Source organism: Pagrus pagrus, assembly GCF_965226575.1.
Source record: "Pagrus pagrus genome assembly, chromosome: 11".
Taxonomy (NCBI): Eukaryota; Metazoa; Chordata; class Actinopteri; order Spariformes; family Sparidae; genus Pagrus; species Pagrus pagrus.
Window position 1 is genome coordinate 31,047,616 of NC_140195.1, and position 72,089 is coordinate 31,119,704.

The 72,089-nt window shown below is 41.0% G+C and overlaps 4 protein-coding genes across 4 annotated transcripts in view; 1 reads left to right on the forward strand and 3 right to left on the reverse strand.

The window, feature by feature from the left end:
• Positions 1–23,024: 23,024 nt before the first annotated feature.
• On the reverse strand, positions 23,025–31,852 carry ccnq (cyclin Q). Its single transcript, XM_084367098.1, has 5 exons — positions 30,997–31,852; positions 29,454–29,637; positions 27,826–27,958; positions 25,787–26,005; positions 23,025–23,244 (listed from the first exon to the last, which is right to left on the reverse strand). Exons 1-5 carry the CDS (start codon positions 31,142–31,144, stop codon positions 23,155–23,157), a joined length of 774 nt encoding a protein of 257 aa, XP_084223224.1. The 5' UTR covers positions 31,145–31,852; the 3' UTR covers positions 23,025–23,154.
• A 226-nt stretch (positions 31,853–32,078) lies between these two features.
• cfap126 (cilia and flagella associated protein 126) lies at positions 32,079–34,266 on the forward strand. The gene is made up of 5 exons (XM_084367099.1): positions 32,079–32,142; positions 32,256–32,318; positions 32,495–32,569; positions 32,680–32,880; positions 33,850–34,266. The coding sequence occupies exons 1-5, from the start codon at positions 32,116–32,118 to the stop codon at positions 34,198–34,200; spliced, it is 717 nt and encodes a 238-aa protein (XP_084223225.1). The 5' UTR covers positions 32,079–32,115; the 3' UTR covers positions 34,201–34,266.
• A 1,575-nt stretch (positions 34,267–35,841) lies between these two features.
• On the reverse strand, positions 35,842–45,243 carry LOC311265436 (alpha-1,3-mannosyl-glycoprotein 4-beta-N-acetylglucosaminyltransferase C-like). Its single transcript, XM_084367097.1, has 5 exons — positions 44,963–45,243; positions 42,838–42,939; positions 42,532–42,682; positions 37,147–37,401; positions 35,842–37,044 (listed from the first exon to the last, which is right to left on the reverse strand). The coding sequence occupies exons 2-5, from the start codon at positions 42,934–42,936 to the stop codon at positions 36,155–36,157; spliced, it is 1,395 nt and encodes a 464-aa protein (XP_084223223.1). The 5' UTR covers positions 42,937–42,939; positions 44,963–45,243; the 3' UTR covers positions 35,842–36,154.
• Positions 45,244–51,080: 5,837 nt separating this feature from the next.
• ap4b1 (adaptor related protein complex 4 subunit beta 1) overlaps positions 51,081–72,089 on the reverse strand; it is a 37,999-nt gene continuing 16,990 nt past the window's right edge. Inside the window, exons 8-14 of the mRNA XM_084367591.1 lie at positions 71,498–71,609; positions 70,683–70,766; positions 70,415–70,518; positions 65,558–65,765; positions 65,141–65,455; positions 61,552–61,704; positions 51,081–56,993 (exon numbers count right to left, since the gene is read on the reverse strand). Coding sequence (XP_084223717.1) covers positions 56,563–56,993; positions 61,552–61,704; positions 65,141–65,455; positions 65,558–65,765; positions 70,415–70,518; positions 70,683–70,766; positions 71,498–71,609 — 1,407 coding nt within the window. The 3' untranslated portion in view covers positions 51,081–56,562. The remainder of the gene's footprint in view (positions 56,994–61,551; positions 61,705–65,140; positions 65,456–65,557; positions 65,766–70,414; positions 70,519–70,682; positions 70,767–71,497; positions 71,610–72,089) is intronic.

Consider the following 72,089-nt stretch of genomic DNA (forward strand, 5'->3'; position numbering starts at 1 on the left):
GTCAGCCAATATGCCATGTAGGAAAAAATGTAGCTGTAGCTACACTTTGCTGGTCGCTTGCTGTCGCTTGGCCATTTGGGAATCAGCAAAAAGTATGAGTCATGGAGGAGGATTTGGAGCATTTCCTGCGTTCGAGAGTGTTGTGATAGACTTCTCACAATGTGTTTATAATCTACCTTGTGCGACAAACCGGATACCTTCACTGCAACTCTGTAGCTGTCTGTAGCTCTGATACTTTTTATTTCCATTCCTTAGGCAACAGTAACCATATGTGGCGTGAGCGGGGGTGTGAGTGCGTGTTTGTGTGAGCTGGTGTATGTGTAGTGTGTGTCGTCAACAACGCCACCTGGGATTTTAACCCAGGAAATAGACCAACACAGGTTCGTACAGTCACAAGGGGCCAGAGAATGTGGTTTCCAAGAAATATACTTTATTAACCGAAGAGTTAAAATGACTTTAAAATAGAGAGCCACCACACTGGCAAAAGAAACGAACAAAAAAGAACCAAATCAGGGCTGGGGCTTACCACGGCGGCAGGGAACTCAAAAAGGGGACAAAATCCAAGCTATAAACCACCAGTGCACTGGAACCAAAACTGTGTCAAACAGCACCACCAGGGGAGGACTGCCGCTCGCTTGGGCCTCAGCACCTGTTGTAAAAAAAGAAACACAAAATTAACACAAGGCACAGTGTCGGGACATCTTGGGGGAATCTATGGTTTTAAAAGCAAGAAAAAGAAACCAAATATACAATCAATTAATACCAAAGAAAATATCAAAACAAAATAGAAATAATTTATGTATCGCAAAAAAGGAAATAACAAATGAAGTTTACAACTAAGGAGTTAAAGAGGATTAACAACAATATAAATCAACTTAGATTGGGATCAAATATTAAGCAAAGAAAGAAAATAATATTTGAACCCAAAATCGACTTAATACAATGAACAAAAACAATCCAAACTATTAGCAAACAAATAAACTAAGCACGACCTAAATTAAATGCACAAAGAAATCTTTGGTATTTAAAGCAACACTAGGTAGTTTGGACTCATTACTACCCCCGGCTGGTTGAGAAGCGCAATTATCTGTTACTAGAGTCATACATACTGTTGCTGTACGAGCATCCCTGGGGAAAATGAATACACGTGAATTTGTTGACAGAGCCGGCGAATCACAAAATCGTCTGAAAAAACCTCAACCGAGTGCCAACAACAAGCTAGATTGCTAGAGATAGCAGTTGGTAGTTTGTTAGCATATAGGCTGCACAGCACATTAGCATGCTAGAATTATTCTCATACTGAGTTGGTTGTAGTGATTGCACCGACTAAGTTACTTCCAAAACACGACGCTTGGGCATGAATGTGTTTAGTAACGTCTGAAAATATAACTACGTTTTCGGGAGTTGCTAAGTACAATCGCAAGTTGACGTTGTGTTCGGCGTAATAACTACAACCAACTCGGTATGACAACAGTAAGTAGCATGCTAACGTTACCTCCCGATCCCGATCACACTGTTCAACAATTACGTTGATTATCTGCATGAACTAAGGAATCTGCAACTTTTCAAGACAATACGTTCATAGTGTTTTAGTAAGTTAGTCATTGTCCACAGTCACTACATGAAAACTTGCAAGCTGACGTTGTGTTCGGCGTAATAACTACAACCAACTCGGTACAACAGTAGCTAAGTAGCATGCTAACATTACCTCCCGATCACACTGTTCAACTATTACGTTGATTATCTGCATGAACTAAGGAATCTGCAACTTTTCAAGACAAGACGTTCATAGTGTTTTAGTAAGTTAGTCATCGTCCACAGTCACTACATGAAAACGTGCAAGCTGATGTTGTGTTTGGTGCAATAACTACAACCAACTCGGGACGGCAACAGTAGCTAAGTAGCATGCTAACGTTACCGATAACAACAATAGCCTGACGTTACCTCCCGACCACACTGTTCAACAATTATGTTGATCATCAGCATGAACTAAGAAATCTGCAACTTTACAAGACAAGACATTCATAGTGTTTTAGTAAGTTAGTCATCGTTTACAGTCACTACATGAAAACAAGCAAGCTATCGAAACGGACAGCATTAGCTTATCTCCCGGCTTTATTATGGTTATAAACTGTGGACAAATAGTGCCCCAATGAACACCACATAACAACAAATCAACTCAAAGTAAAAGTCGGTAAGATAATAAATATGTATAAATGTAATATATGACTTACAAATCCAGTAGCATCTAGGCTAGGTCGCCATCAGTTCTTTCAGCTCGCACCACAAAGCGTAAGCTGGTCCAATATTTATCCATGTCCGGCTCATGTTATATCACTTTCTCTTTTTCTTTTCTTTGCCTCCTCAGACAATACCTTCTTGGGTTTTTTAGCTTGCAAAAAATCCAAGTAGTTGCTGGCTAAATCCACAAATGAATAAACGTGCCGTAAAGCAGGTCGCACTAGACTTCTTTACGTCAGGTATGTCCCTACCCGCTCTGGGAAGTTACACAGTGCGGTTTCTACCTGCGCGACCCCCCTCAGGCTGCAGGGGCGTCACCGTTCATCCTATTAACCGTCTTTCTACCACTTAACTGAGTTTAGAAATATTATTATAAGGTCGAAAAGCTACCTAGTGTTGCTTTAAATCAATGAAGGAAATAATGTGTTAAATCAAAAAGGAGACAACAGGTGAACCAACTGTGCCGGATTCAGACTGGATTTTCGTGGTGTGGGCACGATAGTGGCGTGACGCCTTCACACTGGGCCTGAGGTTGTTATCACATACAGTGACCCGAGACAGTATCGTGCATCTCAGTCCAACCAGAGCCGAGCCAGGACAGCAGCAACCCTTTCGTGGTGGCCGATGACCGGAAACACACCAGGACGCCAAATGATTGATGCAGAACTAGGAGAACGGGGGGACCGCTGGTTACAGCAGGTAGACAGTAATTAAACGTGGGATTCATGATATTATGTATCATGTTCACTATACATTTATTATGTATCATGTTCACTATACATTTATTATGTATCATGTTCACTGTACATTGAGATATGTTTTAACTATAGTTGGTTGGCTCAAAGTTTCTGCTATCGATTAGTCAGACTGGCTACAGTGGCTGGGCTAACAGTAGCCATGTTAGCTAAGGCTATCGCTTTCATTAACTTTAAGTAGTTTATAGGCTCACATTTAGACATATTACTTTGCTATCATATCGCAAGAATCCCACGTGTAATTACTGTCTATATGCCTACATCCCACCAACATAATATCCAAAAGAAACACATAGCCTACGTTCCTTTATTTGCGGCAATGTGTTAAGTTAGCATTGTCAAAAAAGACTACAACAATGTATACATTTACGGCAGGACTTGTCGTAAAACCAGCCCAGTGGCATTATATGTGCATATCCATCAGGGGGCGGTACCCATCCAACAGTCTCTCAGAATCATAACAGTCTGTAGCAACACACACCATCATGTGTCGGTGGAATATCAGCGGCATAACAGCGGCACACCACTCCGAGGAACGGTATAAGAGTCTGGGGATCGGTATAAGCAACTGAGCAGCAATCGACATATTTTTGGCCACCTCTCCGAGGAACGGCATAACGCTAGGCATCGGTATAAGCCGCTGAGCAGCAATAGACATAACTTTGGCCACCTCTCCGAGGAACGGCATAAGGCTCTAGGCATCGGTATAAGCCGCTGAGCAGCAATCGACATAACTTTGGCCACCTCTCCGAGGAACGGCATAAGGCTCTAGGCATCAGTATAAGCCGCTGAGCAGCAATCGACATAACTTTGGCCACCTCTCAGAGGAACGGCATAAGGCTCTAGGCATCGGCATAAGCCGCTGAGCAGCAATCACCATACCTTTGGCCACTTTTCGATCTCGGCGTCACTCCCCCGCTGCACAGCAAAAGAGAACGTGTCACAACTAGTGCAATAGGTGAAAAACTGCAGCAGCAGACAAATACGAGTAGGATACTTCTGAGCTCTACTGCACCCGACCTGCGCCCACCCGAACCGCTCGCTCCCTCCGGCTCACCGTCGCTCTCAGCACTGCAACGGAGCGGGAGGATGAAGCCCCAGAGTCGAATAAGTTGGCGATGTAACAGCAAATAATACAGGGTGCCTACCTTAATAACACGACGGGGAGACACGGACATGCACGCCGACCAACACGCCAGACGCACAGCTGAAGCAGAGAGGGAGAGCGGCGACCAACACACCTGGTTTTAATCACCTGCAGCGCCGCCCAACAATTAACCTGCACAGGCTGGCACAGCGCCATGCAGTGACCAGGGGAGAGATGGCTCACCCGGCCACACATAGATATATATTTGTTACATTCTAGTCCGGTACTGGAGTTTCAGAATAAAAGCATACATGGAACGTCATGGAATATTACAAAGAGAGGTCCCAAAAGAGGACATTATGCGTACGCAAAGAGACAAGGTGGGCATAAAATTCATTCAATAAATTGACGTAACAACACAGAGCCTGGCATAGTGACTAATACAAGGTCAGAGTACGCTTTGCGATTAGTCCCCTTGCATTAAGTAGTTCTTCAGATGTCTCTCACTTATGAGAAAACCGTGTCTACTGCCAAGCACTGATTTAATGTCTTTATATTTGAGGCCAATCTCAAAATAAAACTCTATAAACCTCTTGCATGGGTGTGCGCACTTCGTTTCTGTATGTTTGGTTTGTTTTCGGTTTCCCTGAACCAGAAATACATTGACCTAAATTAAAACATTTTTGCGAGATACCGCAAAGGTTTTGCGAGATCTCGCTAAAGTACTTTTTTTTTTTTTTCCCACCCATCAATTTGATGTGCCATGCTCCCTCTGTAGTTAAATACATCATCACTATTGCCAAAATGTCAGATTCATTTTCATCATCATGAGGAGATGTCATGTTCTAGATAGTAGATATGTTTTTAAATGAAACACCATCCCATGATTAACTTTGTTCATATATTTGTTATTATCATATTACATATTATTATATTGTATAATACATACAGTATGTAGCCTATCTAGTATTAATCAACATACTAACTGCCCTGAGACCTTTTACCCTCTTAAGTCCAGGGGTTGTTTTTCAGGTCATTGCATGTGCGACATACAGGATATAATGTAAACAAATTCATTTGGACATCAGTACAACTTGTTACAGCTATTGTATATATTATGTGACAGATTTCAAGGGAAGGACCCAATTGCAAATGTCAAAGGCAAAGCTTGAGGCAGTTCAATGATTTAGTTACACCATAATGGAAGCACAAAGGTTTACTGAAAAGTAAGGCAGGCAGGGGTCAATACCGGGAAGGCAAGCAACACTTAAATCAGATAAAACAGATTAACAGCAGTCACAAGTGAACCAAGTCATGAAGCACATTGCAACATAACAGAACGTTCTGGCAACTGGGGGGGACAAGACTATAAATACACTCAGGACTAAGGTGACAAAGAAAACTGGCGGGAAAAACACAAAGACAGAAAGTAGAACAATATGACACATGAGAAAAGAATCATACAAATAAAAACAGGCAATAACAACACTGAAACCCCAAACACTGTCAGTACCTCCCCTGCCCCTCTTTAAGGAACAGCTCCCAGATGTACCCACAAAAACAAGCATCTGGGCAGCCTGGGGGCAGGACTGAAGATCGTAGCAGATCTGGGGGGAGTAGGCCTTGATACTGAAGGCACCGATGGAGCCGGTCTGGAGGCCAGCCATGGGCTGGCAAGACTAGTGGAGCCACTCTGGAGGATGACTTGGAGGCCGATGGTGTAGGCAGAGCAGCTCCGTAGTACAGGCAAGAGGACAACCAGACTTGTGAAGCCACTTTAGGGGACAAACAGGAAGCTGAGCAGCTGATGAGCGAGATCATTGGTAAAGGCAGGACCCCTCTGGAGGTTTGAAGCAGGATTGGAGGCTGGTGACAGGGCAGCAGGACTAGAGGTCAGCAGCTGGGAGGCTAGCAGGGGAGCCAGTGGAGGCAGGGTAACTGGAGGCTATTCACACACAACAAGAAATGCAGCAGTACAGGAACCACTGAGTTTTGCAGGTCAGGCTCATTGGGTTGCTGCAGCACATTAACTAGAGATAGCTGCAACTCAGGAACTGGTGAATGCTGCAGCTCAGACACAGGGGACTGCTTCAGTACAGAGCAGGAGCTGGAGCAGGAGTCGGCAGAGATGACAGACTGAGGGAGTTCGGGCTGTACAGTGGCAGGGTCAAACAATAGGGGGTCTGTAGCAGGTGTTGAGCTAGCTGCCGACTGGGAACTATGAACCGAGTGTCATAGGCAGACTCTGGAACAGAAGTGGTGTCGTCTGACCCAGGGGCTGAATAGATGTTGGCTGACTCAAGAGCAGTCTTAGTATCAGCCAATTCAAACTCAGTAATTGGGAAGACGTCATACTCAGGAACTGAGACATCTGCTGACTCAGGCTCAGGAACAGAAGAAGTCAGACTGGGACACAGGCACAGTCCCAGGAACAGACAAGGTGTCAGCCCACTCAGGAACAGGAGAGGCACTGGCCAACTCAGGAACTGGGGAGATGTAACAAATGAGATGTCAGCATGGACTCCTGACACAGGAACTGTAAGGACCTCGATTGATGTACTGGGCAGCTGAGGCTCAGGGTCATTGGGCGGCAGAACCTCCATGTTGCTGGACAGCTGTGAGGCTAAGGAGTTTGGAAGTGGTTAGGATGAGGAGCTAGGCAGTGGTGTGGGACAAAGATGCGGGCAGCCATGGGGACGAGGAGCCGGGCAGCAGAGAGAAACAACAGCAGTAGGGAAATAATCAATATCAGGGACAAAATCCTCCATATTTCCAATTCTAGCGTTTAAATCTCCACAAATATAAATTGCATCCACTTCAGAAAGTTGAAAAAATCTGACTTAACAGTTGGCAAAAGAAAACTGATGCATCTCTTTCCCAGGGCAAATTCTCAGGTGGAAGGTAACTTGAAAATATAACAAAACAGTATCTAGAAATCTTGTGTTGAAATTAAAGTTCTATTATACCATCAGCTTTTTCAATAATTTCAATCTTATAGTCTTGAAATAAACTAGACCTTACAAACAACCCTACACCCCCTGATGCTCTAAATGCTATGTGTTTTCCTATTTAAGCCATACCATATATACCCCTCCAGCTCAATTTCATTTCATTTCATTTTCCCCTTGAAGATGAGTCTCATTCATGGAGATAATGGCCCTCATTTATCAAATGAACGTACGGCAGAAAACCGTGCGTACGACCATTTCCACGCAAGCTTCGGCATTTATCAATTTGGACGTGAGCGGAAGCTACGATCAGATCTCACGTCAGGTCTGAGCTCGTGTACGCAAATCTGAGTCTGTGGATTTGCGGTGCAGCACAGCAAAATCTGTCTGAAAATAATTATTAAACAAACCTCAGCTGTCATTAAGCAGAAGCAGTCACATATTTAGAACAGATCAAAATGGATTCTTAAAACGAATAAAACAAAATAAATAAAGAATAAATAAAAAAAAGCCCACGTTTTTACTGATACCACTTTTTTGTAAAATAAAACAATATGATAGGCTAAATAGCCTAACATGACAACTAATTATTGCACATTAAAATTTGAAATAATAATAGAAAAAGGCAATTTTATGAGATTGCTCGGTTTCCGAATGTGGTTGGAGCAATTGATTGCACTCAGGTGCGTCTGAAGGCACCATCCATGAATGATTACGCATCATCAATCGCAAAAACTACCACTCGATAAATGTACAGGTGATTTGTGATGCCAAGCTATCACTTTTAAACGTGGTGGCCAGGTGGCCGGGGGGGACACACGATTCTTTTATATTTCAAAACAGCTGTGTTGGCACGCGGCTGCAGGAGGGCGCATTGCAGAGCCAAAGTCATCTCCTCGGTAAGTAGCTACCCTAGATAAATTGCATTAAACTAAACAAGGTATAAGATGATAAACATTTTGGTATGGTTCTTCTAGGTGACAAGGGTTATCCTCTAACGGAATACCTAATAACCCTGCTGGCAAACCTTGCTACAGAGCAGGAACGCAGATACAATAGTGCGCACACACGCACACGGGTCACAGTGGAGCGCTGCCCCAGGTTGCTGAAGGGCAGGTGGCTCTGTCTCGGACCAGCAGGGGGAACGCTGCTGTATACCCCAGAGAAAGTGTGCGATATTATTATGGCCTGTTCAGTTTTGCACAACATTGCATTAGTGAATGGAGTGCCTTCTGATGTGCCGGCGCAGCCAGATGAGCCAATGCCCATTTGTCTCTCCATCTCTGAAAAGTTTCTCTTCTTGCCAGTGTTTCTTCTCTCCACGGTTGACCTCAGTGGGCGAGGCCTCCGAACCAGGAATATTTAAGGGCGTAACATGTTAATGACGATCAAATTCAGCCGCCGCATTTATCAAGACCCGATCATTCGTACGCTGGGATTGGTCAGATACGAATGTTTCATAAATCACACGTGTGTCCTGTCGTAAGACCAATTCTGCGCTCAGATCTGCACCCGTTTTCACGCAAGATTGATAAATGAGGGCCAATATCTGCATTAATTGACTTCAAAATGGATACATTTATATATACATACATATACAGTACATTTATATAAAAAAATTAATATTTTATTACTTACTTGGAAAAGGGCTTTGTCGAATATGTTCAAATGAGTGTTGCAACATTTGAATTTGTTGACTCATTTTGCCAGGACACTGTCAAATCAAATCAAACCACACCCACACAGTCCTGATGAAGCAGATAAGCTGAGTTTTTAGCCCTGCTAGTTGCGTGGCTCTAGGGATGGCAATGTCAGTCCACCATTTCATTCCACACTGAAATATCTCAAGAACCATTGGAAGGATTCTAGGAAATTCCTTCTTGATTTCCAGATGGTGAATCCCTGATTTTTTCCTCTTGTACCACCTTGAGGTTGAGATTTGTGGTTTTGGGTGAAATATCTAAACAGCTACTGGATTGTCATGGGATTTGATACAGACATTCATGTCATGCTCAAGTTGAATTGATATCAGTTTGCTGATCCCTTAACTTTTTGAGGTCTAAGAGCCATCATCAGAGATATTTTTCAATTTGTACGAAATGCCTACTTTATAACCAAATATCTGCAAAACTGGTGCCATTGCCATCATCTTGAGTGTGGGTGTTGGGACAGGCTAAGGAGGTAGAGAGTTGTTGTCTAATCAGAGGGTCGGGGTTTAGTCACTGGCTCTTGCTACATTTTGAAGTGCACTTGGGGCGCTTTAGTAGGGAAGTGCTTTGAGTGATCAGTAGCCCTGAATAGCACTATGTAAATTGAATTTACCAGGCCCATCCTCCACTGTACTTAGTACTTTTAGGCAAAGACTCACTCCACTGTCTACATCAGTGGAGCTGAGGTGGAGCAGGCAAAGAATTTTAGCTTCCTGGGAATCAACATCACAGAGCACCTGTCATGGTCTTGTCACGTTGCCAGCCTGGTGAAGAAACAGAAAGGGACTGAATTTCCTAAGGAAACTTAAGAACATTAGATTCTGGTGCCAAGTTCTTGCCAACTTTTACAGAGGAGCAATAGAAAGCATCCTGACTGGAAACATCACAAACTGGTATGGTTCATCATGGCCCAGGACAGGAAGGCTCTACAGGGGCTGATTAAAACCACCAGAACATCACTGTTACCATCTACAGAGCAAGATTAGTGACATCAGTGAGATGTCTGCACAGAGCCCAAAGATACTAAAAGACAACACCCACCCAGCCACAGTCTGTTCACCCTGCTGCCATCTGACAAAAGATACAGAAGTATCTGCTACCATACCACCAGACTGCAGAGCAGCTTCATTCCCCAGGCTGTGAGACTCCTCCACTCATTCAACAATCCACCATACATTTTTTTTAAATATTTTTCTTGTGTAGCATAAAAGGACTACAACTTGTTAAGTGTAAGTTACAAATAAATGAAGCTCTGAAACCTTTGGTTTACTGCTAATTAGCAAGTGTTGATACTCAACACTCTGATATAGTGAACATAGACCAATCAGCCACAACATTAAAACCACTGACATCCATACTTGACACAAATCACCCAAGCAAACACCATTGCAGGCCAAATACAACCCCTCATGGCAACGGCCCTTTCTGATGGCAGTGGACCCTCCAACAGGACAGCAGGAGCAGTTTCAGTGCCACATCTAGAAAACTGAATGGTTTGAGGAATGTGACAAAGAGCTCAAAGCATTCACCTGGCCTTCAAATTCCAATTCAATTTAACATCCTTTAGAAGTGCTGGAACAAGTCCAATCCAAGGGGGCCCCATCTTGCAGCCGAAGGACTCAAAGGATCCGCCACCAACACCCTGGTACCAGACACCCCCAGAGTTGCTATTTTCAAACCTTGACAGGTCAGTACCAAGTCTGATCCACGACAGGGCCTCCATGGATCTGACTTGCTCACGGATGCCTGAAGGTTGCTCGATTGAAGTGTTTGGGGTGTTTTAGGGTGCATGTTGCAGGGAATTGCTATCTGGGAGTGCTGCTGCCATGAGGGGGTGTACTTGGTCTGCAACAGTGTTTGGGTCGGTTGTGCATGTCAAGTGGCATCCACATGAACGCTAGGACCCAAGGTTTCCCTGCAGAACATTGCATTGTAACGAGATGATCAATTTTATGTGGAAAGTACTGATTTTCTAATTTGCCAGTGTCTTGCCTTTGCAACCTTTTGTAAAGACTGCTCTTCAGGTAAGATAGGTGAGTGTCCAGCTGGGTTGTTAATCAGTCTTTCCATCGGGCACTCTTTTATTATTTTGCCTTTTTTGTTTTCAGAGTAATCTTGGGTGGGGATAAAGTTCCCTGTCGGAGGCAGGCGTTTCAGGGCCTCGGCCGCTGATAGTAGCCTTTCAAGTCACCTCGAGCCCGGCATGCTCTAGAATATAAACAGGTAAAGTTTTGATAGGCAGGATCCTGAGGAGTTTGTTCTTGTAAGGCTGGACAGTTAATAATTGTGTGTGGCATTGGGCCTCAGTATGATCACGTTTGCTGCTGGTAGATGTGGTGATTAATTCTTTTTGCTCATCAATCAGGTGTAATTTTGATTGGGCTATAGTGTGTTAGCCTAAACTAGCTAGTCAGCTAGGTGTGTGTTAGACAGCAGTTGTCCCGCCACTGTCATCACGAAATTAGACCTACTAAAAGGGTACTGGCAGGTCTCACTAACACCCAGAGCATCTGCTATCTCCGCGTTTGTCACCCCCGGCCATTTTTTTTGCAGTATGACGTGATGGCTTTTGGTCTGAGGAATGCGGCCGCTACCTTCCAGCGTCTGATGCATTTGGTGTTAGGCGATGTGCCAAACTGTAATGTGGATTTAGATGATGTGGTCATGTCTTCGGAGCATGTGTCCAGTTTGTCGGAGGTGTTCCAGCAGTTGGCTAAGGGATTGCTGATGTTAAACCTTGCTAAGTGTGAGTTTGGTAAGACCACCCTCACTTATTTGGGGAAGTAGATGGGCCATGGTCAAGTCTGTCTGGTGGATGCTATGGTCCAGGCAGTGTTGTCGTATCCTATCCGGTCCACCAGATGTGAATTCAGGTGGTTCCTAGGCATGTCAGGCTATTATCTGTGTTTCTGTAGGAACTTCTCTGTTATGGTGGCACCACTTACCAGGTTTTACAGTCCTGCTGTCCCTTTTGTGTCAAGTGAGGTGTGTCAACATGCTTTCGAAGCGACTTAGGGTCAGTCCCAATACACCCCCCCGCCCTACTTTTTAGCCCTATCCCTAAATTTTGCACGTTCCCGTGAGGGTAGTGGTGTCCCAATTACTCTTTGCATATAGGGGTAGTGGGCATAACGAGGGGTAGAGGGTATGAATCTAGCCCTTCAGAGCGAGGGATTTCAGATGCTGACTGGCCCAGGGAGGGCCAGAGGAAATTTCCCAGAATGCTTTACGTCCTGTTAACGTTACTCATTAGCTCTCATATTTCCTGCAAATTTGTCGGATATTTCACATTAGTATGATAATAAGCAGCAAGTAAGGTTATCTATGTTACTGCATACCGACTGTTACAAACATTAGCTAGCTAACGTTAGCTAGCAGAAGCCCCCCCGGCTGCTCCCAAAGTCCCAGTCGTTAACGTTAGCACAGCACTATGGTAGCAAGCAAAGGGCGTTTATGCCTTCCAGTAATCACACACCGATCGCAACCGCTAACTCGATTGCTGACGGGTTTGTTGTTATGGTGGGACGTGCAAATGTGACTACGTAGTCGCTTACGTGCCCGAACGTAAACTATGCAGTGACGTAGCAAGTGGTGTCCCAATTCCTAGGGAAGATTTCAAAGCTCTACCCGTTGTTGCTTCATTTCCAGGGTGTAGTGGTAGTGGAGACACTAGCCATGCTCCTTGCCATCCAGCATTTCAAGGTATATGTCAGCTCCAGCCCATCCCATGTGGTTGTTTAGACTGACCACAACCCTCTTGTGTTCCTAGTCCAGATGCATAACCATAATCAGCGCCTGATGTGCTGGGCTCTGTTAGTGCAGGGATATCACATCCAGGTTCATCACAAGAAGGGAGCCAACAACATAGTGGCAGATGCACTGTCTTGCGGGTCAGATGACCAGTTTAGTTCTTGCATGTTGCCTATTGACGTTTAGGTGCTGTCGGAAAAACGTTGTGTGTCTGTTGTCCAAGTGAGTATAACCTGTGGTAGAGGCCTGAAGTGATATTGTAGTGTGTGTTTTTGAGTTTGTTGTTATGGTAGGGGGTGTTACAGCCCTAGCGTTGTGTGCGTGTTTGTTTTGTGCTTTTACTCAGGTGTCTTTTCCTCCCCGTGCTCCTTGCCTGCGTGTGGAGGTCCACACCTGATCCTACTCGGCACTTAGATCTGGTGATATAACATGCTGTTGGTGCCAGTGGGCCGGGCGGCTGTGGTGTACAAGAGCCAGAGTGACAAGAGCCATTTTCTTTTTGAAGACACCTGTTTCTTTGTTGACTAGCTTTTTTGTAAATAAACTATTTTTCAGCTTAAAAAACTACATCCTGTTTTTTTCCCTCCTCTTTAAGGCCTGGTTTTAATTTACTATGTTACTCCCCTCATCCCCCTGGCCTTACGGGGTGCTGAACAGAAATACTTGAGATTTGAAACCAAGTTTTCAGGGGCTTGAACAGTCAATCAATCAATACAAACAATCAATGTTTATATTAATGTTACCGGTAATAAAGGATGCATCTTTACATGGCTTGATAGACTTTTGACTGATGGTTTGATGGCTTTGTCTGTCTGCTCATCCATCTCCCTGTTTACATAGACAATGAACTGTGCAGACTACCCTCTCTCTTACACAAAAACAAACACATACATGCTCTCTTAAAACAATTGTTCATGCATTAGGCATTTATAGTGTTTAGTGTTTGGTTGATTTCCAATAGGTTTGAGGCTGAAGGCTGCAGAGCTTTTATCAGTTCAAGGGCACTCAGCTCATAGGCTGCAGGCCTGATATAACATTAACATCCCAACTGTCATTTCAATACAAACACACTTGCACACAGAGACGTACACACACAGCTGATTGTGTGTGTGTGACCTTCTGACTTCCCCTCAAGCCCAGAGTAAAGGCTGAAATGATGTGTAAGCAGATCAGAAGCATACAGTGAGAGAAAAGATGATCAGAGCAGGCTGGAAAGTGTTTAAGTTTGATAAAAAGATAAGCTCGCCTCCTACTCTTGCCACTTTCCCTCTTCACCTTGTTGTCTCCTCACCCCTCCTTTCACCCCTACGTTCCCCTCTCCTCACCCCTGCAACCTCTCATCCACCCATGTCACTCTCTCTCTCTTTTTCCCTACTCCTCAGACTCCTTCCCATCTGGTGGTTAATTCATGAAGTCTGACTGAACATGCACCCTTTCCATTATTAATATAACATTAGGGAGACAGAAGGAGGAGGAGAGAAAAAGAGAAGGGGAAGGAGAAGGGATGAGACACAGAAGATGTGGGAGACAGGGGCAGAGGGTGAGAAGAAAAGGAGACAAGGAATTTGGGAGAGGGCGGGTCAAGGGGGCAAATGGAGGGCAAAAGAGATGGAGATGAAATGAAATTTGAAAAAAAAAAGGTAAAGAGGGGATGATGGAGCAAATGAAGGGCAGCTGAATGAAAGACAGCCAAATTTTTCTCCAACAGCTAAATGAGGGAGGGGGAAAACTGGAGGTAGAGGATAGTGACAGATGAGATGGGAGAGAATGTGTCAGGAAGAGGAATACTGTATGCCACGTGACACTATTGGGATGCATGCAATGTCTCTTTTCCCATGAAAAGAGGCAAACTATATGAGGAAGAGAGCAAGAAGGAATAGAGGTAAAAAAAAAAAATGTTTTTAAAAAAAGTGAAAGGGAAACTCAGTTGTGGTAGAGCTGATCATGTGACTATTAATCCTTTATCTTGGACTAACTCACACACACTCTAAATAACAGGGATCCAGAGGGGGCAAAAAGGTAAATACAAAATATGAAAAGGTAAGTTATGATTTTTGGTAACACCTCATTTTACAGGTCTGGAAATTTCCAAGTAGGTGCTAATTACAAGCAATATTTGAAATTTCTTTGAATTTACACCCCAATTACATCAAACTTCATTAAAAATTACCCCAACATGATTTAATAATAATATTCTGCTATTTTCCAACCAGCAGTTAGAAAATAGCTGCTAAGTTATTTAATACATTTCCATTCACACACAATAATTATACACAGGAACATAACTGATGAATTGTTTTCATGTTATACATTTATTTGCTAATGAATGAATGTCCCATGTTCTGGAGATGTATTCAGAGAATGCAAAAATATTATCAAACAGGTATTGAGTTAGAGCACCATCCTCAGATCTTAATCCAGATCATAAACTTTTTTTAACAATATTTGTCGTAAATCATGATATAAAGTACAGCATAAAATAAAACGAACTTCATTCTCCACCTCATTCAGGTCACAGTATTTACAGATTCTTTCATCTCTGTAACTTCCTGTTTTAACGTGCCGTGGTAATACCACATCTTAACCCGTTTAATCCCACCAGCAACAATTGTTGCCACTCTTTTTTTTTTTTACTTCTGGAAGCTCTAAAAAGTGCTGTTTTGGTTTTGGCAGCTAATGCAAGTTTTTAAATGAAAGAATACGTTGTCTCCTCTAATTTGTACCAATGTCATGTAACTAGTGTGAATGGTCACATGACCAGGCCTCTTCACTTCCTGTTTGCACCGCTGGCGGGAAATGTCTGCCTCAAACTTGTACAAGAGGAAGTAATTAAAATACCTTAATTAACAGATATAAGTGAAATATTTTGCACATATATTATTTAAAGGGTCTACTACTGATATATAATGAGAATTATATGCCTGCATAAATCTTTTGATCATAAAATGAGTAAATGTAACCACGGCAACATTTGTTGCCGCTAGCATAACACATATCACATTATGCTATGTGTCAAAAGTTTTAGCTGATTATTCTATTTTTCCTATGTTTTTCTATACACAACTTAAAACTATCAGAGGTTTTGGATCTTCTAGACTTAAAAGAACCCCAAAGTGATGTGTGCTACACAACAGTCATTCCTACAGTTGAAAAAGATGCAACGCAGTACTTTGTTTACTATTATTATTATTATATTTATATTATTATACGCCAATTTTTCTTTTGTTCTTCTTCTGATGTCTTGGTATCTCCTTTTCACTTCATCCACTGTTCGCCTGTTTTTTCCAACAGCATTAACTTTTTCACCAATTTTCTCCCACACGGCGTTCCTTTGCGCGACCGTCCAAAGGGTCGAATTTCACTTTGCGCTTTCGCTCTCTCAAACTCAGCATGCTGAAAACCACGAAACACACTAAACCCTCATTTAAATAAGCGTGTCTCCAACACGTTTGCACCTGTTGTCATTAACGCAATCACTCTTAATAAATCGCCCGCAAACCGCGGTTCAACCCCACACGCAAATTTCTAGATTGCCCACGCAGATTAGTACAAGCAATATGGGATCTTAGTAGATCCGGCCCATAGTGATCTCTGACTTACAGGCAAATTGTACTTAACATATTTTTCACATCTATACTCTTCTTAAATTTCTCAGTTCTCAGTTTTGGCTTGCTCCAGATTTCCACAGCCCATGATTGTGAGCATTTAGCTGGGCTTGGTGTTTAAACTCCTCGACCTTCACATTTACATTGTGGAGGTACATTTCTTCCAATCCACTCTTCTACTAAATCAAGTACTTCACATGCCCATTCACCTTTAACAGACAAATCCCAGTAAAATATTTTACTGGCTATTCTGTTTGTTGGTAGGCTCAAGAACCTGCTAACTTTCCATCTGACTTCACACGAGTCCCACCCCATATCTCCGTTAAATGGCAGGAGAGGTGCATATAGTCCCAGAGAGAATCAAATTGCCCAATTGTGAACACATTCATTTTTCTGAAATCTTTTATAACCCCATACACTTGACACATGATCTAAAATAGGGAATATACATGTTTGATACAGTTTGAAATATGTAGCATAACCCATGTCTCTTAGAATTTTAGTTTTACCTACAATACCTCCAAGCGTGCTACTTGCAGAGTCTGCTAAAACGGATGTACCATGCAAAAAGGACATGCTTTCATCTAGAAAAAAACCAAGATACTTATATTTATCTGTAAACTTAAGTCTTTTGTCACCAATGCAAAACTGAAAACTGCTCCTTTCTCTACCTGGCTTATGAAAATGCATAATTTGTGTCTTTTTTGGATTGATACAAAGTCTCCACTTTTTGCACCATTTATCAACACATCAGCATTGTTTGTAAAGCTGAATGTATTGTTGTCTCAAAACAAAAAGAGTGACATTTAACTTGACTGGTTTGCAGATAGTATTAGTCCTCAACAGGCAATTAAGACATGAAACTTAAATGGGAAATTAGTCACTTGATTCATGATTATGAAGTCGTATTTGTCTCAAATAGCAATTTGTGGTGGGAAACTATAAAACTATTGACTTTTAGAAAATAATAGAAACTGGTGAGAATGTGAATGGTAAAAAAAAATGCACTTAAGCTGCAACAAAATGGCATGTTCAGCAGATATTAAACAGAAACCAGTTGGAAACTTGTTGGAAAATAGCTAAATATTGTTCTCAAATCATGTTGGGATAACAAGTTGGTAATTGGGGTAAAACATGTTACCCATGTTTCTTCTAAATATCAGGTCTGAGATGCCTTGGACAGTAAAGATAAGGAAATAAAAATAAAATACAAAGTCAAACATTTTTCATTGATAAACCGCAGTGACGGCTCAGTTTTCACCACTCATACAGCTTGCAGCGTTACACATCTTTGTTAACATTCCCCCAAAACATTAGTAAAAATCTGTGCAAGGTATACTCTCATCACCCCATCACTCATTTTGTTGTCACACCCCATTTATGCCAGTTGTATTACAAAGTTGGAGTTACTGCTCAGCTGTTTGGGTTTTGGGCCCTGGGCTGTTACAATGTTTCACAGTGGTTCATTCCCAGATGGGCTTATTTTGAGTTTATCATGAAGTGGACCTCAGATTGATTCTACATTTTTCTTTATCCATGTCACCTTTATTTTACCAAGAAGTCGCATTGAGATTAAGATCTCTTTTACAAGAGTGACCTGGCCAAGGTAGCAGGTGTACAAAATCACAACATATAAAATATAACATAAAACTTAGACAGAGAAGGATACAGAGGTAAGTTTACCAAGTATCACTTTATAGATAAAAATGTACCAATGTTGTTGTCTTCCAGTGGCCAATGATGTCCAACCCACCAAATCATAAAGAATGCAATGGTGAGTACGAGACTTTGCTTTAGTAATACAACGCACTGTAATGGTACACTGAGTCATGGATCAATAAAATGGAGGCGGCTGCATGCATATTAAATTAAGTCACTCTAGTCTATCACAGGTAGAAATTTTAAATTCCACAAGATTTTTCTCGCCATTGTGAGTAAAACAATAAGTGACAAAGAAAAAACAAGGCAAGCAATGCCCTGGGTCAGGAGTAAAAATGGAGTATTATGAGAAAAATCAGGTACTATTCAAGAATGAGGGCGAAGAAGAGTACCAGTAAAAAGAAAACAGTGACTGTCCAGCTTACTTGCACATAAAAACCAAGGTGCGTGGAGGCAGTCTGACTGAGAATCTGAGACAATGTTAAAAAAAACTTTATTAACTTAATGAATACGCCTACGTGGAGTCTTCATCAAGGCATAACGAACACAATAACGATAGGTGCTGTATAAACAGACTATAGTCAAACATGTGCATTATACTAATTTTCATTTACAATAAGGATTATCATAGACAGCTGCAGTACAAGCGCAAATAATATCGTAAAAAGAAAGATATTTGCGTATCATATTAATGCCACCAATTTGTAATATCATCCATATAGAGAGATATACTTCTTACCTCTCACATGACAAGTGCTCTGTACAACTGTCAATCAATCAATATAAGTACGAGAAATATGAAATGCATTTATATAAGCTATCACAGGGCAAACCAGCAATGTACTGCTGAAAGTGGCAGTGGTAATGCAATGATGGACACAGATGTGTCTCAGATATTAACAAACTCTCAAATACAGTGAGTGAAAAAGGCAAAAGGTAAAATGCAACTGAATGAGAAGGTGTGTCCAAACTTTTGACTGATTGTGTGTGTGTATATGTATATATATATATATATATATATACACTGAACAAAAATACAAACGTTTTTGCTCCCATTTTTCATGAGCTGAACTGAAGACCATTTCCCACAAATATTGTTCACAAATCTGTCTAAATCTGTGTTAGTGAGCACTTCTCCTTTGCCAAGATAATCCATCCCACCTCACAGGTGTGGCATATCAAGATGCTGATTAGACAGCATGATTATTGCACAGGTATGCCTTAGGCTGGCCACAATAAAAGGCCACTCTAAAATGTTCAGTTTTATCACACAGCACAATGCCACAGATGTCCCAAGTTTGGAGGGAGCGTGCAATTGGCATGCTGACTGCAGGAATGTCCACCAGAGCTGTTGCCCGTGAATTGAATGTTCATTTCTCTACCATAAGCTGTCTCCAAAGGCGTTTCAGACAATTTGGCAGTACATCCAACCAGCCTCACAACCGCAGACCACGTGTAACCACACCAGCCCAGGACCTCCACATTCAGCATGTTCACCTCCAAGATCGTCTGAGACCAGCCACCCAGACAGCTGCTGCAACAACTGGTTTGCATAACCAAAGAATTTCTGCACAAACTGTCAGAAACCGTCTCAGGGAAGCTCATCTGCATGCTCGTCGTCCTCATCGGGGTCTCGACCTGACTGCAGTTCGTCGTCGTAACCGACTTGAGTGGGCAAATGCTCACATTTGATGGCATCTGGCACATTGGAGAGGTCTTCTCTTCACGGATGAATCCCGGTTTTCACTGTTCAGGGCAGATGGCAGACAGCGTGTGTGGTGTCGTGTGGGTAAGTGGTTTGCTGATGTCAACGTTGTGGATTGAGTGGCCCATGGTGGCGGTGGGGTTATGGTATGGGCAGGCGTATGTTATGGACAACAAACACAGGTGCATTTTATTGATGGCATTTTGAATGCACAGAGATACCGTGACGAGATCCTGAGGCCTATTGTTGTGCCATTCATCCACGACCATCACCTCATGTTGCAGCATGGTAATGCACGGCCCCATGTTGCAAGGATCTGTACACAATTCCTGGAAGCTGAAAACATCCCAGTTCTTGCATGGCCAGCATACTCACCGGACATGTCACCCATTGAGCATGTTTGGGATGCTCTGGATCAGCGTATACGACAGCACATTCCAGTTCCTGCCAATATCCAGCAACTTCGCACAGCCATTGAAAAGGAGTGGACCAACATTCCACAGGCCACAATCAACAACCTGATCAACTCTTTGCGAAGGAGATGTGTTGCACTGCGTGAGGCAAATGGTGGTCACACCAGATACTAACTGGTTTTCAGACCCCCCCAGACCCCCCAAATAAAGCAAAACTGCACATTTCAGAGTGGCCTTTTATTGTGGCCAGCCTAAGGCACACCTGTGCAATATTCATGCCGTTTAATCAGCATCTTGATACGCCACACCTGTGAGGTGGGATGGCAGTCAAAGTTTGGACACACCTTCTCATTCAATAGTTTTTATTTTTATAAAAATTTTATATTTTTTATCAAAACTATGAAGGAACACATGGAATTATGCAGTAAGGAAAAAAATGTTAAACAAACCAGAATATGTTTTATATTTTATATTCTTCAGAGTAGCCACCTTTTGCTTTAATGACAGCTTTGCATACTTGGCATTCGCTCAATCAGATTCATGAGGTAGTCACCTGGAATGGTTTTCAATTAACAGCTGCGCCTTGTCAAGAGTTAATTTGTGGAATTTCTTGCCTTCTTAATGTGTTTGAGACCTTTAGTTGTGTTGTGTAGAGCTAGGGTTGGTACACAGTTTATACAGTCAATAGCCCTATTCGACTACTGTTCTAATCCATATTATGGCAAGAACCACTTAACTAAGTAAAGAGAAACGGCAGTCCATCATTACTTCAAGACATGAAGGTCAGTCAATCTGGAAAATATCAAGAACTTTGAATGCACCCTCATGAGATACATACATACATACACATACACACATACATACATACAGACATATACATATATATATATATATATATATATATATATATATATATATATATATATATATATACACACACACACATTTGACTATGGTCTGTATGTACAGCATCTGTTGTTGTGTTCTTCATGCCTTGATGAAGACTCCTTGAGACAAAACGCAGACGTATCCATTAAGTTAATGAAGGATTTTTCACATTATCACAGTGCCTCAGATTCTCAGTCAGGCTGCCTACACACACCTTGGACTTTATTTGCAAGTAAGCTGGACAGTCACTGCATTTTCTTTTTATTGGTAAAACAATGTTTATTTGTAAATTAAAAGTCAATGTTCACTTTGCTAACCTCCAGTTTGCTTACTAGATCAGCAACATTTACATTTAAGAATAAGCTTGTTGTCCATTCATATACCCAAGTACTTGTATGAGGACCCCTTTCACCCATAAGATGTGAAAATGCTAAAATCATCAATTGTAAGTTAGGTTTTGAAAAGACCATGAACTTCCGATTTTGAGCATTTAAAACCGATTTTAAACCCGGCAGAGCAGTTTGTAATGGCTACCTGAAGCTGTTGCACTGCCTGTTCTATAGAGGCATGTGAAAAAATGACAGTGACATCAGCATATTAGATGTATTTTGCTTGAATGTCTTTACCCAAGTCATTTATAAAAACAGATAACAAAATAGGCCCAAAATGGAGCCCTCAGGGACACCTTTAGTTATCTCAAGAAAGTCAGATGCATGGCCCTCTGCATAAACACACTTAAGTCAAAAAAATAATTCCTATTGCCAACATAACATATTTTAAAACAAACATTTCCTTTGTTGATATTTTTCAGGAAGTCTACGAAAGATCCCCAAATTTTCGTCCTTGGACTTTTCCTTTATTGCAAATATTAATTCTCTTGTATATAGCGAACTTGAAAGACCTTTTGAGTACTGTTTTTTTTTCTCTAGTACACAACATTTGTACTGTAAAGTTGATGTGCAATGATCTTTTCCATCTTTCTCCTGAAGATATATAGAAAACAGAGTTAACTTAAATTGGGACTCAAACGAAAATCACTGTCAACAATGCAATAGACAAAATATTTTCAAAATCTTTGATAACTGGACATTCCCATGAACAATCATAGTGTCTCTCTATCCTCTTTATAGTCACTGCACTGCTCTGGATTTGTTTGGAATGTTAATGAAGGAACATTTAACCTAGTTCAACAGTGTGGCTCTCTGATGTGCTTTTAATAGTTTTTGGACAACGATGGCGCTCTATGGCACAGAGGAAAGGGTGTATCAGGCTTTGATATACAGACTAATCTATCTTAAAAGTGTTGTCAAATTATTGGTAATTTTTTTATGTGACTTAGTGACGAGAAGAAAACGCAGAATATACAGTACCACACATATCCTTACAATGTGTAACGATGCAGAGTTGGCTTTGAAAAATACAGTCTGAATAATTTTAACAGCAACTCTCTTTTAACTAATTCTTGAAAATATCTCTGGGAATGGCAGCACAGCAAAAACATACAAAACAAAACTTAAAATAAATCAAGGGGCACTTCAGCTGCTATTATAACCACCATGACATATCAACACTTATGTATTAAGCCAATTAATACATTCACATGTGAATATAGTTTTCATACAATAATACCCAATGCCAAGAGGAGTTCTGTATCTAAAATTTAAGGACATATGTTGACGATAAATAAATATGTACAGAAACTGCATACAGATTTTCTACAGTAAGGGGGCCTGGATTCAAACAAGACAATGCAGAGTTTACCTCAACTACACATTCATTAACAGCATTATCCTAATGTAGAAATGTGTTGGGATTATGTCATTTAATAATAAGTATCTAATTGTGGTCACCATTCCCATTAATTCTTATGGATTTGATGGAAAAATGTAAATTATTTACAACAACAAGGTGCTTTACTTTACTTTAGATTTTCCCATTCAATCAATACAGTCGTATCGCTCGTTACAACACATTATGTATGGAGTGTGAAGAGATGTCTGGTGCCGAGAACGGGGATGTTTTTGGTGCTGCTGATAATGTATTCCAGAGCACATTCTGCAGACCTGAGAGATCAGAGACCAGAAAGCAAGAAATGTCTCCCCAGGGTGGCAGGAATTGGTAGTGCAGGTATGTTTTTGCCACAGCTCACAGACTATCAGGGGCAATACAAAGTGTTTCTCACACCCACCCACCCACCCACCCACCCACACACACACACACACACACACACACACACACACACACACACACACACACACACACACACACACACACACACACACACACACACACACACACACACACACACACACACACACACACACACACACACACACACACACACACACACACACACACACACACACAGATGTGTGGGTCTTGTAGGTGTGTCCTTCAGACACACTTGGCTTCCATGTCATAGAGATGAAGAAGGTCCGAGATCACAGCATCAATGTCTGCTTTGGTCACATCCTCACACAGCACCTACAAACAGAAACAAACATGGACAATACAGACATCAGCTCCACACCTGGTCTCAATAAACAGTGGACATCAGAGGTCCACACACCATTCAAATGACCCAGATTTTAATGCCTTGAGGCCCGAAGCAGAAACCCATAACAAATCTCGGCTATTCCAGATTTGAGACAGAAATCAAAGCACAAACAAAAGAGACATAATTTGTAAAATTGTTTGACAATGGTCCAGCTGGTGGGTTTGGCCCGGCACCGTCAAAAACATCACTTTCCACAGAGTTCACCGCCTCTGAAAACCATCATGCAAAGGACCCCGACCCATCATCGCTAAATTTGAACACTTTAAACAAAAAGAACAGGTCAAAAACAGAGGAAGGGAACATAAAGGCACTCCACTCGAGCTGAACAAGCAATATCTGCATGAAATAAATGAACTCCGAAAAACACCGTACCCCATCTTAAAAGGAAACAAGCAAAACAACAAACGTGCATCAATCATTGTTGACAAACTGTACATCAATGGACAATTATTCCACAACTCTAACGTCACACCATGGCTCTTCTGAACAGACTGAAGTAAACTTAAAAGTGTAAGCCTCATATCCGACAGTGCTCTCTTCTTTGTTTGTTCAGTTCTATAAGGAGATGCTCTGTGTTGAGGAGTTAACAATGAGTCACTCTGTCTTTCCTCATCCGTTTTGTGTTGTTGTGTATGTTTAGTGTCTTCACCACTCACTTTTATGTCTTATATGTACGTACGTTGTTGTTTGTGGTTTATGTGCAGACGATCTAAGACAGTTGATGCAGTCTGCCCCAAATCCGACCACCCCTGTTCCCTCTCTCCCACCATCTGCTTCTTTCTTCCATTTCACTCAAAACAAGATAAACCTAACACGCAATGATGCACACACATAACTTCCTAACATGGAATGTACGTGGCTTTCGAACCTAGACCAAAAAGAATCAAAAATAATCAATCATCTCATAAAATTAAAGGCTGACATATGTCTTATACAAGACACCGACCTCACAAACTCAGAACTACAATATCTTAGATTCAAACAATTGGAGAAAATATTCTCATCCACACTCAACAGTAAAAAAGGCGTCTCAATATTAGTCAATAATAACATCCCGTTTGTCCATACTTCATCTATTATTGATCCACAGGGAAGAGTTATCATCATTAACACATCTATTTACCACAACATTCACACTTGCTAATATTAACAGCCACAACAATGATGACCCATCCTTTTTCCATAATTTCTTCTCCTTACTATGTAACTCAACAAATATCATAAAAGCTGGAGAGTTCAATACTGTCATCAACCCCACAACTGACCGCTCTAGTACATCTGGTAATTCAAGACACTGGCCCACAACTAAAATAATAAAACAGTACAAGAATGACTTTGGACTTGGCGATAGTTGGAGAAACCCATCATCCAGAGAATACTCATATTTTTCCTCCCTCCGCCAATCTTCCTCCAGAATTTTTTTGTGGTAAGCAACTCACACACACACAACACATCCAAGATAACACAATCCATCCAATCATGATCAGTGATCATGCTCCAGTTTCCTTATCAATAAAAACTAAAAGCACAGGTCAAGTCTCCCACAAGATGAAATAAAATAGCCTAAAATAAAATAAAATAAAATAAAACATTCAACCACTTCCCCAAAGGCTAATGTAAAAGAAACTGATGTTAAATTCAAAATGAAAAGACGACCGCATCTAAAACTCTGTCAGTGATTTTTATTATGGCCGCAGCCGTGTTACTTTTTTTCCCCCAGAAAATGTCTGCTTCCTGTTTTCTCCCCTGTTACCATGGTGAATCACAGTATCGGAGCTCCATTGATGATGGCTTTTTACTAGTCGTCAGGCACGAGCTCAACTCAGAGTTAACATACTCAGAGTCGACTTACCTAACTCAGATCAGCTGTTCTGGAACTGAAAACTCAGAGTTTCACTTCACAGGGTAAGTCAACTCGGAGTTCAGGGATAGACTCAGAGTTTGTTGAACCTCCTTTCTGGAATACCCCCCTGCTGTCGCTGCTTATACAGCAACACAGTGCCCATTTCAACTACCTCTGGTGCTTCAGGTTCGACCACTAAATTTCAGTCGCTTAGTCGTTTACTATTCAATTACAATACAACTGTCTTTTCAATGCAGTTTAAATGACTGATTGATTCCGACATCTCTTACACTTCAACTCAGTTGCAGTACTTACTCAACAAATCACATTTTAACTGAGTCAATTTTCATGAGGAGGCCACAGACATGACTCAAACTGAATGGTAATGTTGCTCTGTATCTGCTGGATGACTTGTGTTTGCAACTGTTTGCCTACACATTTGCCATATATGAAGTATATATATATATATATATATATATATATATATATATACACACAAAAATCACATTTTATACTCAAATAAATACATAGCCTCTTTCTCTTGCTTGCTCACATGCACACACGCATTCTTGTTCAATCCCCTCTCTGCAGTCTGTAATTATGTGTATTTTAGGGTGAACACACACCTGCCACCACTCTTTCTCCCCGACTGGCAGCTCTACTCCATAGCTGTTTAGAGCCAGATACAGTGTTGCTATGGCAATGTGCTGGGGTATGTGGCGGATGCAAATGGCTCCATGGTAACAATCTCTAAGCAATGCCCAGGAAGTCTCAGCGATGGGGGTCCGAGCCCAAGCATGGCGGTTCACAAGTGACTTCACAGATAGCAGATAGTGGAGTAAATACTGGAGAGAGAGAGACAGAGAAAAAATACAATCAAATCCTATACATTATGTAGTCTCTGAGTCAAAAAGAGTTGCAACGATAAGAGATTTTCACGGTACGATAATCATCTCAGAAAATATCAGGGTATATGGCATTACACAATTCTTCTTATCATTATCAAATCTTATTCTTATTATCAGTTACAATGACCCTTAAAGTAATAACATCAGACTATTTTTGGTTGAACAAACCCTTTAACCTTATTTCACAAAATATTGTGTCCTGACAGACATGAAATGTGATATAGACTTAAAATATCTGTTTGGATAAAACCAATACAGGGTTCCAGACTAAAGGTGCACAAATCAACCTGACAGGGACCAGAATAAGAATCTCTGATATACCAGTATACACTGCGAAAATGCTTATCAAGGGGAACTTAAATTCACTTAGACCATTTCACAGGCCACTGTATTAAATGGCCTGCAACATATTACACATTGTGGGATTTACTGCAATTCATTTTTAGTTGGATGTTATTTGTACAACTGTCCAGTAACAGAGCACTTTATTTTAAGACTTGTTTGAGTGCGAGTGAGAGAGGGTCCCCGTAACCTGGTGCAGTTTTATTTTATAGCCTATGTTTTATTCTAAACATACAACGATTTGTGCATGCCGTCAATTATAATTTATAAGAAAGAAAATTGGAATCGGCGAAGAAAATTGCTTTGTCAGCAAGATTACACAAACACTACTGAACGGATTTCCATTAAACTTGGATGGAGGCTGCAGCACCTCCTAAAACCAGATTACCATCAGTTGATAACAAAATGTTTAAACTTTGCTTAAATAACACTGTATACCTTGAACCCAAGCTTATCACTACAACCCTAGTCCAACAGCAATTACATTTGTTTATTTTAATATAGGAATGAATTAACACGTGCAGGGGCGATCAGCAAATCACAGACCCTATTCAGAATCACTTCAACCTAGATCGTAGAGCAGCTGTACACACAAACACATGTCAACATCAGACAGTGACAGAGAAGGAAACTCGACAGTAAATAGAAGGGACAGGAATATGCGCACGTTAGAGGTGTGAATCTTCACTGGCCTCATGATTCGATTACGAATCAGCTGTCAACGATTCAAATGCAAAACTATTCTCACTGATCTATATTCCTGCACATGGCTATTTTTTATCATTTAAATTCCCCTTTTATTCAGAAAGTCCTTCCAACAATCAGACTACAGCAGTAGACAAAATAAAAGCAGCATCTTTTCAATATATAAACATTACAAAGACAAACCTTTTATCCATCTGCAGTGCCTTACACGTTTGTTGTAATCTACTCTAATATTGTTTTCACATGGCAGCTTTAAGGTAAGGCATTTATTGACTCTGCTGCACACACCTCTCTCAGAGTTGGACAGCAAACTTGACAGTGCCTCCTCAGATCTTGGCTGATTAATTGTGATTGCTGTAACAGTTATTATTAAATGGCTGCAGACATTAGCTTCAGGTGAAAATTGCTAACGTGATCAGTAATCGTTGTGAGGCAGAAGTTACACTCAGCGTGGGTCTCGTCCAGTTTGTGCTTCCCAGCATGTTCATGAAATCTGACATGTGCTCTGAGATGTCCGTTTTAAAAATACTCAGCGAGTTTTTCTTTTTATCGCTCGCAGATGATCTCTGCCTCTCTTCGACATACCTGCTACATAAGTAACATTAGCCTAATGTCCGCCCACAAGTCCGCATTGCAATGCATCTTATAATCAAGAAATTTCCACACCTCTAGCACACGTGCACAAACACACAAATGCACACAACCCCTACCTTGTGAGGGTGTTCAAAGGACACATGAAAGTTGAGCTGTCTGAGGATGAGGAGCTCACACTGCACCACACTGTCCCTCAAGTCCCAGAACTCCTTGTCACACTCTAGAGGAGCACTGCCACTGTTGAAATACCTATGAGGGAGGAGTGGAAGCAGGAGGGGAAGGTAGGAGGGTGGTAGAGGTGGAGAGCATTCAGGGCGACCATTTTGAACAGTGATGAACAAAGGTTCCCTGTTTTCAGGACATCCTGCTGTGAAACTTGATTCAGCATTTCAACTATTCTTAGGAACTTTGTTGTTTTGTCCACCCAACAATCATCAACCCAATGATATGACAATTACATGAAACAGAGAAAAGCAGAACATACTGGAAATGAAAAAGATTTGAATGCTCAATTACCCAAATTGTTGCAGATTTCTGTTTTGCTGATGGATTAATCCACTAATTATTTCAGCTGTAGTGTAAAGCAAGGTTATGCTCCTGGTAACTTTCTGCTGATGACCACTGTATGATACAGTAAAAAGCTCCCTAAGAAGTTATTAAAATGAAATTATTAATTGCCGAAAACAAATGTGTAAGTGTACCTTGAGTGGACTTTGTTATGTAGTTCCTTCAGCTTATTAACTTACCATTTAAATAATTTTCCTGCCGTGACTCTTTAATATGTTGGCTAGTCAAAACAATTTAAATATGTCAGCTTGGCCTTTGGGAAATTGTGATGGATTCGTTTTGGTTTTACTACTTTTTTACCATTCTACAGACCAAATGATTGATCTTATAATTGAGAAACAGTGTAAACAATTTCTCACAATACTGAAAAATAGGGTCGAAAAGTCTGAGAACACTAGTGAAAATCATTCTATTTTGGTCTTCAGTAGTTGTGTCAAAGCTTTGAGGTGTATTCAGACTAATTTTCCTGCTTTCCAAAGATCAAACCAAAGGGTGGGTTTGTCCTTGTTTCCATCCTGAGAAGTGGTTCAGAAACTGCTGCTCGTCCTCTGAGACACTATAAGACAGCCTTCTTCTGACAGGGCTGATATATATATAGATATAGATATAGATATATATATATATATACACACACACACACACACACACACACACACAGCTGCACTTTTAAAGCCGAATTACTTTGTGACTTCATTGATTAGTTGATGCACAAATACCTAACATTAATAATTAACAGTTGTGATTCTGCAAAAACGCCAAAAATTCACTGGCTCCAGTTTCTGAGAGGCAAATATTTGCTGGTTTTCTTGTCTTTCTCTGTCTTGTATGGTTTTGGACTGCTGGTTGGACATAACACATTGAATAATCTCAAAAAATATTTTGCAGACTAATCTACATTCGACTTTACATTAAATATATATATATTTTAGTTCTGTGTGACAAAATCATTGATTTTATTGGTTTTGATTTAATGTTTTCACCTTTGACATCAGCCAACAGAAGTTACATTCAACATCTAAAAGCTGACTCTGTTCCCATGTGAGAGACCTATATCTGTCATCCTTCTCACTGGATAACAATTACATCAAGTTTTGTACTTTATGAGAGCGGTATTTTTGCTCTCATCAGTATGATTTCAATGTGGCCATAGAGCAGCGTAAGCAAGCAAGCATATTACCTATGGCTTACGTTGATTATGTCACGGGTCCTGATGTGCTGCTCCTCCACTTTGCCAGCCAGGTACACACAGCTCATGGCCACCAAGTAGGGTTCATATGCACGTATGCTGACACGTTCAAAGAAACGGTGGTACAACACACATGCTGTGGCCACGGGCACTGAGCGCATACCCAGCTTCACCCCTGTGCAAGGAAGGGTACAGTTATTTTAAAATCAAATTTGATGTTTCATCATCTTTGACAGATTCATTTTCACATATTGGCATCTAATCTTGCCAACTAATCAGCTTTTTATCACCTTAAAAACATCTCCAGCCCTCCCTCTCCGAACCTGTGGCAGAGACCGTCATCCATGCCTTCATCACCTCCCGCCTGGACTACTGTAATGGAGTCTTGTCTGGCCCCCCTTCCAAAACCCTGGAAAGGCTCCAGTATGTGCAGAACTCCACTGCCAGGGTCCTCCCAGTCAAATCACGCATCACTTACAAAATTCTCATCCTGACCTATAAATCTCTCCATTCCCCGCCCATACCTGTCTGACCTCTTCCACCCTTATACCCAGTCTGCGTTCATCAGGCACACACCAGCTCTCCATCCCTCACACCAAACTGCAAACCCTCGGTGACAGAGCCTTCTGTGTGACAGCCCCCACTCTCTAGAACACTCTCCCAGCTGAAATCCGCAAATAGACTTCTCTGGAGAACTTCAAAAAAGACTTAAAAACCTATCTCTTCAATAAGGCCTATCAGCTCTAGGTCCAGCCCCAACAATCAACTTTTCTAGTTCTTTATCTTATATGTATTTTTGTTTATCCATCTATTCTTTGTTTTGTATGTTCCACTTTGTTAAGCGTCCTTGGGTACCCTGAAAAGCGTAAAACTGCAATCTGCCAGCAATTCAAAATTCTAGACCCAGACTGGCATAATTATGGCTAAAATGTCAATTTCTAACTTCCTTGATATTATCACAGTCTTCTTCTACCAAAATACACAGTAGTAGGCCTAAACAATCAAAAGTGTGGAGGCAAAGCTAAAAGGAGTTTAAGTGCCATTTGGCAGATGAAATGGCACCTAAATGATCTATACACTGAAATGACAAATTACGTATTCTTTCTACATGAGACAGAAACATTTCAGGGCAAATGGCATATGTCCAAATCGTTCCACTGTACTACTGCCCATTTAAAGATATTAAATACAGCCAAACCAGATATTAAAAAATGTAAATCATCATCAAGCAAGAGGTCCAAATGTTGACGACTTAATGGTCACTTAAAACTGTCCTAAGTTAGAAATCTAAGTCTACTTCCAAAATTAGGATAAGTCATGGTTTTGGGAATAGTAAGTCAGATGTAAACAAAAGACATTACGGTCTCATCACTTTGAATTGGTAACTCGTGATTTTACCATAATCATGTTTTATTCATGCATAAATGTTGTTCTTTTTTCTTGAAGAAATGCGCCTCCATACAGCACTACTCATCCTGAGGAGACGAGCTGTTGCCACACACAGCTCCGTAACGTTATTTAACACAAACGTTACCTGTCTCCATAATGAATCGACAGACACGAAAGTGTGTCTTTATGTCCTGAGCAGGGTCAGACTCTCCATCCCCGCCGAAGTCTCTCCTGAGCGCCGGCAGCAGCGGTCCGTCTGCAGTGGCAAGTAGACGAGAGGACGGACCCTCCATGGCTCATGGACCATCAGCAGTAGCTAACTATCTGGCTTTGTACGAAAAAGACTGTCTACGAGGGTCGACAACAAGGCAACTACGTTAGTTACTATAATGGCTATCAGCCTGACAGTGACGAGTTATGCTCCGAAAGTGCTAGTGTATGTTCCTACAGAAGCGAGCTGGAAGTCAGAAGCGGTACAACGCTCAAGAAAGTTAGCTGGACGTCGTTAAAAGCTTCAGTCTTGTAGCTAGCACACAACTACAGCACGAGCTACAGCAACGAGGAGCGCCATTAGGAGGCGCGTCAGCTAGCTGAAGATAAATAACTTCCGGACAGTAATACCAAAATAAATGTCGTTTGTGAATCTAGCTTCCTTTAAGAGAGACGCAATGAGAGGTTACTTTGTGCAGTGATCAAAAACACATCAAAATGGAGGCTGTGTAAGCAAATAAAATAATACGTAATACGATATATCTCGACGATTTGTTTTCTTTAGCAAAGTCGGTCCAGAGACTGTTAAGTTACAGAGAATATGTGATCTGTAACTCTAATGTTCAAGAAAACATAACATTTTCCGGTTACATCTGCCAAAGTAAAAGTCATGTAAGAGGACGTAACTGAGCAGTAAGAGCTTTAATTTAGTTTAGTTTAGTTTAGTTTATTTTCACTCAAAACACAGTCGAGAGTACTACAAAAGTTAAAAAATCGTGCAGTGGAGCTTTGAAGTAAGGCTTACGGAAATGCAACACCTGTATAAATAGCAAGTACATTTCAAAGTATCAAGATTTATCAAGATTCAATTTGGTATTGTATAAGTAGCATGTATCATTGAACACAAACTCATTAATCGGATTTTTTTCGCAGCTAGTCAAACCGTTTTTTTGTTTTTTTTGTTTTGTGTGTGTGTGTGTGTTTATTTTATTTTTGGTTGTGTTGCTATGCAACGAGTCAACAGAAAAAGTCGCGGAGGCAGACAGATGCAGAAATGTCGTCCAATTATTCAGCAAACCAGGTAACCTAAATATGGGAACACCAGACATTTGGCTGCTCTCTTTAATGTTTATGTTTATATTTATATATACATATACATTCTGACACAACTTAGTTTACACTTTTCATCCTCAGTATGACAGCGCTTACAGGTCGCAGAGGCTGCAGAACTGGTGTGAGACGAAGCACTTCAAAGAGGTAGTTCACTTTAGCTTTATCAGCAGTCCTGTCTTGTTGTATTACACTAGCTGTATTTCACATTACCTTGTAGTTTGAAGAGCAGCATTGTCATCTGAAAATTTGACAAAGCTCACCTGTGTGTGTGTGTGTGTGTGTGTGTGTGTGTGTGTGTGTGTGTGTGTGTGTGTGTGTAGAGACCCACTGCACATAGGGGTCATACCACCTTCACTGCAGATAATAGAGGACACCTGCTCCCAGGGGTGGTAAAGGTGAGAGCATATCAAACCTCTTTTTGTCTCTTCATTAAAAATGTCTTTCTGTCATGGTGAATTGATGTATGACTCCACTTCCTTATGTGTCTCTGTGTATGATGGTTTAGCGGGGCAGTGCATGGCCAGACTTTAAGGGGACCTGGGATCTACCTGCTCGTATCCCAGCCCACCGTATTAACCCTACAAGCCGCTCTGTGGAGGGTCTCGACAGGCTGAAGTCCTGGGGCTTTGACCTACAGCACACTGACGCGTCTCAGCCACACAGCGGCAGCAAGAACAAAGACATGTCGAAGGATGCTGGCAAGCAGGTTGGACCTGAAGACTGTTAACAGGAGACAACACAGACACGCAGACATGCATGACAGATATCCAGTATTTTCCTTGAGGGACAGAAAGCTTCTCAGTGAGCTCCTCCAATCTGCTTTTGCTCCTGCCTTATCTTTTCATAGGATCTGTTTCAAAAGCCCACACTGTTTTCACAGGGTGTGACAGTCATTAAAGTTACTGTATGTTTAGGCAGTGCAGTGCTTACTACATTTTATTGACATTTTTCATATTTTCCATGTACAGCTTGACAGCTGTGACCTTTAAGCTGAATCTTGGTAGTGATCAACAGATTTGAGGAAAGACTCCAACCATTTTTACTCAAAGACTCAGTTCAGTTTCTTCAGAATAGTTAAAATGCTGCAGTTATCTTAGCAACTAATATTAAAAGTGATGTATTTTATTTGTATTGCACATCTCATTAAATCATAGTTTGAAATTTTCATCACATTAAAAAGGAAGTCAAACAAATGTTATCTTTAAAGACAGTGTGGCAATGAGCAGTGGAGGGGTCAAGATGAGCTTTCCTAAACACAGAGGTGTACAGACCTGGAAAAAAGGATGGTAGCTGGATGCCTACAACTGCCCAAAAATGCACTAAGGAACTGCTGAAGTCCTAGGGTTAAGGGTTGAGCAGTTCCTTTCAGGCAGGATGGGGCACTTCTTCACATGAGACAGATCATTAACAAATCTAAAAACATGCATATTATAAAAATCTGATGAACCTCAACTTAAATGAGGAGTTAATTATTAATATTATTGATTACCATAGAAAAAAGGTCTGAGGTCAACTTGCTCCTGAGCATACTGAAATGAGCACGTGTTTTCAACTCTAATGAATTTGACTTTTTACTTGTAAGCACAAGAATGTGTTCATTCCCATTCTTACTGAAATTTGGCCTGATGTCGTTTAGATCGGCTAAGTGACCATTGTCCGTTCTTACGCCTTACAGACAAATGGGGATGTACAGCGGGAGGCTGCTGCCATGTCCTCTGCAGCTGAAGCCCGACAAGCAACTCAGAACCTCCCCATCACTGGAGGCGAGATAGCTGCCAGCCAAAACCAGGACTCGCAGGCAGCTGTGGTAGGACCCATTGGTGAGCCTGATGAAGAAAAACAAGCCAGACAGGCTGCTGAGCCAGTGAAGAGGGATGAAGAGAAGCCAGCTTTGAGCCATGCTGGTGGAGAAGGAACCATTACTGGTGAGGGGAGACCAGCGAGCAATGTCGCAGAGGAAAAAGCCAGCCAAGGAGTGCCATCATCTTTCAAGCAAAGACATAGTGATGCACAGCAAGACCAGTGAACTACTTCATTTAATTCTTAGCAGACGAAAAAATACCTGCAAAAATAAATACCCATTGACATACCAGTTTTGACTTCTGTTAGCATGGCTAATTGTACCCAGGTAGTGTCTAGCTTGTGTATCATGAAAAGTCAACATGCATATGGTCAGGAAGAAAAAAATATAAAAACCCTTTTTGCAGATGTATTCCTCCTAATAATAACTGACTTGAAGGGTTTATTTCCCCAAATCCTTGTCACATCAACCCATCTTTTCTCGCTACGTTAGATCTCTGTTCCTTCTCTCTTTTGGGGTTACTTTTTCATAAGTTGTCCCTCCAGAATGTGTCATTTTTTCTGTGGGCTGACCAGAGTAATACGATAAAAGTTCCAGCACCCTTAAACATTGCAAAAGAATAAGCTATTGCTCTTTCCCCTGTGAAAACAGAAGTTTAGAAACATTTTGCAGCATGATGGGCAGCATGTAAAGAAGGAAATCTGGATATTTATATTGTCTGGCAGGAATAAAGGAGAATATATTAATGAAATTGGGAAAATGTGGAAAATAGGTCTTGCTTCTCCCCCAGGAAATGACAGACAGAGAAAATTAACATAAATTGTGTGGAAGTGTAGTTGAACAACATGGATTGCACTTTTAAAGAACACAGACGTGCTCCTATTTTATGTATGTAATTTACAATCAAATAGGTTGTGCTTTCTTCATGTCTGGGAACAGTGTTGTGTCTTCTTCTTCTGTTTGTTTGAAAAGGTTTTTCAGAGTTTCAAAAAGTCACTGATAAAAAAGGAAATAATCTCCAGGAGTCCTCAAAAGCTGAATGCAGTAATGTTTAATTGTCGACAATGAAAACATGAGATCTCACAGACAAAAGCCCATGAAAAAAGACCCAAATTCTCAATACAAAATAACACAGCAACACTGTGGTGCACCCGTGGAGATGCTCTTCAGTCTGGGCAGCAGGATTCTGAGGAGGAACACGTGTCTGAGAAACAAATTGAGAGACCGCTCTTAAACACGTCAAATAAGCTGGACAAATATACTATAAAGCCATGGTATGCTTTCAAGTCTCATATTATTTAACTTATTGATATTTTGAGGCAATTAATATTTGTACAAGGTGGTGTTATGATGGCCAACCTCTTTCATATTGTTTTTTGTAATGATATAGTTTTTTTGAGGCTGTGACTGCACACAGCATTTTTGTGTGAAGTGCCTTTTGGGCTTTTCTGTTATTCTGTCAGCTTTGTGGTATTACGTTATTAAAGAGCATAAAACACAGATCAAGTGTATGTCCTCCTCAGGATAGGCTGATATGTGGACGTATGTGAGGTTTAATGTAATATGAAGTGAAATAATGTATTACTTTTAAAAAAGTAACAAATAATGTGTAATGCATTATTTTTGAGTAACTACGCCAGACTGTATACAAATAACCACCTCTTGTGTGTGTGTCCTAATCTGTCAGTCTGATAAATAATGTATATGCAAGTTCCCATGAAGTCAAAAGTGTTTTTATCACGTCTTGCTCCATCTCTCACCGTTTAAAGGTGTTTATAATGGTATTTTAGAGTTGGTAACTTTTTGTCTAATAAACGCTTTACGCTTTACTTTATGCTGTCATGGATGTATAAAAAGAAGAATGTCTTGCAGGAAACACTTTTATTATTGCAAACTGAAGAGACAACATATCACAGAGCTTGGTCAAACATTTTTCTTCATCTTAACAGCAGCTTTACACAGTTTGATTCAGCACTGGATTTTTTGTTTTATAAAAGGCACAAGAGTCACATGTTTAGCCTATATACAAGGTAGAGGCCGAGTTTAATCAACTGCTGTATTGTATGTACATTATTGGTACTGGTGTCTGATATGCATCAATATAAAACACTTGAACAAGGCACATCAGATAACCAAGATGAATAATTATCCGGTAGGAAGAAAACTTTCACTCCAATGCTCAATGAGGAGGTGTACTTGTTGAGACCCTGATTTTCCTAATGATCACCCAATCCTTCTGCCCAGCTGTGACTTGTATCCTCAGACAGGAAGAGGCGGGGCTATACTTTTTGTCTACTTCCTGCATCTCAAACCTCCCATTCTGTAATGTCCCCACTGACTGGAACTCTTTACAACTCTTCTCATTTTTCTGGATAGTAACATCATGGCCTAACTGAACCTGAGCTGACTCCAGGAGGTCTTTGCCCCCTGCCCCTGTTTCTATTAATATCCCTGTCAATACTGTAGAGTCTATGAATACCACAGTCAGGTGATTTCCTTTTTCTGGGGAGCGTCCCCAGAAGAATCCCTCCCCAGCATCCCAGGCCAGTTTGGGGAAGTATTTCTGATACGTGGACATATCAGAGTAAACCTCAGCTGAAGGATTGACATAGAGCCCCTCCTCAAAGTCCTTGTCCTTTAGCTTGTTGTATGTTCCTTGGAATGAGGAGAAAGTCCCCATGTGTTGGAACAGTGAGGGTTTGAAGAGGATTGACTCTTTCTGCGTCAGCAGCTCTCTGAAGTGAGACATCAACCAGTCACAGGGCATTTCCTGGTAGAAGAGGAAGAGGAAGCGTGCCAGGAGAGGAAGATGGGCCGATTTGTAGAGTTTCCCAATGTAGCCGAGTTTTGAGAACTCGAGCATTACCCAGGTGGTCTTCTTCGCCTCTTGCTCCTCAACACGCTTCTTGACGGTGGTAAGGAAGTTTTTTGCAGAGGAGATGTCATCCTCCAGCTGGAGGTAGTATTGGCTAAGACCAGCACTGTATTGGATCAGGAAGGAGTAATCCAAGTTCTGCTTGGAGCGAAAAGATACCCTGTCTGGAGCATCATTGTAGTTCCTCTTTAGACCTGCAGGAAAACCAGGAAGACTTGCATCAGTGGATCAACTAAATGCTAACTACATGGATGTAAATAAATTTGTATATTAGTCGGATTGCACATGCGCTGTACCTGTAAGAGGAGGGTACCAATCCTGGGGAACATGGAGGACCACAAGCTGGCCTTGTTCCAGCTCAGAGGCGAATGCAGTTTTGATCTCCCTCACTGTAGTCACTCTCCAGCTGACATCAAAATCTGCTAGCAGCACTACTACTACCATGGAGGAGCGCTCCTCAGTTGAAGACTGGGAGAAGAGGGACTGCAAGGTGGGGATTAGGTAGTTGCCCCTTTTCCTCTTCACCGATGATAATCCAATGGATAAAAATCCTGAAACATGTCAGGATGAAAAAGTTAAATGTGATTGATTTTTATAACATTTAAAAACGTCAATCTGTATTAGTATCATAACATTTACAAACATTACATTTGTAACACTCCGCAAAGGGTCACAGATCGGACTCAAAACCCGGGCCGCTGCAGCGAGGACAAGGCCTCTGCACACGGGACACCCGCTCTACCAACTGAGCTAGTGAGCGCCCCGAATGACTTATTTCAAGGTCCTTTGAAAAAGTGCGACTGCTTCATGAATGTCATTGATACAAGTAGTGAAAAATATGCCAAAAATTGGTCAAACGTTTCTATGGAAGCCCAGCAATAATAAGTAACAAGTACAGCACCATTCTCTAACCCTGACCTAAAATACCTCTAAACTTTCCTTGAATCCTACGGCATTCAGACCAAAATCAGTCCTGTGTTAAAACAACAGCACTTTGCAGGATGATGACGCATTGCAGCAGAACCTTGAGCCAGGTTTAACTTCTGTCTCCCTCTGTGTATGTCTCTCTCTCTCTCTCTCAATTCAAAGGGGCTTTGTTGGCATGAAAGTTTCAATAATTATGTCGCTAAAGCATCAAAATACAATTTGTCCAAACATTTGGACAAAACACAATAAACAATAATATGAACATTACCACAACATTGAGATTGATTTATATTAATTATATATACAGTATATTTTGTGTGTCTCTGTCTGTGTGTGTGTGTGTGTGTCTGTCTGTGTGTCTTTGTCTGTGTGTGTCTCTCTGTGTTTGTGTCTCTCTGTCTCTGTGTGTGTGCTTGTGTGTCTCTCTGTCTCTCCGTGTGTGTGTGTGTGTGTGTGTGTGTGTGTGTGTGTGTGTGTGTGTGTGTGTGTGTGTGTGTGACTGAATGATCTACGGAGCAAGTTTTTTGCATGTGTTGACTGTGTTGTGAAGTTTGTTGTACTTTGTTTGTGTTGGTTCAGTTCGGTAGCTGTTGACAGTCGGGCATCACCAAAAATTTCACCAAACGTCGGCTGATCAGTGGAGGAGGTCAGCTATGCTGTTGGAGAGGCCGCAGGTTTTGAGTGTTAAAGTGTTAAATCTGCCTCTCGGATGAACAGCGCTATTGTCAAATTTCTTTCACAAACCAAAGGGCAAAGGGCCGTTAAAACAGAGCAGTTCTTCCCTGATCTGAAAGGTTATGAGCAGAGCTGAGGAAGGACGAGGATTCTTTTAGTGAGCAAGAGATTTACAGACTCAAGAAAATAGTGACAAAGGTCAACGCTCAGCTGATTGAAGATCATGACTGAATCGAAAAAGCCTCTCCACATGCTAGTTGTATGTGTCTTTGTTGTGTCGTTGAGTTTTTTGTTTTCCATGAGTGATTTAAAGATAGGTTCTTTAAATGTCAATGGAGCAAGAAGTGATGTGAAAAGAGCATCTCTTTTCAAACTGACTGAAATAAAGAACCTATATGTGGTTTTTGTTCACGACACTCACAGTGACACAGTGAGAATGAACGTGACTGGAAGGAGTAGTGGCCAGGGTCATTCTCAGCCATAACACATTTAACAGTGGTGGGGCTGCTGTGCTTTTTTCAAGAGCTTAATTCTTTTTTCTTTTAAGGCAGAATAAATAATGTGTGGTCATATTTTAAAATGTCAAAGTGCAATATGAACATGTGAAAATTATTTTTGTGAATAATTACACTCCAGTTTTGAGCACTGACGGATTTTTTTTTTTAAATGTTTGTGTGATGTCATTGAGAAGTGTTTAACCAGAAAATGCTGGTGAAGGAGAGAACTGAGCAAAGTGACTCCCTCTACTGGTTGTTGAGGGAGCCGGCATGGAGGATGTTGGAAATGTACTGCAGAGCAGGTTCTTTTCTGGATGGGAACAGTTGTACTGTGTTGAACCTAGAATAGGTAAAAGGTAAAGCTCTGTACAGAATGTAAAAACAAAACAAATTACATGATCGTGTTTACACACCTTGCAAACTGTTGTTTGCACAGTTGATCTTGGGACCTGTAACTGCTTTGAAATGGCTCAATGTGACTTTCCTGACTTGTTCAAATCAATAATGTGCTCTTTCAGATCAATGCTGAGCTCTTTAGACTTTCATACTGTACTGTTTGTGGCTGAGACTAATGGGTGTATCAACAAGCCCTATTACAATGGGCCCAGAAAAGTCACCAGCTGTTATTCTTGAATGTTTTTGTGAAAAAGTAGTATGTGTTCCACTCGTTCCATCACAGAAAAATGAGAGCTGTGGAAATCATTGGAACTAAAGACTGCCATGACATGCATGCTCTTTACAAGTGGATGGAAACTTCTGACCACACAGCTGCGTCTCTCTCAGGGTGGAAGTGGAACATGCATGTCTCTCCACGTATACATGCTGGAACTGCTTACTTTATAGAGGGTGAGTCAACATTTTGCACAGCTCAGCTTATCAGTACAGCTGCTGCGCTGGGAGTGCCAGCAGGTATTTTATAACCCATCAGAGCAGCATAAATTCCAGGTGAATCAACACAGCAGTCTCTTTGCAAATCGAAATCTGCTCCCTTTCCCTTACTCTGCTATATGCTAGACTGTAACAGTGCATAAGCATAATCTCTAGTTTTCACAGGAGTAAGCTTTGTGTTTCTTTCCCCAATGTCATTTGTAGTATTTCTGTGCCACCTATGCGCAATGATGGACTGATGAACACCAACCGTTGCTCCATTTTGACAACGAATAAAACATTTAAAAGGATTTTCTTTGTCCACAGGCTAACTGTGAAGTTAGTGAGACAGCATTGAGATTTTAAGGTTATATTTTTCACATGCTCACAATATACTGCATGTGCAGTGAAACAAATAATATATAAATTATATTATACTGCAAGTATTAAACCAACAACAGTGTATATTGACAGTGTCGGTATGATGAACAACTTTTCAGCATAAAAAAATGTTTTGTATGTTAGTTGTAGGAAAAACATGCGAATGCTAAAGTTAGTGCAAAAACGTACAGTTCCTACTTTCCTGTGCAACCAACTGTGACACAGTTCACCTCCCGCCACTAGAAAGTAATACAGTCACTATGTAACAGATCATTTACAAATACTTTATTTTCCATGCTCTGTGGACATGTACTGATAACTGCAGGCTTCACATTGGTAACTCAAGCTGCAGAAAAGAAGAATCAAGGACAGCACTCCCATTAAACAGTTTTAAAATTTTGAGTTGTAGCAAATTCTCAATCAATCTACACAAGCGTGTTTATTATAGGTTGCCACAACCTGCACAACAGATACATCCTAATAGGGGGACCTACATCCTTGTCAAGGAAGCACAGGACAGTACATGTATAAATTACGAGAAACATGTAAATGAAATCTCCTCATTCGTTACCTTGGCATACTCTATTTAGATCGTCATCCAACAAATTTTTCCTGTAGCCTCTTGCTTTAAAACTTAACAACTCAAAAGATTCATCAGAATTGCAAATATGTCTTATCCTTAATAGCTGACTGTATTGAAGACTTCTCCTTAATGCTGGTGAATGATAACTGCTAAACCGTAACAAAGTATTTCTGTCAGTCTCCTTTTTATGCACCATTTTACTACACAAATGCCTTCTTTTTTCACCAAAACATCCAAAAATGAGATGCAATCAAGATCACAACACAATGTGACTCCATTCTTGAATTGATAGACTGTGAAACTCCTTTGAATCATTGGTATTTCCATTCAAAATAAAAAATAAACCATCCATCTACCTCCACTAGCTTTTGATGAACAGAATAGGGATTGTGATTATAAATAAAGTTCAACTCAAATTTCCCCATAAATACATTGGCATAATTTTATCAGTCGTACTGTAACTAGCTACCCCCACAGACACTTGCAGAGCCACTCAACTCTGAAAACGTTGGTACATAATTCCAATTCACCATCAACTTTCGTAAAACTGCCCAGATTTGAAACCTACACAGATGATTTCTTGCATAAATATTCTAAGAAGTCAAGTTAGCGATCAAATAAATATGAAAATCGTAAATAAACTCCGCCATGGTGCTCAAACTGTCCGCATGGCCAGGCACTGTCATGGGACAGATGCAACACATTCCAAGTAGCTGAGTGTGTGCAGTAAGCTCCAACCTCATACTCAGAAATTCTTGCCAATGCAGTATACAGTACATCCGGGTATGTTTCACGTACACAAAATCTGCATACTTTGCAGTTGAAATGCACTACATTCTTAAAGATTTACTCCTGCACCTAATATTCCTGTTTTGATCTCAAATGGTCACTGCAAACATCACATGTCTAATTCCTGTACAAATTATAAAGCTAAAAATAAATAAAGGACTTAGGTTTGATACATTTAAATGTCAGAAGTCAGGGTAATCAATCTGAATTAGATGAATTGAAAATTCTCATATCACAGACTGATCTCTATATCTTGGTTCTGACAGAAACCTGGCTCAAGCAGAGCATTCATGATTCAAAGGTTTCTATGCTTAACTATAACCTGTACAGAATAGACAGAGTTGGAAGAGGGGGCGGTGTGGCTGTTTATGTGAAATCAGGTTTGTCTGTCACAGTTTTAAATGCTGTCACTAAACCTCATTCCTTCGAATGTATTGCTCTGAAAGTTAACTTATCTTGTTATATTGCAATCATCGTTGTGTGTATATTCAGACCACCCTCAGCTATCTCCAGTGCAACTGATAATTTAGCAGACTGTACTTGCTCAGTACTGTAACTCAGAAATGCTGGTTCTAGGTGATTTTAACCTAAACTGGTTAACAAATTATTCAAACCATCTAAAAAGAGATATGTGACAATCTCAGTCTGGCACAGCTGATCGAGGAGCCAACCAGACCTAATTTGAAGGATCCCTCAAAGTCAACATTGATAGGTCTGATTCTGTGTAAATATTTAAAATGTTTCCCTCACCCATGTAACAACTGACATTTCCTGTAACAGATTGGTCACACCTGATACAGCCATATACTAGGTTTGAGTCTTGGCTTTTTTCAGCTCTTTCAATGGTCTTGCTGCAACAAGGCAGCAGCTTAGAAATGACTTTTACACAAAGTTTATAATAACTGTTACTTCAATTCATCTTTCACATTGATATAACAAAAAGGACAAAGTGTGACACTCACTTTGTTGAGCAGATGGTGCTCCAGCAAGCAGCTGATAGGAGACATTGAGAGGTAGGTAATCTCCCTGATCAACCCAGGACTCCTTATTAACAAACCTCTCTCCTTGCAGAGGTAACTTATTTTGCATTGGTTCGTGTGACCTTGTCACATCCTGAAAAACAGATACACACATTCATTGTTCAATTAACCAGGAAATGCAACCTTTTATGTTTGCACTTCCTTCTTGCCTCACTTTCAATGTAAATGAAATCTCACAGGCTGGACTGTAACTCATACTGCTCATTCTGTTTTTGTGTAGGTACTCACAGAAATGAAGACGTGTGAATGGTGAATGAAGTACAATCCGCCGATGAGAAGCAGAATTGCCAAAATCCCATTCTTCTTCTTCCTTAACCAACGGTGCATTTCCTGTCATATATCCACACACACACACACACACACACACACACACACACACACACACACACACACACACACACACACACACACACACACACACACACACACACACACACACACACACACACACACACACACACACACACACACACACACACACACACACACACACTTTCTCCATTATGCTTGTGTGTAACTCAGTCAGCACAACAGTAAATAATTCAACAAATAGTTAATGTCTGTTTCAGAAGGCTCAGACAGGACTCCAACATTAAAGCTTATCCGCTTGTCCAGGACAAGTGGAAGAGAAATTTACTTGCCTCACTGGACAAATATAAAAACTGTGTAGACTGTAGAATAATACAATCAGTGGAACTGTCAAACGACCAACCACTCTGCATTGCCCAGTTTATTGTTATAAAAATGAAAATTATTATTAGGGGTTCAAACATCACATATAAGCCACTTGAATAAAATTCATAAATAGACACAGTTTGGATTTGTTCAACAAAATGAAAAAAGCGAATTATCATTTTTACTCTGACAAGTGACTTTTGTATTGGCCAATTTAGTAAATAATAATCTAATTAATAATTATCTTATAATCATTATTTATCAATAGCCAAATTAAGCCTAAATTCCCTATTAATGTTGTGTAATGCCCAACACTTTTGTGTTTTTATATCTGCTTAATCTTGCATCCTGATGAAACAATATTATCTGTTGTTACAGTACAATTATAGCTGAAAAGTGCTCCCAGCAAAAAACAACTAAGTTTTTAAGTCATTAGTCTACTACTTATAGCCACAAACATACAATTTTCTCAGTTGTTTTTTGCTTATAATGAATGCAGGTTTATCCCTTGTTTGCTTCTTATTTATCAAATTCTTACCATTTTGTTTAGCTGAACTGAAATTGTGCATTTCTCATTTCAACACATCATTGGAAAGATATTTGAGAAATTACTGTGGTCAAATAAAGGTCACAATGTAAAAGTATATTGACGACAGCATTAAAGTCTTTCAGCTGCCATTTCTTCTCGTTTCTATTGGTATTGTGCACTCTGTTGTCTCTCTTCTTGTCTAGTTGCACTGGGTTTATCGCTCTGTTTTCCAAAGCACTGTTAAACAGACAACTCGTAGGGAGTTTACAGTGAATAAAAAAAGGGGAAGTGGGCTACCTACTGTTCAAGCACCACAGATAAAGAGTTAGCTGGAGGGTCACCCTTAGTGTTATATTTAGATTTTGAGACAGGCTACACCACACCAACACCAACACCCCCACCCCCGCTCTCTGTACAGTATCTAAATGTGAGAATTTTACAGTTTGATGTCTTGTCAAACCTACTCTGGCATAAAGGCACAGGAGGCGCAACAAGATTTCTCAAGTACACTGCCTTTGTCAACAAGTATAGCGAGCCTCCACTGCTGCCACTAATTATAGATCAGGCCTCTCATCTATAATTAGTAACATATGTTCCTCTACTTCAAATTAACCGCGTTTCACATTTCAAATTGTTTTAATCAATAAATCCACCCATAATAAGCCAGTTCTGTAACAGGTGACGTCACTATAGTTACTATCGTGGCAGAGAAGGTAAAGAAGTTATCAGAGCTGTCATTGTTGGTTTTTGCTGAGCATCAGTGGACAGAACATAGAGAAGATTTATAGGTAACAACGTGCTGCTGAGGTTACAGTTCGGCTGAGGAACGGACCGGTTCTAACCTCGCTTACATGTTAACATTTAACGCCAACGTTTCTACCGAGAAGCAGCCTTGTTAGCGATATAGTATAGTAGTAGTATAGTATAAAAGTATACTATACATGTAGTATAAAGTAGTAGTGAGGTAACTCTAAGTAATTCGAAATTAAATAAAGCGAACTACCCCAAACTTAGCAGAATAACCACACAAAGTGAGCTGAATGTATGGTTCATAGACGGATATACTCACTGCATAGTATAAAGTATATGGTGTGAGTCACATCGTATAGGTAGTGTGAAAACAGAAACTTGTGTCATCGGTCCACTCACCTCCCTCAGCGGTCCTCTGGAGCACAGTGGCTGGCAGAAGCGCGACCCGTGTCTCCAGCGTGTCCAGTCTAACCTGTTAACAGGCACGAAGAGCCAGAGGCGACACCACGCAGCAGTGATACACACCCTCGCAGCCTGTCCGGCCTCTTCTGCTCATACTCTACTTTCGAGGCACGGAAAACAAAGAAGGCACCAACACTCGACCACATCCTCTTCGTTTTTATCCAGCGGTCTCTTCGGCAATGCTGCACACTGCATGGGCATGAGTTGATTAAACAGGTGCTTGTGGTTTAATAACACAGGTGTGTCACCGCCTGCATTAACAGTCACCTATGTTAGCTCTTTATGATACTACCAGTCAAAGGTCTGGACACACCTTCTCATTCAATGGGCCCGAGCAGGAAACCTGCGAGGTCCTATTGTATTTGCTCTATTATTATTAGGCTACTCATCGTTCTGCGCATTAGGCGGCTTTTTGGAGGCCTGAATATGCGCCAAAACTCACAAGACTTTGCACAGACGTCGCGAAAAATTTTAAAATCTATGGTCGTCGTGAATGTCCACAACTGTGGAGGACTAAACATGACTTAAGTATAAATAAATAAATAAATAAATAAATAAATAAATGCATACATAAATGTATAAATAAATGCATAAATAAATAAATAAATAAATGTATAAATAAATACAGGAATAAATAAATAAATGCATAAATAAATAAATAAATGTATAAATAATACAGGAATAAATAAATTAATGTATAAATAAATACAGGAATAAATAAATAAATAAATAAATAAATAAATGTATAAATAATACAGGAATAAATAAATAAATAAATAAATAAATAAATAAATAAATAAATGTATAAATAATACAGGAATAAATAAATAAATGCATAAATAAATAAATGTATAAATAAATGCATAAATAAATAAATAAATAAATAAATGCATAAATAAATAAATGTATAAATAAATACAGGAATAAATAAATAAATAAATGCATAAATAAATAAATAAATAAATGTATAAATAATACAGGAATAAATAAATAAATGCATAAATAAATAAATAAATGTATAAATAAATACAGGAATAAATAAATAAATGCATAAATAAATAAATAAATAATGCTTAAATAAATGTATAAATAAATATATAAATGCTTTATATTTATTTCTACATTTCTGTTCACCTACATTTATTTATTTCTGTACTTCTGTGTCCATATGTTAATGAGGTAGGAGGTCCTAATCTCAGTCAACAGCATGATTGGTTACAGGAGTGTGCTCGATGCGGGTCGACTACTTCTGCCTTACTAGCGGCGCTGATGTTGTTGGCTACCAGCCCGCCCGCTCAGCTAACCCTTAGCTGCAGTTCTGGTTTAGTAATGGCAGTTTTTGTACGATCATTATCATTACGATTTAGAGAACCATGCAACCAACGACTATGTTCAGTTTCGTCTGGATAGATTGATGGAAGACTTGGCTCAGCTCAACGCTGATATGGATGTGCAAACTGAGCTAGCATTGTTAGACGGTCTGGAAGAAGTCGGCCGCCAACTTTACATCCTGTCAGAGACAGAAAAAGCGACCCTTGGACGTCCTCTATCCCATCGTGATAGCATAGACTACAAGCTACAAGGACCAAAACCCCGATTTTTACAAAAATAAGCCGTCCTCCGAGCTGGACGGAGAACATTGATCGCTATGCACAGCCGGCAGCCAGGCGAGTGCGCAGGGACCATCTGCAAATTGCAATACAAGAGCAAGACGCTGCAAACAAAAGTCAATAACTCCACTGTTATACAGTATTGAGACTCCAAAATCACTACACACACCAAGAGTCTCCTCATGGTCATACTACAATAGCTGTTTTGGATAAATGTGCCTTTTGCATAATTTTGGTGATTTTTTATTGGTATTAATCATTAATATCTACCAATATTAATCTATAGCTTCACTGTTATACAGTATTGAGACTCGAAAATCACCACACACACCAAGGGTCTCCTCATGGTCATACTACAACAGCTGTTTTGGATAGATAGGCTTTTGCATATTTTTGGTGATTTTTTATTGGTATTAATCAGTTGCTCAGGTCATGCTCTGCTTGTGATCACTTCGTAGGTGCATGAGAACTCCCGCTCGATTCTAATCGAATTACCACAATTAATAATCAATTAATATATTATAAATAAACAAAAAAGAAAAAAATAAACTTATATAACCAGACCACCTGACCCTCAAGAGGACGTTATGACGTATCTTGGACATGTAGCCTATTGGTTTTGTTATTTTCATTTCTGTCTTTCTCTCTTCATTTCTCTCTAATCTTTCTCTCTCTAACATTCGCTTCTAAAAATAATAATAATAACAGTAATAATAATAATTAAAGCTGCAAGCAGCGATGAACGGGCCCTCGCAGTCCACGCGCGTCAGGGCATGCTGCTGTAGCGGCGTGCTGCTGTCGCTACATGCTGCTGTCGGGGCATGTGGCTGTCGGGGCTTGTTCATGCAACAACTTCCGCTGAGGAATCAAAAGTGAAGGCAGGAAAGCTGTTCTTTGGTCATTTAGCAATAAAAGCGCTCCCTATTGGCGGATTTGCACAACATTTTTCACAAACCGTCATCGGGGCATGGAACACAATTAAAAAAACTTAAGTGTTAATGGGACTGCATTTGATGAAGATATGCAAGACTGTCTGTTTGACCACAATTTGCAGGAAATTGTTGTTTTATATTTTGGGCGTCCTTTGGACTACCACATTTGTTTTAATAACCTTTTGTCAGCAGGGTTCACAGATGTTGCGTGCAAAGTTTGGGGCAAATCAGAGAAATTGGGTGGGAGGAGTTTGAAAAAGTAGGTTTGTGACATTCAGCAAATTTGTGAATGGAAATGTAGCGTGAAAGTGGGCGTGGAGTTATTAGGCAAAAACGTTTTTTGTGTTCATAATAGCGCCACCTGCTGGTCATTTTTGGTGTTTGAGTTACAGGGGCCAGTTCATGTCCATAAGTATTGTGGTGTGGGCACAGTGCCAAATATGAAATTAGACTGCCACCAGAGCGCCACCTAGTGGCGTATGGGTCAAAGCTTCAACAGATATCCTCAGGAGGGCATTGACAATAATTGTACCAAGTTTCGTGATAATCTGAGCAACCGATGTGAGATACAAAATACTTCAATTTAAAGAGCGCCACCTAGTGGTCATCCGCAAAGATTTTGCACAGGGCCTGAGGGGCTCATGGGGAAGTAGTATCCTGAGTTTCATGTCATTCGGTCAAAGCAATGTGGAGATATGCAAGACTTCCTGTTTGTAACGAAATGTGCAGGGAGTTGTTATTTAACAACTTGAGTATTCTTTGGAATATCAAAATTCTTTTAATAACTTTTTGTGAGGAGGGTCCACAGATGCTGTTTGCAAAGTTTGGTACAAATCGGTTGAAATTGCCTGGGAGGAGTTCGAAAAAGTAGGTTTTGCAAATTTTGGGAATTTTCGGGAAAAAAACCGAGGCCGCAAATTTGCGTGGCCTATATCAGGAGATTCAATAGAATTCAGGGAACGCGTGGATATATGGTTTTTGAACAATAGGGACATCGCAGGTTATCTGTTGGGGCCCTAATGAAACTGGCACCAGAGCGCCACCTAGTGGCGGATCGGTAAAAGCTTCAACAGATGTCCTGAGGAGGGCATTGGCAATGAGTGTACCAAGTTTTGTGTTAATCCGACCAACCGATGTGGAGATATAAAATACTTCAATTTAAAGAGCGCCAGCTAGTGGTCATCGGGTTCCTGTAAAAAATAACTTCCTGTAAAAAATAAAATAAACTTTTTGTCAGGAGGGTCCACAGATGCTGTGTGCAAAGTTTCGTGGAAATTGGTGAAATTGCCTGGGAGGAGTTCGAAAAAGTAGGTTTGCAACATTTCGCGAGCTAGCGAAAAAAAACGGTAGGCGGATATGGGCGTGGCCTATATCGCGAGATTCAGCAGAATTCACTGAAGGCGTGGATATAAGGTTTTTGAATGTGCGACAAAGTATGTGGGAGTTATAAGGCAAAAGGCACTTTCCTTGATTACAGCGCCACCTAGTGATGGAAATTCACAACGACAACAGATTATAAAATTTTCCGGCAGATGTGACATATATTCCAAGTTTGGTGAGTTTTGGGGTATGTTCAGGCAGTGAAAAATGCGATCATTTGGGACAAAAAATGCTCACTACAAAAACAATAGGGTCCTTGGTTCCCTGCTCGGGCCCTAATAATAAACGTAGGTGAACAGAAATGTAGAAATAAATATAAAGCATTTATATATTTATTTATTCTTTTATTTATTTATTTATACATTTATTTCAGCATTTATTTATACATTTATTTATTTATTCCTGTATTTATTTATTTATACATTTATTTATTTATTTATTTATTTCAGCATTTATTTATACATTTATTTATGCATTTATTTATTTATACTTAAGTCATGTTTAGTCCTCCATACACAACAAGGTGGCGCTATTATCAAGGAAAGTGCGTTTTGGCTTGTAACTCCCATATACTTTGTAGCCTACTGTGTTTTTTTTCCCGCAAACGCTCAAAATGTCACAAACCTACTTTTTCGAACTGCTCCCAGGCAATTTCACCAATTTGCACCAACCTTTGCACACAGCATCTGTGGACCCTCCTGACAAAAAGTTATTAAAAGAATTTTGATGTTCCAAAGAATACTCAAGTTATTAAATAACAACTTCCTGTACATTTTGTTTCAAACAGGAAGTGTTGCATATCTCAATATTGGTGTGTCCGAATGACATGAAACTCAGGTTACTACTTCCCCATAAGGCCCCAAGGCTCTGTGCAGAATTTTGACAGATGACCACTAGGTGGCGCTCTTTAAATTGGAGTATTTTATATCTCCACATCGGTTGGTCGGATTCACGCAAAACTCCACTCATTGCCAATGCCCTCCTGAGGATAGCTGACGAAGGTGTTTCCAATCCGACACTAGGTGGCGCTTTGGTGGCAGTCTAATTTAATATTTGGCACTGTGCCCACACCAACACTTGAAATTGATAGGGGTGGTATAGACTGGCCCCTTTAACTCACACACCAAAAATGACCAGCAGGTGGTGCTATTATCAACACAAACCCGTTTTTGGCTAATAAATCCCACATAATATGGCGCACATTGTTAAACCTTATATCTATGTGTTCCCTGCATTCAGCTGAATTGTGTGATGTAGGCCACGCCCACTTTCGCGCTAAATTTCCATTTGCAAATTCGCGAAATATTGCAAACCTACCTTTTCGAACTCCTCCCAGGCAATTTCTCCGATTTGCACCAAACTTTGCACACAGCATCTGTGGACCCTCCTGACAAAAAGTTATTAAAAGAATTGTGATAGTCCAAAATAGCCCAAAATATAAAACAACAATTTCCTGCACATTGTGGTCAGACAGACAGTCTTGCATATCTTGACCAAATACAGTCCGATTAACACACGGACAGTTAAGCAGGGACGTGCACATGATTATAGAGGGGCAGGGGCTCAAAGTCAGAAAAGGGCAGTATGTTCATACACACAGCACGCGGCAAAAAAAAATTTCAGGCCTTAATAACACAATATGTAGATTAATGTAAAATTAATAAACAAAGTACTGATAGAAAGCTAACTACTTGGCTGTGTATCCTGTGTAGCTGTGAGTGATATGCATTGAACAGTGAAACATTGAATAAACTATTAACAATAAACTCAATATCTGGAAGAAGTTTAGATTTGTGGCAAGATAAACAGCCTACACAGCTGTCATATTAGATTATTCTTAACCCTTATTAACAAACAGCTTAACAAGCACAAATGGGCGCTTTTCTGAAATATGACTCAGTTTAAGCATGTTGAATAAGTAAAAGGCGACGTGTTAGCCCCCACAAGGAAGTTATATTAATGGGTTTATAACTCACAAAGGTTCAAATCGCTCCATTGTCACGTCTCATCTATGTGAGTGGTGGAGTTCTCGATGAGGCAGCGGCTTCTCTCTCTCTCTCTCTCTCTCTCTCTCTCTCTCACACACTCTCAAATTCAAATTCATATTCAAAGGTGCTTTATTGGCATGAAAGTTTAACAACAATGTTGCCAAAGCATCTGTCCAAATACTCGGACAGAACATAACAATTAACAACACAAACGATTGATTTACATTATATACAGTATATACAGTAGCCTATATACAGTGTGTGTGTGTGTGTGTGTGTGTGTGTGTGTCGGTCACTCACTGTCCATCAGGTTGTGGCATGTTGACACATATTGGGCAGCAAGGTAGCCTATGCCCTGTCTCCTTCTCCCAGGAGTATTTTTAATTTTGATATGTCGTTCAGCTCTTTGAACTCATTACCGAATTGAACTTATCAAAATAGATGTTCCTCGTTTCGTTGAATGTTTTACATTGTAGGAGAAAGTGCATCTCTGTCTCAACCTCAAGCTCTCTCTCTCTCAACACACACACAACACCGTATTACAAGGAAATGCGTACGGTAGATAACCGTGGCGTTTTTATAACGCCGTTTTTTTTTTTTTACATCCCTATGCACAACAGGAATTTGTTTATTCATTAAAAAAAACACACACAAAGGGCACTTTTTAATACGAGGCTAAAAGGGCAGGGGCTCAAGCCTGCAGTTAAGGCACACATACGTTGGCTGTGTCCCAATTCAGGGGCTGCATCCTTTAAGGACGCGGCCTTTGCGGCCCACGAAGGCCGGGTCCTTCGGAGAAACCTTGAAGGTCGCGTCCACTGTTGTTAAATGGGACGGTCTATCCTTCGGAGTATTTCCTGGATGCATCACCAGATGTTCACGCATTAAAGTCTGTTTTGGTTCAAATCCATCAAACATGTACATTTATTTGTGTGTGTACAATGTGTCAAATCTAAATTGAATTATCAACATTACAAAATAAACATTAACCCATTGGTGAATAACAACTATATTTACCATAGCATTACCAGCGTCATGTATTTTAACTGAAAGTTAAAATTTGGAGGTTTTATAGTCCCTTGAAGTTTAACATATCTGGCGTTGGATGTTCAAATGAGTAAAAACCGAATATAAACCCAAGACTCACACTTGAATGTCATGTCTGTGCCACTTCATGTCGCCATTTTCTCTTTCTTTCCCTCTTCTGGATCTTGGGATATGGGAGGCCGCGAAGGATAGTAGCGGTGCGTCCTCCAAAAAGGGGAAATGAAGGCTGCATTTGTGGGCTGCATTTGAAGGAGCCTTCAAATTGGGACAGCCTTCGCGCGGCGCTGTGACATAATTGGCCTTCAAATGCGCCCTTCGAAGGCTGCAGAACCTGAATTGGGACAAATAGTCGGGCAATGTGGCCAGATAAGCACTACGCCCCGACGTGACTGCGAGGGCCTGTTCATCACTGCTTGCAGTTTTAATTTTTTTTATTATTTTCTACATTGTAGATTAATACTGAAGACATCAGGACTATGAAGGAACACATATGGAATTATGTAGTAAAGAAAAAAGTGTTAAATAAACCAGAATATGTTTTATATTTTATATTCTTCAGAGTAGCCACCTTTTGCTTTAATGACAGCTTTGCACACTTCTGGCATTCTCTCAGTCAGCTTCATGAGGTAGTCACCTGGAATGGTTTTCAATTAAAGCAACACTAGGTAGTTTTTCGACCTTAAAATAATGTTTTTAAACTCAGTTAAGTGGTAGAATAACGATGAATAGGATGGACGGTGACGCCTCTGCAGCCTGAGGGGGGTCGCGCCGGCAGAAACCGCACTGTGTAACTTCCCAGAGCGGGTAGGGACATACCTGACGTAAAGAAGTCTAGTGTGACCTGCTTTACGACAGCTAAAAAAGCCAAGAAGGTATTGTCTGAGGAGGCGAAGAAAAGAAAAAGAGGAAGTGATAGAACAGGAGCTGGACAGGGATAAATGGGACGTAAATGTTGAACAGTGTGGTCGGGAGGTAACGTTAGGCTATTGTTGTTATCGGTAACATTAGCATGCTACTTAGCTACTGTTGTCGTACCGAGTTGGTTGTAGTTATTACACCAAACACAACGTCAGCTTGCACGTTTTCATGTAGTGACTGTAAAGGATGAGTAACTTACTAAAACACTATGAACGTCTTGTCTTGAAAAGTTGCAGATTCCTTAGTTCATGCAGATAATCAACGTAATTGTTGAACAGTGTGGTCGGGAGGTAACGTTAGCATGCTACTTATTGTTGTCATACCGAGTTGGTTGTAGTTATTACGCCAAACACAACATCACAACTTGTGATTGTATTTAGTAACTCCCGAAAACATAGTTATATTTCAGACGTTACTAAACACATTCACGCCCAAGCGTTGTGTTTTGGAAGTAACTTAGTCGGTGCATTCACTATAACCGACTCGGTATGAGAATAATTCTAGCATGCTAATGTGCTGTGCAGCCTATATGCTAACAAACTACCAACTGCTATCTCTGAATCTAGCTTGTTGTTGGCACTTGATTGAGGTTTCATGTTTTTGATGTTTCCAAACGAGGCTTCGTGATTCGCCAGCTCCGTCAACAAATTCACGCGTATTCATTTTCCCCAGGGATGCTCATACAGCGACAGTATTTACGACACTAGTAACAGATAATTGCGCTTCTCAACCAGCCGGGGGTAGTAATGAGTCCAAACTACCTAGTGTTGCTTTAACAGCTGCGCCTTGTCAAGAGTTAATTTGTGGAATTTCTTGCCTTCTTAATGTGTTTGAGACCTTCAGTTGTGTTGTGTAGAGCTAGGGTTGGTACACAGTTTATACAGTCAATAGTCCTATTCAACTACTTTTCTAATCCATATTATGGCAAGAACCACTCAGCTAAGTAAAGACAAATGACAGTCCATCATGACTTTGAGACATGAAGGTCAGTCAATCCGGAAAATATCAAGAACTTTGAATGTATATTCAAGTGCAGTCGCGAAAACCATCAAACACATGATGAAACTGGCTCTCATGAGGACCGCCCCAGGAGAGGAAGACCAAGAGTTACCTCTGCTGCAGAGGATAAGTTCCTTAGAGTTACCAGACTCAGAAACCACAAATTAACAGCACCTCAGATTAGAGCCCACATACACCGATCAGCCACAACATTAAAACCACTGACAGGTGACATGACTAACATTGATCATCTCATCACAATGCGATGTTCTGCTGGGAAACCTTGGGTGCTGGCATTGATGTGAATGCCAAGTACACCCCCTCATCACAACAATACTACCCAATGGCAGTGGCCCCCCAGCAGGACAATGTGCCCTGACACACCACAAGCACTGCTCAGGAACAGCTCGAGGAACACAATAAAGGGCCCAAGGTGTTGACCGGGCCTCCAAATTCAGATCCCAGATCTCAATCTGATCGAGCATCTGTAAGATGTGCTGGAGCAGGTCTGATCCATGGAGGCCCCATCCCCCAACATACAGGACCCAGAGGATCCACTATAAAACGCCCTGGTGCCAGACACCACAGGACACCCTCAGAGGTTTTAAGTCCATGTCTTGACGGGTCAGAGCTGTTTTGGCTGCACATGGGGAACCTTCACAATATTAGGCAGGTGGTCATAATGTAATGCCTGTAAATTCTTCACAGAGTTCAAGTAGCAGACACATCTCAACATCAACGTGAATCAAGCATTCATGGTCGAATTGCTGCAAAGAAGCCACTACTGAGGAAGAACAAGAAGAAGAAGAGAAGTGTTTGGGCCAAGAAACACAAAGAATGGACATTAAAACAGTGGAAATCTGAACTTTGGTCTGATGAGTCCAAATTTGAGATTTTTGGTTCCACCCTTGGTGTCTTTGTGGGACGCAGAATAGGTGAGGAGATGGTTTCTACATGTGTGGTTACCACCATGAAGCATGGAGGAGGAGGTGTGATGGTGTGGGGGTGCTTTGTTGATGACACCGTTGGTGATTTATTCAAAATTCAAGGCACACTAAACCAGTAAAGCTACCACTGCATTCTGCAGCGACATGACCCCAAACACACCTCCAGGCTTTGCAATGGCTATCTGACCAAGAAGGAGAGTGATGGGGTGCTGCGTCAGATGACCTGGCCTCCACAATCACCCAACCTAAACCCAATTGAGATGGTTTGGGATGAGTTGGACCGCAGAGTGAAGGCAAAGCAGCCAACAAGTGCTCAGCACCTCTGGGAACTCCTTCAAACTGTTGGAAAACCACTCAGGGTGCTGCCTACATCATGAATCTGACTGAGAGAGTGCCAGTGTTTGTTCCTGGTTAATGCTCAACATTCTTATCATACCAAATGGTGGTGTGGTTCATAGGCTTGAAGAAAAGAAAGAGGCAAAGAGAGCTGCCTCGAGTGTGGCCACGTAGAGAGGAGGGAGGTGAGTGCTGACTGCAAAGCGGACAGGAAGTTAGCTAGAATGACAACACCACAGCAATTTTAAGCATTTTTCAACAATTTAAGTCAATAGGAACAAATGACACACATACAGACACACACAGTATATACTATACATACATACATACAGTACATACTGTTCATACATACATACGTACAGAGATAAATATATACTGTAGAGATGCACACAAATACACTGGGAGATGCAGCAGCAGCTAACAGCTTCAAGCTCTCACATGCATTTTCTTCAGAAAATTAAAACATTCATTCAAAACAAGTTGCATATAGTACAGGAAATCAGAGGTCTAAAACAACAGACCTACTAACTCTAATTAATGTATTACTTTGAGACAGCTCATGAAATTGTGTATGCATTTACCTTCAGCTGGCTTATTATCATGATAACCTGCAATGTACAAAAATCTGTAAAATATAATCTTTAGGTTAAGGTAAGACTTGGAGCCCCTGACAATAGCAAACTGGTACATACAGAAAAATAAAAACCTTATCTATTATACCTTTCAGTTTCAGGGCCCTGTCCAGCTCTACATCTTGTGAATGAGTAAGGTTGTTATTTTCATCAGGGAGAGTGTTTATATAGGGTATATAGTGGAAAAGTGGAGATTAAATGCCCTGAGCAAATATTTATTTATTTACTGAACGTGGTCTTGTTAAATCCTGGTTCACTCTTACAAATACTCAACTTTCGCATCAGCTTATTTAGACAACTTAAAATGCACAACTTCAACTGTGCAAGATTGAAAAGCAAGTGTGAGTGGTTTTCATCAGAAATGTACATGACTTCTGTCTGTGTATGTTCTATATGTGATTTTCTGTCGGCCTCACAATTCAGAGTGAAAGATGCTGCAAAAAGAATGCAGCAAGGGGATCTTCTCCAGTTATTGTTAGGGAATAAGTGCAGTCAGTAAGCATCTTTGTCAGAATTTACATTTGCTGAGGATTAATTGAGTATTCTCACAGCCTGAGAACAGAAGCTGCTCTGCAGTCTTGTGGTACGGTACACAAAGATTACTTTGTTTCACCATCTTCATATTATAATTCCCTTGTTGCTATGCATCCTGCAAACAGCTGTGTTTAAAACAGAAAATTAGCAGTAATACATTAATAAAGATTGCCTTTTTCTTTTACTCACTTCCAGAAAAAAAACATTGAGTGTTTTAATTTTTCTCTGAGGACAGTGTGTACAGTACTGTGGTAAGGATTGAGAGAAACCCCTTCAGAGCTTTGTCATCTCTTGGTTGCTGTTTAAGAGTCACTTTTACTTCCTTCTCATCTCCCTCTTTTCTCAGCAAATCTCCCTCACACATGCCTTTCTTTACTACTGTTCTCTGACTTGCCTCTCCAGTATATAGCAGCTCCCCCAGTATGAGTGTGCTGTGGGGTGTGTCGCCAGAGTGTGCATGCTGGGTATGTGTGTATAGATAGACCCTCCAGGGGAGTGTGTGTGGCGGTGTGAATGCCAGCGTCTGGATGTTGACCAGCTGCATTGCAGCCTGAAGGCTTTGTGCAGAACAGTGAGGTACTGCAGTGCTCTGGACCCATTCTTTCAAGCACACATAATCTTCCTCCACTTCCATTTTCCCAGCACCTAAACACAACAAAACAAGGAGCAAAGTCAGAGAAATTGCTGTCAAAATTAAGCATTTGTACCAAGTGATAAACAGAAATTACAAATACCTTGATATATCTGGAATTTGTACTTAAAGAAGTATTGCAGTATATACAAGATGGCTCTTGCATATAACTGGGCTGTCTTTACAGTAGAAAGACACAAAATTGGTCCTACATGAGCAGAGAAAACAGAAAAAAGGGGCTGTGGTATTCCCTTCAAAAGGAAGAAAACCTACAACAACCAGAATGCACTGTGCCGCACCACACCAATAAACACTCCTGCTGATGGGCGATGCACTCATCAGTAGCTCCTGCAGACTTTAAGTTTAAAATTCAATTTTAGACATAACCGCACAAAAGATAGTTAAAAAAGTTACCCCATATATAACTGGACTGGACTTGCATAACCAAAGTTTGAAGGAGCTAGCAGATGCAGCTAGCGGCTCTTAGGAGACGCAACAGGAGTTAGAGGACAAAGTTAAGAAACTTTCTGGACAGGTTGAAACTCTCTAAGAAAAATGTCTCGACCTGGAAGGGGGCTCACAAGACAGAACTTGAGAGTGGCTGGGATGAAAGAGGGAAAAGAAAATGGCCAATGTACAGTATGTAAAAGTAATTTGTCAGATGCGCTATAACCAGGAGGATGTGCCAAAGCACCCTGCTGGTGCATCACACCAGTCTATTTAAAGAGGTCATATTATGCTAATTTTCAGGTTCATACTTTTATTTGGGGGTCCCAGTAGAATAGGTTTACATACTTTAATTTTCAAAAAACACATTATTTTTCTCATATGGTGCATTACTGCAGCATCCCTTTTCACACTGTCTTGAACACTCCGTTTTAGCTACGGCGTGAGCTATCTCGCCTCTGTAAAATCTTTGGTGAGAGTTGCACATGCACATTACTTAATGGGCAGGATGTAGCCAATCAGAGGCAGAGTAGAGCGGGTCATGCCAAGCAAGGTAGTTTGATCTAAAATAACACTGCTACAGCAGTAGCAACTGTCTGCTGACTGACTGGAGTATATATATTATATAATAAATATATAAAAATATAAATTCATATAACACCTGTTACATAGTGACGCACATAAATTACGGAAGTAAAGGCTCGACTCCAAACCAGGCGTTTCAGGCGGTGCAGAAGCAGTGTTCTCTGTGGGAGAGAGTAACTCCCTTTGGCGTGGACTTTGGGCTTTTTCACTTTGCAGGCCTTTTACATGCACAAAAATGCTACATAACAAAATAAAGGAAAGGCAAAAACCCAGAAAGCATAATATTACCACTTTAAATAAATTAAAATAAAAACACTCTGATATGTTTTTTCCACAAAAAAGTACAACTGCCACATTAAAATGACCCTCATTAAAAAGTCAAGAAGTTTTGCAAACATTTATTTTTTTATTTACAAATTCCCAGAGCCCTGCTTGTCAAACCATCAGTCCAAAAGACTCTTCATTTACCATCATATATGACAAAAAGAACAGCAGCAAAAAATTACATTCAAGAAGCTGGAAACAAATGTTTGACATTTTAAGCTTATTAAGTGACTAAAGTGACTTAAAACAAAGTCAGCACTCCTCATTTCTTCAATGATGTGCTCTCTCAAAACTGAGAGCATGCAGTCAATGAGTTCATTCTGTACTGTCTTAGATGTTCCTTTAAACACAGTAGCACTGCGCAGATGTTCTTGTACTGCTGTAGGACTAGTGCAGTTTTAGTGTTTTCGATTACCATTTCGATCTATTCTCCACAACTCACTCTATCATACAAGGCTCCTCCATCTCTCTACGAACTTCTACGTCATCTGCTCCTATGTCAATTCCTTCTCGTGCTGTCTATCACGGCCTTGAGGCGATGAAAGTCAGCGCCCAGCAAACTCCTATCTCTTGTATCACAGCAAGTAAAGTGTGCATGTACAACTTATTACGAGGAGCCCAGGAGTTTTGCACCCAGGGCCGGAAATACGTTGCCTCTCAGTAACTTTACACAACGTTGAACATTTTTAGTCTACAAAGTTATTGCAGATTATCCATGTTACTCACTAACTGTATGATATTTAGGTTGCTCTTTTAAAAATATAAACTCTTATTCAATGGAGGTATATATGTTTCTTCTTCATGTAGGACAGATGGGGCGCGGCCCTAGCGCCCCCTATTGAAGAGCCGCCACTGGATGGGAACAGGAGGAAATTTAGTTTTCTGTACATGGAATGTGAATGGAATCAATGAGCCAGTAAAACGGGGCAAGGTGTTGTCTCTTCTGAGAGGGCTGCATGCTGATGTGATCTGTCTACAAGAGACACATTTGGAAAATCCAAATGACTGGGTCAAGTGTACCATTCCACCTTTTCTGCAAAGGCTAGGGGAGTGGCTATAATAATTTGTAAAAATGTTCCATTCTTACACCACACTACGATAGCAGATAAAGAGGGGAGGTATATTTTGGTCACAGGGGAGATACAATCTGCACCGGTTACACCGTTGGACCAGATTGTATGGACCGAACTGGGATGATCCAGAATTTTATAGGAGAACGCTGATCCTGGATATTTTGTCCACAAACCTAATAATTGGCGTTGATTTTAATTTAGTCCTAGATACTTACTTGGACAGATCATCAACTCAAGAGAGCAGCACCATCTAATGCTTATAATTTCCTGATATCATACATCAACAATACAAACTTATTCAAAGTGTGAAGGATTTTAAAGTTCACAATGCTGAATAGCATAACATTATCATCTCTGACCATTGTCCTGTTTCTCTTTCACTGAGGCTGCTCAAAGGTTCTGACAATTATAGATCCTGGTGAGAAAACAGTTTTGTGAGTACTTGGAGACACAGATTAAACAGTTTTTTGAGACAAATGACAAGGATGATGTTTCACCAATTTTGCTATGGGAGACTTTTAAAGCATAAGTGAGAGGGTGCGCTATCTTTGCAGGAGAAACGTCATAGCTCAGAGTGAGCACAGTTAGAGGAACATATACAAAGATTAGATACAGAAAACGCTGCTCAGCCATCCACAGAGTTGCATAATAAGATCTCATCCCTTAAGTACCAGCTGAACCAGATTCTTTCTGACAAAATATTGAGAGCATTCATATTTACAAAACAGACCTATTTCGAATTTGGGGATAAACGACACAAATTGCTAGCATGGCAACTATGGAAAAGGGAGGCCAGAACCATTCATACAATAAAATCAGAATCTGGCACTGCTGTTACCTCAAATAAGGACATTAACATTACTGTTCGGTAAGTACTGGGCCTGATGGGATATGCAGTGAATTTTATAAAAAATTTAACAACATAACAGCCCCGTTCCTGCAGAGGGTGTACAAGAAGGCTTTTGAGACTGGCATGCTACCACCAACCTTAAATGGAGCTACCATAACCTGTATTCGAAAGAAAGGGAAAGATTTAGAGCAGGTAGGTTCATATACCAGTGTCATTTTTAAACACTGACCAGAAAATCTTTAGCTGGAGACTCCTCATATGGCCAAATCGATACACCCTGATCAAACAGGGCTCATACCAGGAAGACACTCGTTTCATAATTTTAGGCACCTTTTTAAGATCATGTACTCTCCCAGACACCCTAAGGAAGATCTGCCGATTTGAGTTTGGATGCAGAAAAGGTCTTTTTGATTGTGTAGAATGGCCCTATTTATATGCGGTGCTAGATACATTTGGATTTGGAGAATAATTTGTCTCAGGGGTTAAATTACTGTACTATTATACAAATGCTAAAATCCTTTTCAGAGTTTCAGACATTAACTTATATAGAGGCACTAGGCAGGGATGTGCTCACAGTCCCCTACTATTCGCACTTGCATTGGAGCCCCTTGTGGAAATGATTTGGGCATGTATAGAGATTTAAGATTACAACACAGAGTACACCTCAAACAAAATTTCACTGTACGTAGATGATGTTTTGATGTAGTAACGAGGCCACAGACTTCTGTTCCTATTTTACTGGACATAATTGAATTATTTCATTCTTTCTCTGGGCACAAGATAAACTGGGGCAAAAGCCAGCTGATGCCTGTACGTTGTGGGGACCCAATCAGCTTGGAAAGATTCTATTCAAAGTGGTTTTGAATAAACTCACACATCTGGTGTTAGATGCAAATTATACAGCTATCATAGACAAGATAAAAGGCAGGTTAGAGTTTTGGAAGACACTCTTCCACTGTGCTGCGACATGATGACAATGGCAGTGTGAGTGCAGGCCAGCGGGGGGGACTGGGGAGGAGGGACAATCATGATTCTGTACAGTACAGAGCAACTGGGCCAGGTGTGAGTACACCGTAACATTGTTCATTTGCATGTACTGTCAAAATTGTAGTGATACAAAGCTTGTGGAAAATAAACAAAGTTCCTGTTTAAATACAGTGCTTGAGTAAAAGGACTTAGATGTATTCCACCACTGGAAATTTCACACTGGTTTTACAGTGTTGTAGGATGGCCCATCTGATCAACCCCAATTCCTGTCCCATGAAGAGGAAGCTTGTCCTTCCATTTAATTACCTTGCTCAGCATGCATAGATTGTCGCTGCAGCCACAGCCGCTCAAACTCCTCTGGGCTGAGAGCCGGGGAGAGGGACAAACTGAGAGGGACTTCGACGGTGGAAGGCGGGACATCAGCAGAGGAGTCTGTATACTGATTGGCACTGTATGAGCCTGGAGGTGACATGGAAGAACAAGGAGATGAAGAACAGGGGGAAGCAGAGAGAGGGGAAAGGGAAGAAAGGGATTATAGAAGAGACAAGGATGCAGCAACAGGAAGTCGATTGGTAGAGGGAGGGAGGTCAACAGAGGGGGAGGATAAGGTTGAAATGGGAGGGAGATAGAGAGTTAGGATCGGGTGCCAGAGAAGGAAATTTGTGATTAAAAATGGTACTGCACTCCCAGAAAGGTACCTTAACCTTGGGGGGAAAACAACAAATACATTTCAAGAAAACATTCTCAGTCTTTTACCAAAATAATACAACTTAATATGCAAGCTTGATTCATTGGAACCCACTTAAAGAGACATGAAGAGTATCACAGTAGAGGCATGTAAGCTACAGTTATGTGGCTCTTCGAACCTAAAATAACAGCTTTCAAAGTCATTTTAATGTTACAGTGACTGATGTCTCTGCCTCAGCTACTCTGCCCTCCTGTAGCTTGTTTCTGCGTCACTCTACACTGCACTGTATGTGATATCAGGTCCAAACTCAGAGCGTAATGTTTTAAGGCACTACATCACACACAGCACCAACTATTAGTGTTTTTGGTGAAACTGGATCATATTTTATGGAGAAAATCTGGTTTTCCCTCCTATGTCCCCCTGCTGCTCTGTCTCAACTCTGTGATTCAAGGAGTTTCCTGAAAGCCACCCGTAGCTCCAAGTTAGCTCTACTAGCTGACTCATCAGGGAGCAGCGCCGGGGGGGTGTCTGTGTTTACCCCACTATCAGAGGAGCCTTTCACCGCTGGGAGATGGAAGTCCTGGGCCAGCGTGGACACCAGAACTGAAGCCGGGTGAGTGGGCAAAGGAACCGAAACACACCGAACGACACCTTCACTAAATAAAACGCTGCAGACAGATGCTGAGCTGGACTTGTTGCTGTTGAATAGTCAGTAATATTAGCCGGTATGTTAAGTTATAGGTCTACTGTTGTTGCACTTTGATTGATGTTTGGCTGTGTTGGCAAAGTTGTCAACTCAGTGGTTACTGATCATAATTTGGACGGAGGTTTAGCAGATAACATGTTACAGCCAGCCGTAATTGTCTCTGGTTCAGGTTACGTTAGCCTTGCGTGCTGTTACTGTTCGGAGCTGTGTGCAACTATTGTGCAAAGTTTGAATGCCTCGTGGCAAAAATGCCTAAGCATGCATGTTTACTTCTAGGCAGTTTTTAAGACATAATGTTGTTATACTGTGCCGAGTTTTGTTTGTAGTAAATTTCCATTACATCTGACAAATTGTTATAGAAACCTGCCATTTGTATTTATGACAGTTGCATTGCTCTTAGAAACTACGGGGGGCACCAAATCACACAAAATACGAATTTGCACATAATGTTGCTTTAAGACCCGTTCAGTTATTGCACACATTATCGTGTTATAGGTTCTTTTTCAAAGGTGAAATACATGATGCTGCACACAACAACTGTGATTGATAAACACAAAGATACACACTGTGGCGGCTGTGGCTCCGGGGTAGAGCCAGCGTCTCGTTATCGGAAGGTCGCTGGTTTCATTCCCCTGGTCTGCATGTCGAAGTGTACTTGGCCAAGTTACTGAACCCCAAACTGCTCCTGATGTGCTGCTCGGCACCTTGCATCGCAGCCACTGCCATCAGTGTATGAATGTATGAATTACTGTAAGTCGCTTTGGACAAAAGCGTCTGCTAAATGTAAACAAGCCACAGCATTTATTTAAACCTACACCAGAATGGAATTGGTGCCTCCACAGCGCTATATAGGTCTGGCTTTGAGAGACTAGAAGCTCTATTACAGTGGTCACTGACCAAAGGCCCTTCTTGTCAAGTTACTGAGTTTGTGATGTGTATGTAGGCTACTGTATGGGAAAGCCTGGAACCCCACACAATTAAACTGGCAAAATTTATTCAGATAAGATGAGCATGTCGTTAACATGTGATAAGAGATAAAGGCAGCATTTCTGTGTGCAGTTCTAATATGATTGGTAAACTACTATAATCACAGTAGAGAAGTGAAGACTTGAATGAATGTCATAATATTATTTTATTATATTATTATGTGAATAATCTTTAATCATAGTCTACTTGATATAAAAAACAAACAAAACAAGGCATATATATATATATTAGGGATGTCCCGATGTCCCGAGCCGATCTGCGGGATCAGGATCGGGGCCAATATGGGCATTGTTTCACTGATCGGGATTGGCAATTTTGAATGTGGACCCAAGCCCGATGAATTTTACGTCAGCTGTTGTAAACAAAGCACAATTTCTGGGAGAAAGCAGACGCGCGCGTAACGTTACTCTGGCAACTCTGTGGATAAAATGTCTGCAGTGTGGAAATATTTTAAATCAGAAAGCGAAAGCAGTCCAACGGTGACATGTAACATCTGCAATACCACCATTTCGCGAGAGGTAACAAAAGAGCTGCATTTAATACCGCAAATTTGATATGGTGCATAAAAAACAGACACTCAAAGGAATACAGGCAAAGGCACCGAAGCAACAAACACTCGCAGATACTTTCAAAAGGAAAGAGAAATAGCCTCAAGACAGGAGAGAAGGTCATTGAATTCATCGCTCTGGATAACCAGCCCATCTCCGTGGCCGAGGATCAGGGTTTTTGTCGTCTTCTGGAGTTTTTGAATCCTCGGTATGCCCTACCACCTCGGCATTACATTTCGGATACTGCCTTATCGGAGATGTACAGCATAGTTCGTGACCACCTACGAGGTGATTTAACAGATGAGAGTTTTACTACAAAGCTGCACTAAGTTGAATTGATAAGAGCCAAAGACATTTTTTAGTTACTGACTTTATTTACTTGGTTGTTTTTGTTAAAAAAAAAAGCAAATATAAAAAAATAAAAATATAAAATAAAAATGTTAAAAATAAATAAAAAACAAATAATATATATTATATATATTACATATATATATACATATACATATATATATATATATATATATATTATATATATTACATATATATACACACACATATATGTATATATATATATATATATATATATATATATATATATATGGTTATTCTGGAGAATATTCTGGACAGTATCTGTTGTTTTGGATTGTTGCAATAATAATAAACATACATTTGCATAAAGCAAGCATATTTGTCCACTCCCATTATGAAAAACTTGAAAATATCCCTTCAAGGTACATTTAGAACATGTAAGAAATGATTTTTTTGTGATTAATCGCGATTTAACTATTGGACAATCATGTGATTAATTGCAATTAAATATTTTAATCGATTGACAGCCCTATTATATATTTTTTGACTTTACATATAGTGTTGCTCATCCATGTCTCTCACTTGTCTTGTGTTGCATCACTAAACAATAATAATAATAATAATAATAATAATATGAATGGAAAAGTCTTCACTCACCTGAATGAACCTTCTGAACTTGGCTACAGTTAATTGTATCTGAGAGGTCAGGGTTCGATTTGGGGCCAAAGGTCACATGTTCAGGGCTTCCTCTGCTGGCTGACTCTGTCTCTACGGTGCACTGCTTCAGAGGCTCAAGAGTGTTAAAGCTGCAGGCCCATTGGCTGATGGGTTCTGCAGGGCGGCCAATCAGAACACCCAGGGAAGGGTCCGACCTCCGACCCTGGAGGACCTTTCGTGTCTCTTCTATCCCACAATGCAACAAGTGGTAGTACAGAAGTGCTTGGTCATGGACACACATGTCTGTCTCCTCCTCTGGAAAACACAAGAATATTACAATGTCATCTCTGTCTCTCTTTTTTCCCTCTTCCACACACACACACACACACACACACACACACACACACACACACACACCTATGCAGTAGTGCAGCAGTCTTCCAAGCATGTCTTGTGTCTCAGCAGGCCGGTACACAAACAGCCTCATGGTGGTCGTCAGCAGCTCCATCTTGACTCCCAGAGAGGCTTCACTCCTAACTCCATCAATGAACACCTCCAACGTGTAGGGGGCGCTGGACACTTGCTCCCCATAAACACCCAGCAACCACAGCAAGGCTTGCCTGCCCTAATGCAGGAAGAGGAAAATGAGCAGAGGATTTAGACTCAATTCAAAACCCTACATACCCATTGAGATGTTTTAAGTTTCTCAGGTTGATCAGCAGGTGATATGATACACAGCCTGCTAATGGTTTAAAAGTGTTATCAGCATTGATAGAAGGCTGCGTGCAAGAAAACATGCATGGTCAGCAGGAGATGACTCCACCTGTTTCAAATATAAGTAAATGGAAAATGGACTGTCTTTACACAGCACCTTTCTAGCCTTACTGACCACTCAAAGCACTTTATAACACAAGGCAGCATTCGCCCATTCACACACACACATACACACACACATCCCTACACTGTTGGCAGAGGCTGCCATGTAAGGCGCCACCTGCTCATCAGGAGTAATAACCGTTTATACACACTCACACAATAATGGACTCTTGAAACATGTTGGTTTATCCATGATTTCAGAAAGGATTTTAATAATTATTAGTATCAGAGTGCCTCTGATTCCTTTCAGACTGCCACCCAAAACCATGGACTTCCATCATAAACTAGACAGTCATTGTTTTTCATTTACATTATACTACTTTGATTACATTTTTGAAGGAGAGTTGAGGAAGAGCATGGGCGTGGTTTGACCCATTAGTACTGAGTACTCATGTAATATTGTTGCATTGACTACTAAGTACTCATGTACATGCTGCTGACGTAATCTCATCACAAGATGGATCACAAGTTTTATTTCTAGTTTGCCCGTTTTGCTAATGCTATTTTAGTTTGTTTCTCGATTTTATTATTCCCTAAGTTTATTTTTCAAAGTGTTGATCTTTTGAAACTTTGAGCATCTTGCTTTTTTTGGTATTCTCTTCTTCTTTTACATCACTCCTCTACAGATAGCATTAGCAGAATTTGTCAAATTCATTTATAGTGTTAGTCATTGAGAGTCACATTCATGTTGGGAAAAAGAGGTTAACATGAAACATTACAAGCCATATTACTGTTTATTGTGATCCTAAATTATATTCAAGGCTGATTTGGATGTTTTGTGAACACTGTCAAACTGTGTCTTGACGTCTGACAGTGGTGACAAAAACACACTTATTGAAAGAAACTCATGAGTTGTATACAGGAGCCATCTTGTTTTCTTCCTGTTTGTTTGCTGCTTCTGGCTTCTTTTTAAAATGCATACATTTATGTCATAATTTGAAATAATCCTTTCTATACAAAAGAGACAGTGTTGACTTATCATGGTTGTTACAGTAGACACAACAATAGATATGTAAAAAATATTTAAAAAGTACCAAACTTATAGCAGCTTTTTTGACCCTGTTGCATTTAGCAAACTTGGAGGGTGGAAGTGAGATCCTTGGGAATATAGTTGACCACATTGGTGCCCGATTTTATTGCTTTTTCATAAATGTTTTAGATTCTACTCTCTCATCTGGAATATGTTTTATTCTCTTGTTTTGGGACAACTGTTTTTTGTGGGTACTCGGCTGACATATAATCATATAAATTATAAGCAAACATATGTAAAAATGTTACACTTGTGAAGAAGACCCACAGATGATCAACCATGATTATCTTAAACAAGAAAATGTCATTCAGTTTCAACGGACTAGCACTTTTCTTCTCAGAGTCTTAAGAATCAGTCAGAACGACTGAGCTGCAGTAGGCCGGCATGAATGGCGTAGGGGTTTGTACAACACACTGGTTCGAACCATGTCTGAAGGTGAAGCTTCTAGTTGTTTGAAACAGCCACACACTGTGGCAGGACAAAAAGACAACTCATACTGCAGATGATTGTACAAATCTTTCCTCTAAGCCAGTTGTATAAAGAATTAAAAAAGTGAGCTTGAGACAGAGTTTCAAAACTATCACAGTTCCACACACCTGGCCAATCAGTGCATCAAGTGGGCATACTTGTTGGATCATCAGTTTTGAAAGGTTACAAAAATGATCTGATCCTCCCTCACCAGTTCTGATGAAGTAAAGCAGTAGAGAGAGCAGAATGGGCTCAAATAAGGGTCAATAAAATCTTAACCTTGGGAAATGATCAGGAATAACTTCATAGCCTGTGGTTGTATATCACCCTTTCCAAGCCTGTAACAAAATTCTGCATGACAAATCCACATTAATTAATGAGTAACCAGTAAAAGAGCATCAGTGATACTCTCTGTTCCAAAACACACCCCTAGACTATAAAACTTCACAACACATGCCATCCTCCGTCTCTTCATCTGTAGTATCATTGAGACGCTTGTTAGCATCTGCCGTTTTTGGCAGATGGCAGCAGGCTCAGTAGGGAGCTCCAGACCTCCTTCTCCCCAGCAACACTTTCCAGCTCCTCCGGGAGGATCCCGAGGCATTCCCAGGCCAGATAAGATATGTAGTCTCTCCAGCGAGTTCTGGGTCTGCCCCGGGGTCTCCTTCCAGTTGGACGTGCCCAGAAAACCTCCATGGGGAGGCACCCAGGAGGCATCCTAATCAGATGCCCGAACCACCTCAACTGGCTCCTCTCGACGCGAAGGAGCAGCGGCTCTACTCCGAGCTCCCTCCGGATGTCTGAGCTCCTTACCCTATCCCTGAGGCTGAGCCCAGCCACCCTACGGAGGAAACTCATTTCAGCCGCTTGTATCCGCAATCTTGTTCTTTCGGTCACTACCCACAGCTCGTGACCATAGGTGAGGGTTGGAACATAGATGGACTGGTAAATCGAGAGCTTCGCCTTGCGGCTCAGCTCCCTCTTCACCACGACAGCCCGGTACAACGCCCGCAATACTGCAGATGCTGCACCAAGCCGTCTGTCCACCTCATGCTCCATTTTCCCATCACCTGTGAACAAGACCCCGAGATACTTAAACTCCTTCGCTTGGGTCAGGAGCTCACTCCCCAACCGAAGGGGGCAATCCACCGTTTTCCGGCAGAGAACCATGGCCTCAGATTTAGAGGTGCTGATCCTCATCCCGACCGCGTCACACTCGGCTGCGAACCGCCCCAATGCCTGCTGGAGGTCACAGGCTGAGGAAACCAACAGAACCACGTAATCCGCAAAAAGCAAAGACGCAATTCTGAGGTTCCCATACCGGACACTCTCCTCACCATGGCTGCGCCTTGAGATCCTGTCCATGAATATCACAAACAGGATTGGAGACAAGGGGCAGCCCAGGCGGAGTCCAACACCCACTGGAAACGTATTCGACTTTGTGCCGAGTATATGGACACAACTCTCACTTTGGTCGTACAAGGACCGGATAGCTCGTACCAACGGCCCCGATACCCTATACTCCCTCAGTACCACCCACAGAACTCCCCGGGGGACCCGGTTGAAGGCCTTCTCCAAGTCTACAAAACACATGAAGACTGGATGTCCTTGGGTTGCCGCCCCGACTGGCACCGATGACCGTCTGACCACAGCTCTTAGTGGCCGCCTCTACAATGGAGGCTCTGAACATGGTCCGTTCGGATTCCATGTCCCCAGTCTTCCCCGGGATGAGTGAAAAGTTCTTCCGGAGGTGGGAGTTGAAGACCTGACGGACCGGGGCCTCCGCCAGACGTTCCCAGTTCACCCTCACTACCCGTTTGGGTTTCCCAGGTCTGTCCAGCAGCCTCCCCTGCCACCTGATCCAACTCACCATCAGGTGGTGATCAGTTGACAGCTCCGCTCCTCTCTTCACCCCAGTGTCCAAGACATACGGCTGCAGGTCCGATGATGCGACCACAAAGTCTATCATAGACCTTTGGCCTAAGGTGGCCTGGTACCAGGTACACTTATGAGCCACCCTATGCTCGAACATGGTGTTCGTTATGGCCAATCCATGACTAGCACAGAAGTCCAATAACAAAACACCCTTCGGATTCAGATCGGGCAGGCCGTTCTTCCCAATCACCCCCCTCCAAGTTTCCCCATCGTCACCCATGTGAGCGTTTAAGTCCCCCAGGAGAACAATGGAGTCCCCAGGCGGAGCCCCCAAGGACCACCCAAGGACTCTAAGAAGGCCGGGTAGTCTGAGCTGCTGTTCGTTGCATACGCACAGACAACAGTCAGAGGCCACCCCCGGGTCTGGCTCCAGGGGAGGGCCCCGGTGCCTCCATACCGGGAGAGTTACTCTGTCCCTGTAATTGCTGATTCATAGGATCTTTTTGAAAGATCTCAGAGTTTTGTATATGAAAATTAGAAAGGTCACGCAGTGAAGCCACATGCAAATGAAGGCAAGATACCAGTGGCAGAGAAGAGAATACATGATTCTTGGCTCACATTACTCGTGTTATGTTGATCTGTTCATTCGGCAGTATAAAAAAATTATAACCAGGCCCACTCTCTATATTGTTTTTTTCTTCTTGTTTTTGTTTTACTATAGTCTTATCACCTTAATGCATGCCAACCAGCATGCTGGTAAAGCATACCAACATGCTTATGGACATTAAAATCAACATAAAAATGATCAAAGATGATAAGTGTCAATCAGGATCTAATGTAAATTAGTCAGTCTGGATGAATTAAGTAACATTTTAATAGCCTTAGTTTGACTTGTAATGGAGTATTTTCAATCTGTGGTTCAAGAAATTTCACTGAAGTAAAAGATGTGAATGTTTTATTACATGGTGACGATTTTACATCCAGGCAGCATGTGGGTGTGGCAGCAGTGTCTGCTTGGGTCTGACCTGGCTATCCTGCAGCGTTTCCTCGCAGCCCTCAAGTGCCAAACACACAGTGTTGCTATACTGAGGACACACCCAGACCAGGTCACACATTGTTTGCACCACCGCTGTGGGGGGGGGAGAGAAAGAGAGAGTTGTTGTGGAAGCAGACTATATTTTAAAAAAGTGCCGTAACTGTGTCAAAATGATGAACTAGCTTTTGTCTAAAAGTCACCTAAACAGACGAATGTATACAGCATGCACTGTGCATGTGTGGGGGGAAGGGTTTTACCAGAGGTGATGTGCTCCTGTTTGAGTGCAAGCAGCCCGGTAAGGATCTCTAGACATCTGTCGCTGTGGCTCCGTCCAATACGACCTGCACCCAGTTCACACAGGAAAACAGAGGATATGAGTGAGAGTTTGACTGTAACCATAGAGAGTCTAAGGATGGATTCATGAATATTCACTCAGTTTGACATTGTACACCACCTGAAACACATCTGTGGATGCAGACGATCACTGTAGGACTGGCATGCTTAACCTACTGTGGCAGAGGCATGATGTTATTTAGCATGGCTAAATGCTACCGAGGGAACACAACAGACATTTCTCTGTGTAGCGTGATGTTTCACTTGTGATCCCTCTGTTTGGCCTTGTGCCCCAGTTAACAGTTAGCAACTTCTCCTCTTGACAAACCGATTACTGCATGGTCCGTCTCACACACACAGACCATGGAGTCACACTCCCACACCACCACACCACCTGATTTGGTCTGAATGTAGCCTAACACCCACACCACTTGGTCATGAGATTTTAATAGTCTAAACTGTCTAAGTCCTAAAAATAGACTTGTTTTTCACTCAAAATACCAGACTTTGACATTTGCATTACTGGGAAGTGGAGGTTGAAAAGAAATGAATTGACAAGTACTATTTGTATGGAAGAGAGCCAAGTAATATTGTCCTGGAAACATGTGACTCTCTGGAAGTGTTTGTTTTGCAATGAAGACAGTGTGTGCATGGTCATGTATTATACTGCCTCATAATAGTATGAGAGAGTGTGTGTGTGTGTGTGTGTGTGTGTGTGTGTGTGTGTGTGCTTGTTTACCTATAGCTGAGATAGCAGCCTGGGCAGTGTCAGTGTTGACATCAGTGCAGTATCCTTTGAGTTCATCCAGTAACATTGCTACATTCTCATCATTCACAAGTTCCACCAGCACCTGCAAACAAAACATTAATAGTTTTATTATTATTAAAGGACTAGAATGCACCTGCTAATACTAGGCAATAGCTCTGGATATAACTGAATGGTAAAGGGGTGCTCCAGTTATTTAGTATTGCACTTCCATAATAAAATTCAGTCAAAAATTAAGCAGCAGATGCCAAGGTATCCGGACTTTTAATCTCTGGTGTGGATCAAGCTCCAAACACTCAATCACACACAATTTGTTTTATACTTCATGAAAAAAGATAGATAGAAATAAATTTTTTTGAACATTCTGTCCATTTTAAATAAAATTTCCCATAAAATGTTGAATATTTCTGAAAGAATGAAAGGTATGAATGAGAGTTCAGTACATGATTCCTAATTGAGCAGAATGTTTTGATCTGTAGATGATGTTTCCACATTGAAAAATGTGGAGTTGCAGAAGAATGAATTTTGTGCCTGTATTAACATGTGCTTCTAGCATTAACACCAC

Bases quoted from the DNA above. Each gene is read 5' to 3' on its own strand.
- ccnq (XM_084367098.1), bottom strand. From the start codon at position 31,144: ATGGAGGGTCCGTCCTCTCGTCTACTTGCCACTGCAGACGGACCGCTG. The intron at 27,959-29,453 runs GTAATATGCTTG...CCTCCCTCATAG, and splicing joins ATAATCAACGTAAGCCATAG to GTATTTCAACAGTGGCAGTG. The intron at 23,245-25,786 runs GTGTGTGTTCAC...TTCTGTTTGTAG, and splicing joins GGGAGAAAGAGTGGTGGCAG to GTGCTGTGTGAGGATGTGAC.
- cfap126 (XM_084367099.1), top strand. From the start codon at position 32,116: ATGTCGTCCAATTATTCAGCAAACCAG. The intron at 32,319-32,494 runs GTAGTTCACTTT...GTGTGTGTGTAG, and splicing joins AGACGAAGCACTTCAAAGAG to AGACCCACTGCACATAGGGG. The intron at 32,881-33,849 runs GTTGGACCTGAA...TACGCCTTACAG, and splicing joins CGAAGGATGCTGGCAAGCAG to ACAAATGGGGATGTACAGCG.
- LOC311265436 (XM_084367097.1), bottom strand. From the start codon at position 42,936: ATGCACCGTTGGTTAAGGAAGAAGAAGAATGGGATTTTGGCAATTCTG. The intron at 37,402-42,531 runs GTGAGTGTCACA...GACATGTTTCAG, and splicing joins AGCACCATCTGCTCAACAAA to GATTTTTATCCATTGGATTA. The intron at 37,045-37,146 runs GTACAGCGCATG...GTTTTCCTGCAG, and splicing joins TTGGTACCCTCCTCTTACAG to GTCTAAAGAGGAACTACAAT.